Raw genomic sequence first — 72,089 nt, forward strand, 5'->3', positions numbered from 1 at the left:
CATTACATAAAATTAAGTCATAAGTCCAATATCTTGATAATTTCCACCTATAATTCATTATAATCCACATTATTCACTACCATATTTAACAAAACATAAACTTAAATATTTAAAATTAATCAAAATTCTATCAATTTAAAAAAAACTAATAAAAACCAGAATTATCAAACCTAACCCTGACTTGATCACCTTGCTCCTAACTCAATCCTTGTTTTCTTCCCGAAAACTCGATTAACACTCGACCCATCTTCATCCGGTGTTTCAAAATATAATAATTTATAATAATTTTTACAGTACAGAAGGGTCGGGTTTTCCAAAATCTAAACCTAAATCTAATATTCGATACTAAAACTCAATTTTAAAAAATATAATAAAAACCCAAATTATCAAACCAGACCCCGACTTGATCACCTTTTTCGTAACTTGTCCTTGTTTTTTTCTCGAAAACTTGATTAACACTCTAACCCATCTTCATCCGGTGTTTCTAATTATAATTGTTTAAAATACTTTTTACGATAAAATTGAGACGTTTTAATAGAAATGGGTATAGGAGGGTCGGGTTTTCCAAAATCTGAACCTAAATCTAATATTCGACACTAAAACTCAATTTCAAAAAAATTTAATAAAAACCCGAATTATCAAACCAGACCCCGACTTGATCACCCTTCTTGTAACTTGTCCTTGTTTTTTTCCCGAAAACTCGATTAACACTCTGACCCATCTTCATCCGGTGTTTCTAATTATAATAGTTAAAAATAATTTTTACGATAAAATTGAGACGTTTTAATATAAATGGATATAGGAGGGTCGGGTTTTCCAAAATCTGAAGCTAAATTTAATATTCGACACTCAAACTCAATTTCAAAAAAAATTAATAAAAACCCGAATTATCAAACCAGACCCTGACTTGATCACCTTCCTCGTAACTTTGTCCTTGCTTTATTCTCGAAAACTCCATTAACACTCACCCATCTTCATCGGTGTTTCTAATTATAATAGTTTAAAATAATTTTTACGATAAAATTGAGACATCTTAATAGAAATGGGTACAGGAGGGTCAGGTTTTCTAAAATCTGAACCTAAATCTAATATTCGACACTAAAACTCAATTTTAAAAAATATCATAAAAACCCGAATTATCAAACCAGACCCCAACTTGATAACCTTCTTCGTAACTCGTCCTTGTTTTTTTCCTGAAAACTCAATTAACACTCGACCCATCTTCATATGGTGTTTCTAATTATAATAGTTTAAAATAATTTTTACAATAAAATTGAGGCGTTTTAATAGAAATGGGTGTAGGAGGGTCGGGTTTTCCAAAATCTGAACCTAAATTTAATATTCGACACTAAAACTCAATTTTAAAAAATATAATAAAAACCCGAATTATCAAACCAGACCCCAACTTGATCACCTTCCTTGTAACTAGTCCTTGCTGTTTTTCCCGAAAACTCGATTAACACTCGACCCATCTTTATCGGGTGTTTCTAAATATAATAATTTTTTCGATAAAATTAAGACATCTTAATATAAATGGGTACAGGGAGTGTCGAGTTTCCCAAAATCTGAACCCAAATCAAATATTCCACAGTAAAACTCAATTTAAAAAAATCTAATAAAAATCCAAATTATCGAACCAGACCCCGACTTATCACCTTCCTAGTAACTTAGTTCTTGTTTTTTTCCCGAAAACTCGATTAAAAATTGACCCCTCTTCATCCCGTGTTCCTAAACTCCGATCCATCTTAACCCCATTTTATATCTTTATTATCAATCGGTAAAATTTTAGAAAATAAAAGATTGTGACATTGGACCCACTGGTCGGTGTATGTCACGCACTAGGAAGACATTAGTACCTCAGCAGTGGGCTCACATCATCTAACGGCCGTGGTCTTGCTAGCCTGATCTGACCAAGTAGCGACCACCGAAAAAACAAGTGTAAACATAGGGGCTTTTGTTAAATAAAAAAATGCGGCCGGTTCCTTGAAATTTAACGGAACATCCTTGTTATATTTTTATTTATTTACAAGTCAATGCAGGGAGAATAATATGAGGGGACTGATGGGGAAAGGACACCAGGTTAGGCCCAGGTAGGGTTATAGAAGCTGAGGTTCGGATGCCACGTGGCAGATTGCGGATGGTGGGAAAGTAGTTTGGAATTGATATTGGAGGCGGTGCCATATCCATTGACTTGATGACACCTATTAAAAGTTGGGATTTTTTTATAATTTTATGAAGTGTCTATGTATGTATTAAAATATACACTTTAAAAAAATAAAATTTAAAATATGACCCTTAAATGTGACATCCCAAAAGTTCCTTTATATGGACAATTTCATTCTATATTTAAAGATAATTTTAATGATAATAAATAATATAATAAAGATATTTATCAAAATTTATTTTGTTACAAACCTAACACTCTCTTAGTAGTCAAATATTTTTTTATTTATGTGATTTATTAAAATATAAAGAGTAAAATAGAATTACAAAAACTGAGGGTCAAGGCTAGGAAAAGCATGCCCTCAACCCAAACTCGAAATGGATTTTTTTTTCAGATAAAACCGAAACTTGTCGAGATATAAACGTGTCTGCATTAATAATTGACTCATTTGTTTGCATAATGATATAATGATATTACATTTTTTAAAGTTTTTTTTGTCTCTTCTCTCATCGAAAATATGAAGTAATTTTAACTGTATTCTAAATATTTATTAAATCCCATAATTATGTAGGAATTTATGTGATACACTAGGTGTATTAGGTAACAAAACCATTTAATTAAGTTCAATTAAGTTGATAATGTCTCAAAATATGATACCCTAACACTCTTGAATACAATGATTCCAACTATATATTTGAGATCTACGCAGATCACCTGAAGGAGTTCACCTACTTCTTAAAAGTTGATTGTCTGGTGTTTTTATCGTTTTTAAAGTATTAAAATGTGACAAAAAGAGGTCGTATCACCTGTCGTTGGTCCTTGTTATATACACTTGGAAGTTCTAAATTATTTATTAATCATTGTTAACATTGTTTCACATTTGAGAGTTATTTTTTTTATAAATTCATAACAATTACTTAGTTAAAATGTCTCACCTTATTGTGAATAATGTGAAAAACTTCCTTTGATCCTTCACATGTAATGAAATATAATCCATTTAAATAGTGCTTTCTTGCAAATTTTTGTTAATAGCTAACTAGAAGCAAGATAAGGGTTTGGGGTTTCAAAACAAGAGGGACCAAAATGATTATAAAAAATTAAATTGCTTAGATTTTTGGAGATAGAATGTAACTAAGAGACACAAAAAGTAATATTACTTGTTTATCTAAAAGGGAAAAAAGAAACTCTATAACCTCCCTGATATCTACAAGAAAACCGATACCATCAAAATTAATCTTTAAAAATCTTTTAGATGAGCTAAACTCCCACAATTCTTTTCCCTAAAGTGTTTTACAAGCAAAAACTTAGGTAAGTTCCCAAATTTTATTTATTTTTAGATTTATTGCTATTATAAGAGACCAAATTTAATTATTTTTGTATTTATTGCTATTATAAGAGACCAAAGATAAGTGGTTGATAAGAGAATACAGACTCCAAACTTGCTTATGACATGAGTATCAAGGAGATACCTAATTGCCTTTGAAACACCTCACATGATGCTCTTTCCAAATTTTTTGTATTATAAACACAAAGATAGCATGTCTTAACCTAGTTATTAAATTATTTGAAAAACAAAATCAAAATCAAAAGAATATAGTTGTTTGCGAATTGAAGATAAAGTTTTTCATACTACTGTTGAGAATATTGGACAAAAACTACATATGTGACACCAAACCAAGTTGGTTGCATCCAAAGCTATGTAAAGTGTTTATTAGAATTCGCTTTTGTTGATCAAGCATTGACTCCCTTTTTTATTTTGATGATAACAAAACTTAATTGAGTTAACAATTGCAAATCTAGTATCTCAGATATTTTTCCTTCATTGAAACTTAAGATTCTATGATGTATAATCACAATTGAAGAGGATTAAAGGTTGAGAAAAAGAAGAAAAAGAAGAAGAGTTGTAGAGAGAAGGTTTTAGGAGGAGAAGAGAAAGAGTGGTGAATTCAGAATTCGGAGAAAAGAGGAGGAAGAATAGGGTAATGGGCTTTTCCAAACCCTTCCCCTTACGTTGTATTTATAGATATCAAAAGTATTAATATCACAAGAATACCCTTCACCCTAGTAAGAGTGAATAAGAGACATAAATCATAAATTGATTACATAAGTATGTTTTTTATGAGATGACTCTTTATTTACCATCATGCCATCACTATGTGGGCTTGTGGGCCTTCTCCTTAGTCTATGGGCTTGACCCCTTATTCCACACACTTGGGCGTGTGAGTCTTCCTTGGTCGTGTGGGTTTGGGCCCATCTTCCAACACTTCCCCCAAGTTGGGGGGTGAGAGAACATCATAAAAGCCCTACTTGCTACAAATGGTGTATAAAATATTCCCGTATAAAATGATAGTCTATCCTATCTTTCAACATTCCCCCTTAAGCTAGTGGTCTCTTTGTTATTTTCCAAGAAACCCAACTAGCTTAATATAAGAGAGAGTAAAATCACTCCTAGCCATAAGACATCGCTCCATACTCCAGTCAAATGGTTATAGTAAAAAATATTTTTTACTCAATTTCATAAGCGAAAAAGTAACCCTAATGCGGGGACACAGAGTCTACCCATTTTTTCAGGGTAGCTAAAAAAACACCTATTGGGTGAATAATAGACTTGACTCACGCTAGATGTTGGACACACTCCAATCCTCTATAGGTAGCGGGTTTATAGGCATTGCTTAGAAGTGTAGTAATAAGCTCCTCCATCACAGTGTCCCAACATAGGGCACCGACTGTCAAATGGTAGGAGTACAACTGTCAAATAAGGGGGTAAAAGGTAATCAATAAAATATTATATTATGGGACCATCATGTGTCTGTTTCTTCATCAGAGTAACCGATGCTAACAACAATCAGCAATTGAGAAGTCCTTCTTCAATAATAATGTCTCAATCAGAGAGACACAATAGCACCAACGAAAATGGGCCAATGATCAAATAGCATGTACCTAATAGGCATATAGCAACGGATAACCAGTAGGTAGTAAAAGATACTATGCAGCAAGTTCATCCTTTAATAAGGAAGCTATGCACTGAGTAATAAGTTGAGGATAATCCAATATAATAATCAAGTCGGTAGTAGATAGTAGATAGGGTATAACAGACAGTAGCTTTGAGCGAGTGAGTCAAGTTGAGTAATAGACTGCCAATAATAAGTTGAACCAAGTGTTGTTTGATAATCAATAAATCAAACAATCTCCAATGTGTTCATCCTTAATACTTGTTTCTCCTTCTATTCTCCCCCTCAACCTAGGAGATAATGTCAATGATCCAAGCTTGAAGTCAACAAATATTTTGCAAGCTCAAGTGCTAATCCACCTCTTGTATGATCAAGTAAAAGATGGCTAGTATCAACAACTTTACTAGCTCGAATATTGTAAACCAAGTAACTCAAGCCAAGCCAAATATTTGAATATTTTCTTGCCTTAATTTTTTAGGGAAGGATACCAAATCAAATTCTTTGTAATCTTTCAAAATACCAACAAAATCTCACAAAATTCATGGCTGGAAATTATTTCTAAATAAGATAGTTTCCTCCTCAACTTAGGAATAAATGCAAGGAAAGGTGTCTTCTTTGATTACTAAGTTGGCACAAATTGAAGAGGAAACTACCTTATGTACTTGATCATATAAGAGGTGGATTAACACTTGAGCTTGCAAAATATTTGTTGACTTCAAGCTAGGATCATTGACATTATCTCCGAGCACATTGGAGATTGTTTGATATATTGATATAAAACATTGTGATTCAGCTTATTATTGGCAATCTATTACTCGGCTTGATTCACTGACTCACTGTCAAAACTACTATGTTATATGCTATATGCTATTTGCTACTGGCTTGACTCCTACTTGATTATTACCATGGATTATTACCTTGAATTATCCTCAGTTTATTACTTGGTGCATAACTTCTTATTCAAGGATGAATTTGCTGCATATTATCTTATATGTCCTTATTGCTTTTCAGAGCTTTTACTACCTAATGGTTATCCATTGCTATATAACTACTTATTTGGTACGTGTTATTTGGGCATTGCCTCATTACCATTGTTGCTACTATGTCTCTTTGATTGAGACATTATTATTGAAGGAGGACTTCTCGGTTGTTGATTATTGTCAGCATTGGTTATTCTGATGAACAAGAAAGTACATGGTGGTCTCAGAATATTATCTTCCAGTGATTACCCTTATTTGGCATTTTTACTCCTACAATTTGAGAGTCGGTGCCCTATGGAGGGACACCATGATGGAGGAGTTTATTAATAAACTTCTGAGCAATGCCTATAGACCCACTACTTACAGAGGATAGGAGTTTGCCCAACATCTAGCATGAGTCAAGTCTACTATTCATTTTTTTAGCTACCCTGAGAAAGTGAGTAGACTCTATGCCTCACAATGGGGTTAATTTTTCGCCTATGAAGTTGAGCGGAAAATATTTTTGACTATGACCATTTAATTGAAATATGAAGCGATGTCTTATGATTAGGAGTGATTTTACTCTCTCTTATATTATTCTAGTTGGGTCTCTTGGTAAAGAACACAAACTCGAGGGGGAGTGTTAGGAGATATGATAGACTACTATTTTATACAGGAAGATCCTATACACCATTTGCATCAAGTTGGCAGTTTATGATGTTCTCTCACCCACAACTTGAGGGGGAGTACAGGAATATGGGCCCAAACCCACAGGTCTAAGTACGTGGAAGATGGGTTCAAGCCCACAAACCCACTCAATGGTGGCATGATGGTAAATGAAGAGTCATATCATAAAGGTGACACTGATGTAATTAGTTTATAATTTATGTCTTTTATTCACTCTTACTAGGGTGAAGGGTATTCTTGTAATATTATTAGTTTTTATATTTATAAATACAACTTAAGGGGGAGGGTTTGGAGAAGTCCATTACCCTAATCTTCTTCCTATTTTCTCCTAATTCGTCACTCTTCCTATTTTCTTACTAAAACCTTCTTTCCACAACTCTTCTTCTTCTTCTTCTCACCCCTTAGACCTCTTCTAGTGTGATTATATATCATGGAATCCCAAGTTTCAACAATATCTTGCATATATCATTATTACATCTATTTTACTTCATATTTTGCATTTTTTTAAATCAAATACAACATCTATAAATGGTATAGTCCCAAATGTTACTCTTTAGATGTCATTTCTTTAATATGAACAAATGTGTGATACAAGTAATAGAACTCACTAAATTTGATGGTAACATAGTTACTTACATAACTTGAATTGAAATCTAATTATCATTAGAAATAGAAAAGATAGCAAACTAGTAAGCCTGCTTTTCTTTAATCGAATAGAGGGTTTTACTCATCCCCTTAAATGACAAGATCCTATTGTGGTTATCTCTACTTATGAAACCTCTTATAGGGAATGGTGAGATAGTAGTATTGTTTTATTTTTTAAGTTTATTTAGCTTTTTATTTTGATAAAATCTTAAAATTTAAGATGAATCCCATGACTATATACTTAATACAAGGTTCAAATGCTTATATATCAATCAACTCTTTCAAGGTCAAGACACAAAAAGGTTAAATTGATAATTATGGAAAATATAGAAACCAATATGTTATTTTATATGATTTACTTCCTCTAATATCTTCATTGTCATGTTTACTTAAGTAACATTAAAAAATGAACTCTCAAGTTAACAATAGCTTCAACTCATATTTATCTAGATTTATACTTTGTTAATATAAATATCATAATGATAGTAGAGGTAAACATCATGATATTTATTTGACTCGTCCATTACACTAGTGTAATCTGAAGGTCAATTAAGCTTATAAAGACAACTATGGAAAGAACCACAAAAAAAAAACACTAAGATATTTCTATACTTACACAACTCATAATGTTTTCTAGCTAATAAGATATCTATGGCCCACTTGAAAATCTTAACGTTCATATTTACACTTCAGTACTCTATTACTTATTCAATGTCTTTATTTTCGACCCCATCTTCCACCCTGTCATGTTCTTTTGTACGGTCTAAACAGCAAAGCACTATTGATTGAACCTACTAAATGCATACCAATATACACTTCCTTTCTCATTGCCTGTTTTGTTGTAGATACGCCGAAACTATCCAAAGGACTCCATTGTAGCCTGTATAAGAGGAGTTTTGTTGCCAATAACACCACCCAGAGAAAAAGAGAGAAAAAGAGAGAGGAGAGGGTTACAGTTTTTCCTTTCACTGTCTTCTAGCGAGCATTCTTCAAAGTTGTGAAAAAATTTCTCTTCGAAAAGAGAGAAAAAGAAAGAGAGGAGAGAGGGTTAGAGTTTTTCCTTTCACTGTCTTCTAGTGATCATTCTTCAAAGTTGTGGAAAAATTTCTCTCCCCAAGCATCTTTGCATCTACTTTTGTGGAACCCTTTTCGAGAAATCCATAAAAAATTTTTGCTTCCACTTTTACAAACCCTTCTTGAAAAAGTTACTGCGTTTTTGATCTCCAGATCAAAAGAGGGAAAAAAGAAGAAGAAAGCTTCAAGAGAGATTGATACCACTAGTAGAGAGAAAATTGTTGGAAGAGATGGAATAGCAAAAAAAAACATACTTTTTTCTGTTGGTATTGACATGAAACGTGCAAGAATGATTCAACAAAAAAGGGCACACAAAGAAAAAACCAAGGATGTTCAAAATGTTGGTCAAATTGAGGTATGTTATTGTGTATGCACTTCATTCTATCTTATATTCTTTTATCTGCTTCACTCTCTACTTGTATCAAATGTTTTATTGGTTATTATCATTTATTTTATTTTACTTTAATTTTTTTTTTCAGATAAGGGAAGGTGAAGAAAAAAAACGAGATGAAAAATTTAGAAAGATCAATAACAACCAAAGGTGATCATTTTCAATTTTTTCATATTTTTTTGAATGTTTGACAAAGATCATAGAATCAATAGATGTAATTTTAAGATTTCTCTTCTAATTACTTGCATTTCTTTCTTTCTTTTTAAGTTGTAAATGCAGTAATCTTTGTATTCAATCAATCACTTATTTGTCAATTTATGGATACCTAGAAATAAATAAAAAGTATTTTGGCCATTATTATAAATAATTGAAATAGATATGTGTGCTGATTTTTATACTAGTAATCTATGTTAAATGTGTATTTCAGTGCACCTCGCATGAGATATTGATAGTGTACCTAAAGGATTGATCCATAATGAGATTAACATTTAGTTAAAGACAACAACACTGTAATCTATTTCTAGTCATGTATATGATTTTCTCTCTTTACTTGTAAACATAAAAAGAAACATAGTGAGTAATCGTAAGTGCTTACAATGTTAAGCTTAAATATTTAACACTAAAAGCGAAAGATGGTTTTTTTTACAAAACTGGGTTATAAAAGCATGAAAATTGTCTTGTTATTAAATGCATCATGTACCAAAAGTAAGACTTTAGATGGAGATTTTTACTTCATTAGTGTTTATATTGGGAAGTAGATCATATCCTGAAATAACATTAATTTTTGAATTAGACTTAGATTGAAATGACATACTTTTTTTGTTTAATGATTTATGGGCTCATATCTTATGGATTATTTATGGGATTCAGTGTTGATTCAGCAAAACCAATGACATCTTCTCCATATCAAGGTATGTCAAAGTGCCATAAATTAGATAATTGTGATTAAAATATCATACCATGCCCATAAAATCTTATACTTTTTGCAGGACAAAGCAGTAGGTGGGATGAAAAGGAAAGAGTTAAACCTATTAAGAAGAGAAGATCTATTTATGGAGCAAAAGTAGACATCACCATTGAAGAAAATAGGGGAAAGAAAGCAAACTTAAAGCATGGACAGTGCCAAAGACAAACAAGCAGTATAAGTCACAGTTATTCATTTGGGACTGTAAGGTGCAGTCGCTATAATTGGAGGGGATGGAGGTGTTCTCGACAAACCCTAGTTGGATATTTACTCTGTGAGTACCATTTCGGAAAAGTAAAGCTACAGAGAATGGCCAATCTTTCTCACAGAAGTATGATTATTAGTAAAAATAATGGCAACAATTACAAGAAAAAGGATATGAATGAGAAAAAAATGATTGAACGAATCGAGAAAGAAGAAGGTGAAATTACAGATGATGAAGATGACAAACCATGAATGTCTTTATTAAGAGGATACATGACAAGAGTAAAAAGACATGTTTGACAATTGGGTTATATGAGAAAGAAGCAAAACAAGCTCGATGGTATTAGCACCAAGGCTATTAGCTCAGGTATTTTTAAATTAATTTTTATCTCCTGCAGTATGGTTGCTTATGTCCATTTGTAGTTTATTTTATGATTCAAATAACATTTGTCTAAAGAAATGATTTCAACAACAATTTTAGTGAAGCAATATTTTTTTGTCATTCTTTTTACTACAAAGTCTATTTAGTGTTCTGTGATTACTCATAGAATAAGTTTTTATCAGTTAGTGGTTTACATGTTGTTCTTAAAATGTTTAGAAGTGGCTTTTCAAATTTATAGTTAGAATTTTGGTAGTTTTACTGAGGCCAAACATTCTCTTTTGTTTCTTCTTCTTTTTCATTATATATTCACACATAAGTACAAGTATTATTTTCTAGTTCCTCATCTTTGGAGTAACTTCTTTCATTAGCAACTTTACATAGACAAAAACTAATATTTCATATCACTAGATGTGCAAAATCGAACATCTCCAAGAGAAATCTAACACACTTTCTATTGTTCTTTATGCATGTATTTAGTGTCGATTAAATATTTAGTAATTTGTGCTCTAATTGTAATTATGAGTGCTACAACATGTGTTCATGGGTTTCTTAGATGAGGAAATTATTGGTTTCTCTAATGACTATATTTAATGGAACTTTGTGGTTCCATCATTATAGCAGTTGTAGTAAGATAAAAATACTTAAATTTATTAATTTCCCTAACTACGAAATAAATACTTTTGCTTTCTATCTCTTTTGTTCTTATCTACAATATTAAAAATTAGTTTAGTTTAGCTTGCATTTGTATGTGTATAAAAGTGTTCATACTTCTTTGAACTAAGTCAAAATGTTATATTTAAGACTAAGATGTTTTAGTAATCTCTGACACATTTTGATTTTTCTTTATAAAAAAACTTGAAGATGACTCTCATTTGTTTAAAAAATTCTTAAATCAATTTTTTTACCAAAAAGGTACAACATTTTAATCTTAAAATTCACATCAATTGAAAGATTTTAACAAAAAATTATAATTGATTTAAAATTTTGAGTTAGAATTTTTTTTGACATATTTATAATTTGTATGAATGCATATATTATTTAGAAAATTTTAGTGTAAGAGTTGATTTAAATAAAGTGATGGGTGACACATGTTTGTTCAATTCATTTTCATACATTATAGTAAAAATAAGATTTTTTTTAAGTAATGCAACAACATATTTGATAAAATTATGGATGGATATATCCATAATTAATGAATTGCATAATAAAAACTTAATTAGTACTAAATAATGATAAATATTCATTGCTTTGTCATATTGTTATTTAACCATATCGATATTTTAGGGTGACTGATGATTGTTAAGTAGATTGTATTTAACTCAAGCATTAACATCAATTATAGGTCTAAATTTAAAAAAAAAAAAGAAACAACTAAAAGAGTTCAAAATAAATCGGGTAATTTAAAGAGTTTTTTTGTTTTTGTTTTGTTTCATATTCATTCATGAACAGACAAATAAGAGAATAAAGCAAAAAAAAGGGTACTAAAATGGAAAACCCTATATATCGACGTATATTAGGGTTTAGGGTTTAGGTTTTATCGACGTATATAGATGTAATGTGACCTAAATGGCTACATACTCCGATTTTCAAATAAATACATAAATATTCTAAAGCCATTGGCCACAGAATTACGGTCAGTGCCACTAGATTTCCCGGACTAGCAATAGATGATAGTGTGCAGCGGCGAAGCGTAAAGACAACATAAAAATCCAGTGCAATGGCGTTTTAGTAATTACTTAAAAGTGGATCCTTTCTTTGTTCAGTTCCATCGCCGTCGCGGGCTTCAAAACTGAAAAAACCGCAATAGAAGCTCAATCTCGGGTGATGTTTGTTATCTAAAGTTGGAAACAATGAAAGGAGGTAATTTATCGTTTGGTGTCGATTTCAGGGTATTCAAGCTGGTTTTTGTGCTTCATAGTTTGGTTTTGTTATGTTATGATGAGAATGCTTGATTCGGAAGTGTTGAGTCTAAGGTAGCGTTTGTGTCCTAGTGGGAGGCCTGTTTTCTTTTTGTGCTGTATGTTGGTTTTATTTTTGGTTACAGAAGGTGAAGCTCTGACTAGTTTTCTGTTTTTCAAAGTTCGAGATGGGATTTGGGTTGTTTAGTTATTTTATTATTATTTGGTTAGTGTTTTTTGAATGGTCAATGTAGTTTCTGCTACTTCGGTATTGGAAAGAAATTTATAAGGAAGTTTAAATCAGAATATGTAAATAACTGAGGTATGTTTTATGCTTCTTTTGGGCTGGAATTCCCTGATGTTTGTTTAGATAGTTTTGTCACACTTTCTTAGTATTTTTCCTTTTTCAAAATTTCCGCAGAAAATCTGGATTTTGAATTAGTTTTCTAGTGTTGGCACTACCAGGAAGGGCATAAAGCAATTAGAACTTACATGATTTTTGCATTTCCTTTCAGGAAGTCCAGGCTATCCGCTTTTTGCATTTCCAAAATAATCCTAGCGGATTGTATGAAGCTTCCTAGGAGATATGTACTCCAGTTTCCACTTCTCTTTCAGTTTAAGCTCCTTTTTTTGGATGAGTCAAAACTGTAAATCAAATGCAAAAAAAAAAAAAAAAAAACAAAGATTTTGTTTTCTATCTGAAAATTTTAACGAAGTTTGTTTCTTTATATTGTTTTTATCACTTCTGAGTTATGTTCAACAGTGCGCATAAGTTAACTAATCATTCATAGTTTCTGCAGAGTATCCTAAAAATGTGTATGGCCTTTTTTCTTGTCTTATCTGCAGGACGAGTTTGGACTTTCTTCAGAGAGCCTTTGCTCTATAGACGGGCAAAGGCAGACCTAGGGCTGTTGAGAAAGGGGTTTCAGGGCACTGTCCTAGCACCTCTCCATCTGGAGCTCGAGATGTACCCCAGGCTCCAGTCTATTACCCAACAGAAGATGAATTTAGCGATCCCTTTGAGTTCATAGAAAAGATTAGACTAGAAGCAGAGTCTTATGGGATCTGTCGCATTGTTCCTCCAAAGAGCTGGATGCCGCCGTTTGCTTTGGATCTACAGTCCTTCACCTTTCCCACTAAATCACAGGCTATTCACCAGATTCAGAAGACTAGGGGTGCGTCATGTGATCCATATACATTTGAATTGGAATATCATTGCTTCTTGGAGAAGCATATTGGGAGGAGATCCAAAAGGAAAGCAATTTTTGAGGGGAAGGAATTAGATTTGTGTATGCAATTTAATGCTGTGAAGTGCTGTGGTGGATATGATAAGGTTGTCAAGGACAAGAAATGGAGTGATGTTTTTAGGTTTGTCCATTATGGGGGGAAAATATCCGAGTGCTCAAAGCATGTTTGTCTCAACTTTATAGGGAGCATTTGTTTGACTATAAAGAGTATATCAGTAAGTTGGACCATGAGAATAAATAAAAAAATTACCAACAGGTTCGTGATGATAAAAAAATTGAGGGTCAAACTTCAGTAGTCCAACTCCTTCCTATCTTCAAGTCTGCGGTCAAATCCTATATCGGTTGCAGCAGGAAAACTCTGTTCTGGACGGACTGGTGGCTTGGCTCAAGCTGCATCAAGGACAGCCATGAACGTATTCATCAACTATCAAGAACTCATAATACGATGGTTTTAGACCATAGGCAGGCCTCGGGCGATTGGAACTTACATCTCAGGCGAGCGTTGAATGACACCGAAGCTCTGGAAGCAACTGACTTGGTAAAAAAGCTCTCCGAAGTGAAAATAAAAAGCTCATCCGATACACTTATCTGGACGCCAAACAAGCAAGGTATGTTCTCTACTGCTTCTGCGTATCACCACATGATTTCGTGCCAGACACTCTGAACAACACATCCAGCTACCTTCACATGGTCCTTGCATATTCCTCCTCGCGTAAAGTTCTTTATCTGGACTATTTGCCGTAAGAAAATTCTAACTTCAGACGCTTTACAAAGACGAGGGACTAATGTTCCAAATCCTCTATGTCCGTTCTGCAATACGTCTCCTGAAACTGCAGATCACACCCTATTGCATTGTGAATATGCTCATATGATCTGGACCGATCTGATGAACAAAATAGGAATTCTATATTGCCCATCGCAAGATTTACATAACACAATCCTCACTCTGATCTCCCTAAATTGGGGAAAATATTAATATCTTGTTGTGTTGGGCACATAGCGTGGAATTTATGGAAAGAAAGGAACAATAGAAAATTTAATCAGAAGTCTCTCCCTTGGAAAATTTTATGTGACAGAATTGTCGGGCAAGTATCTTCTTGGGTTCTTTTACGAAAGAAATTCTGCAATTTACAAGGGGCAAACTGGCGTGGAAACTGGCGAACTATTGCAGAAATGTCATTTCCGGCAAAAAATCCAGAAATGTTTGAATGGTCTAAACCCCCTTCTGGCCATTTTAAACTAAATTTTGATGGAAGTGCCCTTGGATGTCCGGGACCGGCGGATATGGTGGAGTAATTCATGATGAAAATGCAAACCTTCTTTTTACATATGCGGGCCCAATTGGTATTTCTGACTCTACAAGTACTGAGCTACATGGGCTGTACAACGGGCTGAAACTATTCAAACAAAAAAAGGAAGGTGTCCTCTTAGTTGAGGGTGATTCTAAAGTCATTATCAACTGGTGCACGAAGCCTTCCAAACCTCCTTGGCGTTATTGGGAGTTATTTGACGAAGTTTGTAAGTTAATTTCTGCATTACAGTGTTAGTGGAATCATGTTCCTAGATCGGCTAATCACTTAGCCGACGTTCAAGCGAAAAAGGGCGTTTCCCTCCAACATCTTGTTGTGGAGGAAAGTCTTTTTTAGCTATCAAGGTTTTGTATCCTCTCTTCTTTAGTAATACATTTACACATTTTTCTCAAAAAAAAAAAAACTTCAGTAGTTAATGATGTTAAGAAGAGAAGAAAGAACTTTAAGGGTGAAAAGATAAAGGTAGCTAAAGTGGTGAAGAAAGAAGAATATGACCAGATTTGTGAGCAATGTAAGAGTAGTTTGCACAGAGAAGTTATGCTTTTGTGTGACAGGTGTGAAAAGGGTTGGAACCTGTATTATTTTTCTCCTCCTTTGGAAAAGGTCCCTTCTGGAAACTGGTATTGCTTGGAATGTGTCAATTCCAATAAGGATAGCTTTGGTTTTATTCCAGGGAAGTATTTTACACTGGAAGCTTTTAGGCGATTTGCTACTCAAGCTCAAATAGAGAAAAGGTTTTGGGAAATTGTTGAGGGGTCAGCTGGGGAAGTGGAAGTTATGTATGGTAGTGACTTGGATACATCTATGTATGGCAGTGGTTTTCCTCGTATTGGTGATCCATCACCACCCTCAGTGGAGCCAGATGAATGGAGGAAGTACTCATGTAATCCTTGGAATCTTAATAACTTGCCAAAGTAGAGGGCTCCATGCTTAGGGTAGGGCATTACAATATTGCTGGAATCATGATGCCTTGGCTGTACATTGGAATGCTATTTTCATCCTTCTGTTGGCGTTTTGAGGATCATTGTTTTTATTCAATGAACTATTTACACCGGTATGTTTCTCTTTTTTCATGTTTCTTTAGAGTTCACATATTACATATGCAAATTTTTGGTTAATATTTGATGCAAGGAACTGCTTAGTGTGGCAACTGTCTATTTTCTAATTTACTGATAAAGAAAGAGAAAAATTATTACAGGAAAAACATAAAGACAGACAACAAGCAAAGGAGGTAAAGTATCTGGCAAATGTGTGGCTGCTAAATGTGCTAAAGTTTACTTGGATTCTGATTAGGATGATGCCCTCTGAATACCATCCTAGTACTTGTTAAATAAGAAAGTTTAGTTTACTGAAAATCTAAAATGTCTCTTCCAAGGAATCAAATTTAAAGAAATGTTAAGAAAAAATAAATATGTGACATAGGTAGTGTTATTAAGGAATCCTGTTTTGGATCCTTTAAAATCTTGGAAGTATAGAGTAGGCCCTTTATGTAGACTCAAATTTTCCTTTGAAGTGTCTGGAATTCCTTTCAGCCTAGAGACCCCACGGGAAATAGGCCACGCAGGCCGAGATCGACAATTTCCCCAGCCCTGATAGGGCAGTGCCCAGAAGCATCTGGTTGGTAATAGTCAAATCCACGACCTACAGAACTGTAGACCAAAGCGGCAGTGCACCAAAGACCAAACCCGCCATGAAAAGGGGTAGAGGAGGAGGAGATGACAAACCGATTCCTCCACCAGGCCGCAAAAGGGGCAGAGGGGGTCAATTGGAAGGTTTCCACGTCGCTAAAGATTGTTTGCCATAAGAATCTTGTTGAGCCAAGCACTACACATGGAGAACTTAATTTTAGGAGGGGCACATAGGTGCAGAATGAAAGCCACATCATGCACAGTAAATGGGGAAGACCATTTGCCGGTGAAAAGATAAGCTGAGGAAAGCGAAAAGGAGCCCCCCTTATCAGGCCACCAAATCAGCTTGTCAGGGTCTTGAGGATAAAGTCTGATATGCTGGATAGACCCCAAAAGATGGCTAGCGTCCAAGGCCTCAAAATCCAATAGACTACGATGAAGATGGAGGTTCCAACTACCACTATTATGAGCATCGGCCACAAGGATCTCCGACTGTAAGGATAAGCGGAAAAGTTCTTCAAAGGTACTCATCAAAGGCTCGCCCCCTGTCCACCAATCCCCCCAGAATATGGTAGATTGGCCATTTCCCGCATAATACCTAATAGCTGCGCAAAAGATCGGAAGAAGCAAATAAAGAGACCTCCATATCGGTGACAAAGTCCTCCTTTTACTCCCAGAGGTCTACCAAGAAGAGGACAATCGAGCTTCCAAGCTACCATGTTCTTCCATAGGTTGGGGTTGCGGGAATTAAACCTTTAAATCCATTTTAGGAGCTCACGGTTCATATCTTTAGTGAGACGAATACCCAAACCACCAAGGGACTTGGGTCGACAAACATTCTTCCAATTCACCAAATGATACTTGAAATCAGCACAAGAACCTCTCCAAAGAAATCGGCTTTTGATTTTTTTCCAAATGCTGATAGATGGAGGTAGGCTAGGCAAGAAGGATAAGAAGTAGTTTGGGATACCATCAATACAAGACTTGAGGAGGGTAAGTTTCCCTGCCTTGCTGAGAAGACGTTATTTCCAAGTGGCAAGACGCAACTCCAACTTCTCAACCAAAGGGGTCCAAAGATTTTTGGAAAGTCGTCCAGTGAATAAGGGAAGCCCAAGATATGTGGTAGGAACAAAGGAGATCAAACAACCCAATTCGCTAGCCATCACAAGAAACTCTCTGAATCAATATTGAAATCCAACAGTGTAGTCTTTCCCCAATTAACCCTTTGGCCCGAAGCCAGCTTAAACAAAGCAAGCACCACCTTTATCCTTTTAATCCTTTCAAGATTTCGAACCCCAAAAATAATATTATCGTTCTCATACTACAAAATAGGAACATCAAAAGTCGAGTGCTGGCTGATCAGAGGTAGCCATCCATACTCTTTAGCCGAATATGTTATGGAGGAGAGGAATTCTGCCACAATGTTGAAGAAACCACAAACTAATCCATTGAGAATAAGAGAGTATGAAGCTGAAGATACACAACTCTTAATCCAAAATCTCCAACAATCCCCAAAACCTATACTCCCCAACAAATCATTTAAGAGAGACAAGTTAGCCCTGTCAAAGGCTTTTTTCAAATCCAACGAGGCCAAAATGAGGCTCCTTTGAGCGGCTGAAGTAGTCAATGAGCCATCGTGGTGGAGTCGAGGATTTTCCTTCCTTTTAGAAAAGCGGCCTAGCCATGATAAATCACCGTAGGAAGGAGCGCCTTTAGTTGATAAGCAAGTAACCGGGCAATGATCTTGTAAGAATTGGAGATGAGACTGATTGGCCGGAAATCACCAGGATACTCAACATTGGTCTTTTTAGGGACCAAAGTGATGAAGGAGGCACCCATACTGCGGTAGGTAATACCATGAGAGTAGAATCCTTGAACCATAACACACATGTCCTCCTTAATAATCGGCCAAGCATGAGATTAGAAATCACCATTGAATCCATTTGGCCTTGGCGCTTTATCACACTCCATTCCTAGAACAACCCTTTCAATCTCACTGTAAGAGAAAGGGACTATGCAAGGAGAAGAAAATACTCGTGGCTTTACCAGTAATTTTGAATAAAAAAAAACTGAATAATCTCGGCTCTTCAAAAACAACTCTTCAAGGGAGCATCGAGGGAGGAAGAAGTATCATGCTTTTCCTCAAAACTTCTTAAATCCAAAAAATTATCAAACTTGGATCATAATAAGTATGAGAGAATGACTTTTCTATAGACAAAGCTTGCATGTACGAACAGTAGCTTCCCATGCAAAAAAAATCTCAACATAACCGATTTCAGCCAAAAACTTGCAAACCGACTGAAAAAATTCAGCCTTTACAAGCTTCTTCCAAACTGAGAGATATGAATCTCACTATTCTCATAGGATGAAGAGGATAACCTCTAAACCATCTTCTTAAGATAAAAAACTGAGATCAAGAAGCCATGAATAGATAATAATAATGAGAACAAGAAACTTATCTCAACGAGCTTCATTTTGCTTTAGAAGGAGCGTTGCATGAAGAGATTTGATCATAGAAACTACAGTGCATCATCTTGACGTGGGGATCCTAAATTCATTGCTCTGATACCATGTTGAATTTAGAACCCCATGATTAGAACATAAAACAAAGTAAGAGAGGTAGAGAAGAAGAGGAGAAGAGAGGGAACTCGGGTAAAGAAGGGAGAAAGAGAGAAAAAGGAGAGCCTTTACGCTAAGAGAACTTGGACGAACTTGGAGAAGGGGAGAGAGACTTGATGCTCTACCCCAAGCCAAGAGCCTCTATTTATAGTTTTTGAGGGGAATTTACAATGCCTACAATGCCCTTAGGGGTACAAGCTTTACATGAGAAAAGACATAAGTAGACATGTTCACCTTCACTAATTACACCCTCGTGTCATCTTTATGAGATGGCACCTTATTTACAATTATGCCACCCCTCTTGGACGTGTGGGCCTTCTCTATACTCGTGTGGGCTTGGGTCCATCTTCTAACACACAAAAATATAAAAGACATGGTGGCTGTTTGTGCTCCTTAAACAGGTTTTGTTGTAGTTCTTATGGTCATAGTTGGGGTACATGCTAATGTCCTGGTGATCTTTTTGACTTCAATCATCAAAAGCAATAAAAAAAAATGCAGCTTCAGTACTCCATGCTTGGTTTAATTTAATGTAGGCCCAATTGCTGTGTTTAATTTGTACGTTCGTGTCATTTTTGTGGGTGCATTTGTACTTTCACCACTTACTGTAGATCCTTCAGGGACAAGCTTTTCTACTTTGTCTTGTAAAGGAAATTCTCACTAAGCTAAGTTCATGTTGATGTGACAGGGAAATGCAATTAATGTATCATCTCAAGATTACCATATGAAAAATCTGACCAAAGTGAAGCACTTGAGTCTGCAGTGGGCAAGTCTTACCAAGAAAGTCTGATACAAGCTTATTCTATGTAAATGTATGTTACATACTCAAACAGCTCCGCCCTCTTAATTTTTAGCTTGATTTAGGCACTGGTGAAGGTCTGCAGACTCCACCATGCAGACATGTGGAATTGAAGAGAAGGCTTCCCCCAAAAGCTAGGTCTAGTTTGGAGCAGAAAATGATGGTTGCTACAGATCTGATTAACTTTTAAAGGTTTTCTAGTGAAACTGATCATTTGAGGAGAAAAAGTCAGAAGCCATTGAGAAGAGCAGCTAGAAAACGAAGCAAGTTTGAAAGCTTCTCCCACAATATCCGATCACAATAATTATCAATGTCATGGTTTATTCTTTAATTAACTCGTAATCCATTCTTTTATTTAATTTAAGGCAGTCCTTTGCCAACTATGGTAGCAGCATAATGGCATCATAGTTTAGGTTTGCAAGTAACTTTTTCCACTTATTTATCTTTCACTTTTTTTCTTTTGTAAATGAATCTGCTCATTACCCAACATAAGGAGCACGTGTATATCTTGATAAAGGATCAGAAACACAAACTACTGAAATATCAGACTTGAGCTAATTTAAATGGCTGATTTGAACTGAGTGTACATCACAGATTTAATAGTTACAGAGAAAGCAGGTGGAGATATGAGCCACAAACTAGACAAAAGTATTCATTTTAGTTAATCAATTTAACTAAAGCTAAAGCAATCATCCTTGATTTCTCTGAAGGAAAATGGATCCAGGCTCATCATCCTGTACAGGTAATCTTATCTAAAGATTCCAGATGACTCCATTTAGAAATGACTTGTCTAATTCACAGGATGATACCACTGTTAATAGTGAGTCTGCAAATACTGATGACCTTTTGCATTTCTCAAGAGACATGATTTATTATCAAGGCAAGCAGAATCAACAAACATCAAATCATTTCATTTTGAAGTCTCCAAGAGAGTGCACATTGGATAAAGCAGATTTTGCAATACCCAATCACTGTTTCAATGTAACATCACATCAAAGGAGTCTATGGCACACTTGTCGACCCAAAATCTTCAAAGGAGACATTTACTGTATATAACAGGGAATTTTGAATGGGACTCTCATTTACTGTATATAACAGCAACCTTAAGACAGATTCTCAACTGAAGTCCACACCAGAGGAAATCCCCATGGTTGACAAACCATATCAAGATTGCCAATTTTAGTGCGGGTCCACATGCGTGAAATCCAGGGGACACCGGTGGCACCGGCACATCTCGGGGAGATTTGAGCGTGCTACACAAGTGAGGCTTTCTAGTGCCTCAATAGTCTTGTCGTGATCGTGTGTGTGTGTGTGTGTGCTTGTGTGTGGAGGGGAGGAGGAAGGCTCTCATTGGGGCCAGAGACTTTTTCAACTCTTTCTCCATGTTTTGCTAAATGTCTCCTGCATTGGGGGTATATGGGTACCACTAGTCTTCCACTTTACAGCACTGAAGAATGGTCAATTTTCTTTGTCTCTTTTGCTTCTTAGGGGAAGGCAATCTTCTCCTCGTTCTTCCTTTCTCCAAGGAAGTTGGTAAAGTTTGATTGGTTCTCTAAGCTCCATATGCAATCAAGTTTAGTTAATTTAGAATATCATTTGAGTGAAATATTGAGTAGCTGTGAATTTATTTCTCTTGAGCTGCTGAAAATGAAAAGGAAAAAGTATCAAGAATCGTTTGTGAAAAATTGTTGAGATTATTAGATTGTTTCTTAACACAAGAGATGCTCAATTCGAGTCAGTTGTGATACTGGTTTCATCTTATATTACATTTTTGTGTATATTTCCTTTTTATCACAACCTAGAGATAGATAGAGAGAGAGAGAGAGAGAGAGAGAGAGAGAGAGAGAGAGAGAGAGAGAGAGAGAGAGAGAGCAAGAAGAAGATTAACAACAAAGCAAACTCTGGTAAGATCTGAGAGTCATTCCCACTGATATATTTGAAAAAAGAGCAGCTCAGTGGAATCCCACTTGACTGACTCATTCCCTCTTCTCAGCTGCTCCAATTTCAACCCACTTGGTCTCAACAAATGATCAAGTGATTAGAATGAATGTTGATGTAGTTAAAGCCACTGCTACCAACTTGTTATCATTGCTGCCTTTCTGGGTGTTACTGCAGCTGTTGCTATTACTCATATATTGGCAGCAGGGAACCAGGAGACACAAAGCAGTTAGTGGGGCTGCCAATTGGTATCCTATTTCCCCTTGTCATTAATTGCTATGAACTCCTAGTCTGCAACTTTAATGTTTCTATTGGGTGAAATTAAGTTATGGGGTTAGTTTGGAAGGGGAGAGAGACCATAGCTTACCATAAAAAAGAAAAATGTGAATAATGGGAGCTAATGGTTTTATTAAAAAAATTAATTGTTTTAATTTGTAGATAGTAGATGAAGGAGGAATAATTGATTAAGAGAGAAGTTTCAAAATTTTAGGGTTTTTTTAACCTAGTTTAAGTACAGTTACTCGATAATTTCTATTCGATCTCTAGGATCGGTTGGTGCCTCTCCATTCATGAGAAGTTTTTTTTTTTTCTTTAAAGTTAGTTTCTTTTGTTTCCCTTAAAATTCACCTCAACTCTTCTAAACAAAGTGAGGGGAAAGAGAGTAATTCCATTTACTCAAGCCTTTTGGCCAGGTTAAGAAAATAGGGTAAGCTGTATTTTGGATAAATGCACAATTTTGATCAAACATTTGTGACATGTGGGACCTATAGCACATGATGCTTGTGAGCTAAGAAGAAAGTAATGGTGACAAATTAATACTCTAGGGTTTTGAATAAAATTTTGGTATAATCGATTCTTAATTTATCGTGTCTAATAACAACAACAACAACAACAACAACAATAACATCGTGTTAATAAAGAGAAGGTCTAATAGATCAGAAGGACTTCACATTGAAATGTCATAGACATTGATTTGTTTCCTTCCTTTCTCTTTTAAGTCCCACCATGCTACCACCATAAACTATAAAGTGAATACTTATAAGACATCCCACGTGGCCTCAGCTTTCTCATGTCTACCAAAGGAAACAAAAGTAGATTCTCATGATATTACTAGCAATGATAAAGTAACAAAAAACAAAAAATAACAAAAATAGACTGACTTTAGTTTCCTCGTAGATTCGATAGAATAATAAAAAATGTAGACCTCATTTGTTATTTTGAACCGAGTTTAATGGGTGATAATAGCAAGAAACTAGAACAGATTACCTCAAAACTGAATCAGGAAAATAGCCACTTAAAAGAATACGATTTGAATCCTCTCATAACTTTAGGCCTAGAATATTTCATAAATAGTGACATATGAATTGGATTCACATTCATATAACCTTAGTGTCATTAAACTTATGCTTTTAGTCATATGTATAAATTGTAATAATCATCCCTAATTTTCAAAAAAACCACTTTAATCGTAAGCTCTAAATTTTGTTACTAATTTAAAGGAAGAACAATTATACAAATTTATCATTGCACCATTAAAGAAGTTCCATTCGATTTGTTTAATAGTATAGTATTAAAAATATTTCCAATATCTCTTTGATTCAAAAGACCGACACCCCCCCAATTCTTTTCTTTTTCTTTTTCTATTTAGTCCGAGATAGGTGAAACAAACATAACAACAACTACAACAACAACGACAATAACATTAATAGTAGTATAAGAAGAAGAACTAGAGAATGGTAGAGTTCAAGGTTGAATGAGTTTTATATCATCAAATCAAATAACTAAATGAGCTTCGATAATATTGGGTAATTGGGTAAGAATAACCATTAATGGCTTTTTGTTGCTCCATTTAGGACAATAAATGTGTCACTGAGTAAATCTATACCCGAATTCTTAGAGTTATAAAACTCGAACAGTACATGCCTACTGAACGAGGCTCAAAACAGGTGAAACGTTATACATATGTAACGTTACAATATCGAGTAGGAATTTCCTGCACAATATAATGATCGTGTGGGTTATTAAGCATTAAAAATAGATATATAAAAACTTAGAATTACACAGTAAAATAATTTATCGTAACCGAAAATCGATTTAATGAAAAATTTATGTGGTCATGCAACATATTTTTTTTTCTTATACAGCAATTTATTCACATTGTTGTGTGCTTATGTGGTTTCAACTTATTTGTACCCCATTGAACTATCAACACAAAAAATATCTGTTCATAAATGGAAATTTTTGTTTCGAGGGTATTTTCGTCATCACAGAATATGTGAAATTCATGGAAGATTCCACCCCCAACAGATCCCTATCCACGCCAACCTCCGGCCTCACGCCAATCTCGTGGACACTAACGTCGCCGTCAAATTTAACGGTGAACGTCTAACGGAAACCGCCTTGCTTCGTCCCCTATAAAGAGCTTACTTACCCTCAAGCCTGCAGAAAAGCTCGTCGTCCTCGCAAAAGGTGGCCGAGGATTCCGATCACCGGATGAAGAAAAGTGGTTTCCGGCGTACGAGAAGCGGCGGCGTTTACTGTGGCGGCGCACTGAGAATTCCAAAGGGATCGCATTGATCCGGAGATTCCATGCTGAGTTGAAAAAAGCTGCTGCGAATTTCTTTTCGCTTGTTTTCTTCTGGTTATGGATCATGCGATCTCTTCGGAATTTTCCGTTCGTGGCTTTTTTTTTTTTCCTTCCAAGCTCCCCGGGTTAGCTTTAGTCCGGCGCGGTGCTCGAGGTACGTGGAAAGGTAAGCGGTTTCTTTCTTGTACATGAAAGCGCTTTTTATTTTTTATTTTTTTGCTGAGGAAGGTTGTCTCCCGCCACGCGAATGGTAGTTTCTGCGTTCGTCTCTCTACTCAATTGGTCCAATATCTATTGCTTGTTTGTTTGGGAGTTTCGTGAGAAGGGACGTCGTTGTTGGTGAAGAAATGTTTATTCGGCTCGATCTGATTTTTTTTTTTTTTTTTATGAGTTTGAGGGTTAGTATTTCTGTCTTTTCTGTGTTGCACGTCTGGCTTCGGTCTGTGCTGGGTGAGCTTATACGAAGAAAGGAATATCTACCTTTTGTGCGTTAATGCTCATATTAATGGTAACTCTTCTGCATATATTTGTTTTCAGTGTGTTTTGCATAGTTGATGGAGGAGAGATACTTCTTTATTACCTTTAATTATTTCGATTCACTTTCATTTTAACACTAGTACTGATTTGGATGACACTGGATGTCTTTTTAAGATTTATTAGATTGATGTGCACGAGAGAATTTTGAGTTCTGATGGATCGTTATCGTCAGCTTGAAGCAGCCTTTCGATTTTTTTTTCTCGATTTCAATGCCAAAAGGAGGATAATCAGAGCAATGTTAGTTCTAGTTTATTATCTTTAATAGCTCAGACTTCAGAGAGATTTTATTGCTGTTTCAATTTTTTTTTTTTCTTCATCGAACTTTTCATTGTTCGTTTCACATTTTTCTTCCACCAGCATGACAGATTAAAAGGCCTTTCTCTTTTTACCCTAAATTTTTTCAAAAGTAAACACTGATTTGAATCAAATTCGGAAAGAATTGTTAGTAAAGAAAACGCAAAGCTGGCACTGAGATGATTCTGATGGTGAGAGTAGTTACTTCTGGTTAACCCAAAAAAAGAAGCAAGCTCTTCGAATCGCATTTTCGTTTTCATGCCCAGAAGCGATAAGAATGGATCGATCAAAAGTTAGACCAACGGCAGAGCAGAAGGTAGAAGAAAAAGAAGGAGAAGAGAAGGAAGCAGAAAAAGCTCGCAGGCAGTGGAAGTATGAATTTCATACAGTACGATATTACATAAAACTTCCGTCAGTAAATAAGAAGAAAAATGGAATTTCTTGCTGCATCTAGATATCTTCTCTGAGAAGAAAAAACACATTAACCATTTCTTCTAGCGGTTGGTACGTATGTCACTACCCGTTGCAATGGATTTTCACAAAAGAAAAAGGTCGATCGAAAGCTTCAAAGTTCTAACTTTAGCCCAACAAGCTTTAAATCCCCACATGGACAACTGGGGCCTTGTTTAGCTATTTGCAGGTACACTTTTGTCCAACACTGGTAAAAATTCTAGCTTTCTTCTCGATTTGAACAAATGTGGTCCGCCAACTACTGCTGCTTGGTTTAGCTCTGGAAGTGTGACTCCTGACATTGTTTGCCTTTTCTGGTGATCTTAACAATGACCGGCGAGACCTACCTATTGGGTGCTAGTTACCCCATTAATTATTGTTGAAACTCTCCCTTCCTCATCTTTACCTACTTGTTTTAAAATATGAGTTTCAGAGCTAGAATTTTTGTTCAAAAAGAAAATATAAAGTACTCCAGCTTTTGAAGGGTTCTTTCATTTTAATATGATTTCGACTTGAGAGAGACTTTGAGCGTGGATCTTTTGAAAATCTGAAAACTAGAAGAATTGAATCAATTGTCTGCATTTCAGAAGGGCTTGAAGCTGATAAAAAAGCTTTAAGGATTTCATTTACATTGAAACTCCACTCTCTACTGCAAGGTAGTACTATATTTTCAATTTTCATGCTTAGAATCTGAGAACTCTTCAGTCTTTTTGCAAAGCTTTGGACAGTTTACAACGGTTCATTGAACTCCTTGAATAATATTTATGAACTCATCCTTGATATTTACTGTCTAAACTGCAAGTACATGTCGGGTGGGTCTGAACATGCATCAACAATGGTAGATTGTTGAGCATGAAGGCATTTCTTCCCGAATCAACCCAAGTTGGCAATAACGCATTTGGATTCTACCTGATACCCACTGTCAAGCTACTACTGATCTTTTGATTCTACTTGAGAGTCGAGACCCATTATTGTCTCATGAATGGGAAGAAGCAATGATGAGTCTCATAGAGCTTCATAGCCACAACCACTGAAGGTTTTCCATGAACTTTTGTGCTTTCTTTGTCACTTGGGAGCCTCCCAACTGTGAACAGAACCATGAGAAGTGCGATAGCTATGGCAGACAACCAGATTTTTTCATGTCCACTTCATGCCCCACTTACAGCAAATAGGATCATGCTTAGTGTATTCTGTTGTCTCTTACAGAGAAAATAAAATTTTATCAACTCTTTATGATATGTAAGTACCCATAAAGAGTTTGATTCAATTTCCTGACTAGACTAACCAGTAAATGTGAGTGGAAATAGTGAAATCAGGTTGAAGCAACTTGTAACACGAATGAAAAAATCTTCCGGAATGGAGAAGAGATAATTAAGTTGTCAAACACTTAACACAGAGTCATATTGTATGAACTTAGTATCCTTTAATGAGAAGGCTATCAGTGCATCAAAGAGTACTTGTGCCTTCCACTTTTTGTAGCAGACGAAATTGGATCAGAATAGAACAAGAGTATTCTTCACATGTACGACGACAAGATTCAAAACTGAGGTCGTTGTTGTTTACTTTTTCTTTTTCTTTTTTAATTTTCTGTTTCTTTCTAATCCTTGCAGGATATGCTGGCAAAAATGAGTTGGGCTGAACAACAAGGTAAATATCTCATATCAAAGAAAATGGTTTCAGAGATTTGTGAGTCTATATGCAAACTGGCTGTTAATCCTACTCCACCACAAGTCATCTCTAAGCCCACTTTCCTCTCTCTTCACTCCAATTACATCAACAATTCATAAATGAAAGAGATGGGAAATGCTTTTGATCATGATGCCCATCAACAGGGTTTTGTACTAAAGAAGATTATGCTAGTTTATTAGTTAGATTTACCAACAATATTTGATAAAATCATGATTTGTCACATGAGTCATGTCTTATAATTAGGTGATATATTGATGATACATCGTGAATAAAACCTACTCGGTTAAGAGTAAGCTTTGAGTAGTAGTAGTAGTAGATGTATCTCAGTTTTCTTGTGCCATCTGCAAGCATTTTGGTAAGCAATTGGACTGTATATATTGACAATAGAGTTCGTAGTGTACTCGGTTGTAGTTTGATTGCAATTGGACTGTATATATTGACAATAGAGTTCGTAGTGCACTCGGTGGTAGTTTGATTGCAGCTCGACCGGGTTGTGCCCTATCGCCTCACTCTTCCTCAAGTAGTGGGAGAACGGAGTCATGTTGAGCAGCTACACCTAATTCTTCTAATTTTCATTACAAAATGCTTATAGTATTCTTCTATCTGTGCATTCACTTCTCTCATTTTCCTATCAGTTTGATGATGAAAAGCTTACCAGTAAGATTGTCCCAAGTAACTTGAACAACTTGAACGATGCCTTGGATACTGAATGTAACCTGCCTTAAAGCAACTCGTCGAGCTGGTTGTAAAGTTCCTCCAGCTCTTTTGGAGTTTTCTATACGGTGTTAATGCCAGAGGCTTCACACTGAGCTCCAACTTAATTTGTGCTCCACCTACCCTTGGTGGTAAAGCATAATGTCATACTCCATGAGAACTCACATTTCTCCTCATGGAGAGGTATTCTCGTAGATTCACAAGAGTAATTTGGTGATTTAAACCATAACATCCAAAATCATTTATCCTTTAAGTTAAAAAGGGTATTTTTTATATTTTTGTATAGGTGTATTTTGATTATTTTGGTCAAAATTCAAGAAATTATGTGTACCACTATCCACAGTGTCCTCACCCTAGGAAAGTCATATGTCTAGGAAATTGATTGTATACAACCATTTGTTATGTAATTTTGTCTTATGAAGGTGTTTCAATCATTTTGGATGAAAAGAAGAAAGTTGTCTACAAGTACAAGGCCTCAACTATGATGACCTAACCTCGAGGAATCCATCGAGAAGCTCTATATGGACCCAACACCAACTCAACGCCTATCTGAACCAATCCAAACCAACTCCAACTCAAATCAAAGCAAATTAATCCAAATCAATCCAAACCAAACCAAATGAACCCAAAAGAAAAACAACCTTTGGGCTTATGAAACTGAAGATCTTTGAACGTTGTAACTTCTTTAATTGATTTTCCATGTTCTCCCTTCCTAATGAAATTGAGATAAAACTATAAAAATGAACCATAGCAAAGAAAGTGGAAAGATCCTTTCGGAAGAGGTTTTGGAAGTCTTGGAGGTGATTTTTTGTAAGGAAGAAAAAGATTGTTGTCGTGCTATTTTATAGATAAGACTTAGAGCCCTGCAAGACTCCTACACTCAACTAACTCCATGAGGAGAAGAATTGAAGACATCTTTCATTTGATCTAGAGGATTAAGTTTTAAATTGTTATAAGAAATCTTTCTTTGTAGCAATTAAAGAATGTATCCGCAATTTACAAATCCAAATTGATGATTTTGTAATTATTTTGTAATTATTGTCTATAATTTGTTTTAAAAATAGTTGAGTCACATAATAAACCGCAATTTTCCACAAATTGAAAACCCCCCTCTTAAACCACATGTGATTTCACCCCCCCCCCCCCCCCGAGACCCTAAATCACTTGCAAAGCAGACACCAACTTTGCCTTCCCCTTGCCTCCTTCAGTCATTAACTTTGGCAAAGTGATCTCTCATTCGTAATGCTTACTCCTCCCAAGCAAGGAATCGATACCGCCTTCACAAAATCTAAAGATAAATTCCATACCAAGGATACATCGGAAATGATCCAAGGAAATAATAGTAATGTTTGTCATACCTTGCCATTTTCATACTTCCAATCTCGCATACTTGGTCACTCTATGGTTTCACCTCCAACTTTATTGCCTTGATCCAATTTTTTTTTTTTTTTTTGTGGCCATTTAAGGCTTGACTTCCTATCCGTGGTTAGAAAATTATGTGTGGCACCCGTGTCTACCCACTAGCTCATTAAGTAGCATTTACAAGTACATCGACTTCCTCAATGACCTAGCTGGCTCGCTTACTTGTGGTCACTTGGAGCCTAGAAGGGTCATTGAGCTTACTCTAGACTTTATTTCATCCTTGTTAATCGAACATTAACCCCATTCTTGATTTTGATGATAACAAAACTTAATTGAGCTAACGATTACAAATGTAGTATTCTAGGTATTTTACCCTCAAGAGTGTAAGATTTAGGATCCCATGAAGACTATAGTAAAGGAGCTAGGTTAATAGAGAAGAAGGTAACGAGTGAGAGAAATAGAGAGAACGAGAGGGAGAAGAAGAAGAAGGAGAAAGAGAGGAGTGGGAGTTCGTCTAAGAGAGTGATAGAGGAGGGAACGAGGAATAAGTTAAGTGACATCCCAATCCTCCCTCTCAATTTATTTATAATAATGAGAGGGTCAATAATTACATCATTACCCTTTACCCTAAGGAGGGGGAAAAAGGAACAAAAAATTAATGTAATTTACATCATGCCACTACTATGAACTTATCTTCCAACAAAGAGACCAATTTCAAGGTAAAAAACATTGGATCGATACAAGCTTCTCAAATACTTCAAGCGTCATGGAATATCAAAAAACTTTTGAAGAAGCATCCTTAGAAGATGAAGAAAAACTAAAGACTAAAGTTTAGGAATCTATGAGAAATGTAAAAAACTCAGTCTATGTAAGAGAGAAGTTCATTTCTTCCAAAACTTAGGTACAATGCAAATTTGGATTTTTAGGACATATTTTACATTCAAACATGTTTTAACAAACAAATGCATACATACATTTCATACATGTTAGAATTACTTAGTTTCCCATGCTTTAAAAATCTACATGATGAACTAGCACCAAAATGATCTATTAACATCTACCAATGATTGATCAACCAAAAGTTTACAAGCCAAAAATATAAAGCATGATCGATCAACCAAGGTCGATTGATTGATCATCCAAAATATAACCAATTTGTGTTATAAAGCATGATTGATCAACCCATTTAAACTGATCGATCAATATTGTCCAAGCAAAACAAATTGATGTTGATTGATTGATCAACATTAGTGACTGATCAATCATACAGAACTTTGCCAGTCATGGATATAAAGCATGGTTGATCATAGCAAGGTCATTGATCGATCATACTTGTTATGAATTGCCAATGAAAACTCTGATTGATCGATCATACCATGTACATTTATCAAGCAACTTAAAATGTCAAACCCAATAGGAAGATATTGATCGATCATACCATCGATCAATCACATTCTAATAGAAAAATAGCCGCTACACATGATTGATCGATCAATCACTTTACATTGATCTTACATTGATCAATGTAAACTCAACTTTTACTAACGGGCAAAAAAAGACTAATTTGGCTTGGGGAACTTACAAATACCGTTACCAAACCTCCTATTGAGAAGTGAATGAACTTTTATTAGCATATCGATCGACATTTATTCTCAATTCTTTGAAAATCGTTCCTAAGTACATTTTTAGAAAGAGAGGATCAAAACCCTGCAAAATTCTACACTTCTTTATCATACCATTTCCTCGTATACATTATAGTCAAGCTCCTACATTCTACATTGTGCTACAAATACTAGAAGTTTGGATCTCTCAAAAACAAGGATTTTCTCCAATTGACGATTGTGTAAATTTTACATTTCTTTTGTATTTTTCATTTGTGATAGGTTCATCTAGAACCTTGTTAAATCTAGATAGAAAGGACTTTGCCAGAACTAAAATCTAACTAATCTCTTGGAGAGATTGTATTATAAATCGTATATTTGAGCATACAAGTGGCTTAAAAGAGAACTATAATCCCTTTTGTGTAATTCCAACTAATAGAGATATAATTAGTCAAATTTCCTAAGCACGGGTTATTGGGCGGTGAATATCAATAGGAAAACCGTAATTCAAACTAATAGAGATATAATTAGTTTGTTGTTTCCCCCTCTCTCTCAAATCTAGGGTTATAACCGCCCTTGTTCAAGGCCTTCTTATGACTACATTTTGAGAACCCGCGGCCTGGGAAGCAGGATTGCAACCCCGGTTCACCCCAGGTGCCGCTGTGCTTGCGTCGCGCGTGTGCGTCGGCACGAAGTGTCTCGACAGCCGACTGGGTTACGGTTCGGCTCCGGTAACGATTATACAGCAAACACTGGCTACCTTCGTCTTTCGTCGCTGCCTTTAATCACTTTCTCTGACTCACGCTCGCGGGTTTCTCCTTTCTTCCTGATCCCTGCTTGCCGACCACTGCTCTACCAGCCGTCTCTTGCTGCTTACCATTTCCTCAGTGGCTGCTCTTCTCTTTCTTTCTGATCCATTTTCGTCCCCCAAAAGGTAAGTGTCTATATGTTTTAATTCTTATGTTACTTCTTGCCAAATTATGTGGTTTGTGTTGTTGTTTTTAATTTTTAGTTTATTTGTTATTTGCTCTTCCATGTAGAGTTAATCTGTTAGAGAACTTTTTAGAAGAGACTGGTGCAGGGATTTGGGGAAGAGGGAGTCAAAGCGGTGAGGTCGGGCATGCCAGGGACGGGGTTTGGGAACGCGCTGCGGGTTAGGCTGGATTTTAACACACCACACAAAGCCGTGACGCACCCAGTTCTATTTAGCTCACGCACATTTGGATGAAAAAAATAAAAAATAAAAGTAGGTCGCGCACACTTTAGCAGCACTTGGTCCTTTTCTATCATAACTGAAACCTCTAGACCTGTATGAAAGACTCCTGCCATTTTTGCCTAGATCTTCCCCATATCTGTACATACAGAACCATTTGCTGCTGATGGATGCCCCAGATTCGACCGGCTAAAGTCTTTTGGGAAGCTCCGGTTTTAGCTCATTTAGCTTGGGAGTATTGATGTGTTTTGTTCCAATTGTTGTGCACTTCGATGGATGCTCAGAAGCTTGTCTTCTTTATAAGATCATGTATTGCATCAAAGTCGTTGAAGAAAGGAAAGCTTGTACATCAGAAAATAATCTCACTCGGGCTTCAAAACAACATCTTTTTGTGCAAAAATATCATAAACTTCTACATCGCATTCCATTTATTTAAGTCTGCACGCCTAGTTTTTCAGACAATAGAGAACCCTTTGGATATGTCTCTCTGGAATGGCCTTTTGGCGGCTTACTCCAAGAACGACTTGTATGATGAATCACTTCGACTCTTTGAGAGATTACAGACATTTCCTTATCTAAAACCTGATAGTTACACATACCCAAGTGTTATAAAGGCCTGTGGTGGGCTAGGTAAAAATCGAGATGGTAGAAAAATACATGCCCAAGTGGTCAAATTGGGTATTGGACTTGATGTGGTTGTTACAAGTTCTCTTGTGGGTATGTATGCCAAGTGTAATTTATTTGAACCAGCCATTCAATTGTTCAAGGAAATGCCTGAGAGAGATGTAGCTTGTTGGAATACAGTGATCTCTTGCTACTACCAAGATGGGCAACCCAAGAGAGCCCTTGAAATGTTTGGAAAGATGAAGAACGATGGGTTTGAACCTGACTCGGTGACCTTCACGACTGTTTTTTCTGCTTGTGCACGACTTTTAGATTTAAAGAAGGGGAGGGAGATTCACAAGGACTTGATGAGAAGTGGATTTCAGTTGGATGACTTTGTTAGTTCTGCTATTGTTGATATGTACGGAAGATGTGGGTGTTTAGAGATGGCCAGAGAGGTTTTTGAGCATATTCCACGGAAAAGTGTTGTATGTTGGAACTCTATGATTGGTGGATATGCTTCAAATGCTGATAGTCATTCATGTTTGGAACTTTTTGTGAGGATGAATAAGGATGGAGTGAAACCCACCACGACAACTTTAAGTAGCTTGTTAATAGCATGTTCAAGGTCAGCTAACTTACTTTTAGGGGAGCTAATCCATGGTTATATTATAAGAAACCACATAGGAACTGATATTTATATTGACTGCTCACTGATTGATTTATATTTCAAGTGTGGAAGTGTTAGTTCAGCTTGTTCGGTCTTTCAAAAGATGCCTAAAACAAATACTGTATCATGGAATGTGATGATTTCGGGTTATTCAACAGTGGGTAGTTATTTCGACGCTCTCAACCTCTTCAGCGAAATGAGAAACACTGGTGTCATACCAGATGCTGTCACTTTGACTAGCATTTTACCCGTCTGTTCACAATTAGGAGCTCTTGAAAAGGGTAAGGAGATCCAAGATTACATAATAGAGAACAAGTTCGAGACTAATGAAATTGTGATGAGTGCCCTGTTAGATATGTATGCTAAATGTGGCTCCGTGGATGATGCAAGAGAAGTTTTCAATCGGTTACCTATAAGAGATTTTGTCTCATGGACATCAATGATTACAGCATATGGCTCCCATGGAGAAGCAAAAAAAGCTTTGGAGCTTTTTCAGGAAATGCAGAACTCTGGAGCAAAGCCAGATGGGGTTACTTTCTTGGCTGTAATGACTGCTTGCAGCCATGCAGGTTTAGTTGATGAAGGTTGTTCTTACTTTAATCAAATGATTAATATTTATGGCCTTGAACCGAAATTGGAGCATTACTCTTGCTTAGTAGATCTTCTTGCACGGGCAGGAAGACTGAATGAAGCTTATAGCACCATTCAGAGTAATTCTGCAATATGTGCTGATGTTGGTTTACTAAGTTCTCTTCTTTCTGCATGTAGTTTGCATGGGAATCTGGAGTTGGGAGAGAAAGTTGGTGAGCTTCTTATTGAGAAGGATCCTGATGATTCTTCAACATATATCATTCTATCAAACATGTATGCTTCTGCAAAAAATTGGGATGAGGTGGGTGAACTAAGAGCAAAGATGAAGAAGAGAAGATTGATGAAGAATCCGGGTTGTAGTTGGGTTGAGGTTGATATGAGGATCCACCCATTTTTTGTCCAAGATAAATCACATCCAGAAGCAGAGCAGATATATGAATGTCTCTGGAGTATTGTTAAGCAAATGGAAATGGATGACAAGGACAACCCAAATATGTACCATGAACTTCTACAATTGCACCAATCAGGGTAGAACTTCTCGAACATTTATCTATTTGTAAGCAATAATTGGAGAGGCAACACCAAAAATTCTGGATTGCCAAGAAAACACTTAGTGACCTTCAGAGGGGAAATCTCGAGGAAGACACCTGATTAGCAACATTTGTTCAAATTTGGTATGAAGAGACGTCTGATAGCTAAATATAAAGTCATTTCCCACCCGAAGTCACTGCATAAATTTGATCCAAGAGATTCCACAAAAAAATTGAGCTGACATATTTGCTTTTAGACAGTGCTTTTAGCTTCTTTGTTTCTTCGCCTCTCTCTTCAGAAAATATATCGACATTGAATAAAAACATAGGAAGGACTTTCAATTTTAATCTTAAATTATTCATCATTAGTATCTACTTGATGCTAATAAATGGTACATTTTTTCCACAAAGCTACACTATGCTGCATAATGTCAGTTTAAATGCATGCTAAACACCTTGAAGGTTTAGGGAGATCAAATCAACACAATGCTCATATTGATATGGTGGATTGAGCCGTTGGCTCAATGGTCACATGGGAGGTTTCTAGTGTAAGGTCTTGGGTTTAAGTCTTTCCAGGGGGTATTGGGTGTTGTGTTCGTGTGTAATCTACATTCTAAAGAAAAGTGGCCATGTTGATATGTTTGGTGAATGGCACTTGTTTTTTCACCAAGCTTCTTTTAATGGATGGACGGTGCTAATTGTTACGACTGACCAACAGATTATGTGTGAACAGAATCCATCCATAAATTTGTGAAAGCAGCTTCCTTCCCTAATAGTTATCTTACTGGCTACAATCTTTGAGATATACTTAGTATGTTTATAGTAGTCCTTACACTTTAAGCTGTTAAGTCACCCAAATAATTACTCCAGAAGGCATAATCTCTTGCTATGGCTACATAACAAGTACCCCTTTGCCCGATGGGTCTTGCTGATTCCACGGAGGACGAACTATTTGCCCTACTTTAGGGGTTTTCCATCTTCAATGATCACCTTACCGGGCCTCTCATCGTTGAGGAAGACTCTCAAGTGGTTATCACTTGGTGTTTTTCCATCTCCTCCCCCGTGGAGACACAGGAATGTCCCCAACCAATTTTTTTATATCACTTCCCATCTTTATTGTTTTTGGACTCATGTGCTGAGGTCAACTTATTCCTTAGCTGATTCTCTTGCTTAAGATGAAGCCTCCCTCCAATCCGTTGTTGTAAGAGGAGTGCTCCTTTAATTTGGTTTGTATTCTTTCTCATTTGGATAAAATTACCATTTCACTCAAAAAAAAAAAAAACAACAACAAGTACTACCCCTTCTGCTTTTCCCCCATATCATCGAGTTCGCTACCTGTATAAGGAACATATCCTTCTGGCTCCACCTGCTCGTCCAAAACCTTCAGGTTCTCATGTACTCATGTACTAAGCATAAAATGGGTTGAATTCATCATATGCTATAAATGCATGAAGGTTATTTCTAATCTTGATTCAGCTAGATGCTGGTTGTTTTCTCATCCCTACACTCTTCATAGCTATTATTCAACTAGCTGCATCCTTCCATCCATCACAACCAGCATTTTTTTTTTTTAATCAGGGAGACGATTTTATTAAGAAACAACTAGAGTACATCAAACCTCCCAAGAGAATCAATTTGCGGCAATTATATAATAAGTGACTGCAATGAAACTTTATCCCTCCACTGTGCATAAAGTACATCCATAACATCTATAACAATAAAATATTGCCTGCTATGTAATTTGCTGACCGGTGAATATGAACCCAACTCACAAATAAAGTCTCTACATTATCTGAAATCTGCAGAAATCATTGCCCAAATCTTTAAAGTGCTTGTGCAGTCCACTTGCCCTAGCTATTAGAACTGATGAATCCCTTCCAAAATTACTTGAGAGAAACGTTCATTGAACAAGAGTAGTCTGTGATCCGTTCAACAAGGCAGCAACTTGAGCTTCTGTAGAATCCTTCTCTCAAATAAGACCTGAATAAGTCGAAAGAGTAGCACCCTCATGATTCCTAATAATGGCACCAATACCAGCAGGCCCCCTGCTTTTTTTTAGTGTACAAATCTGTAGATCGTCTCAAAGCTCTTTAACTCAGTTTTCAATGCAATAAGCACATAATTGTTCCAAAATTTCCATAATGAGAAATTGGCATTGAAAGAATCAGTGTGCAGACAACCAGAAAAGGGGATTCTATTTTGCTAAATAACAATGCTGGACTATCCGGAAGCTGGTAGTGAGTCCGTCTCTGATTGAAGATCTTTCGGACAAAGTGATTGTTTGCCAATTTGACAAGCAGTCTTCCTTTAAAAAAAGGCCAAAAAGGTGGATTGAACCTTTGACTCAATGGACACATTTGGGGAGGTTTCTTGTGTGAGGTCTTGGGTTCAAGTTTCAGGGGATTCTTGGTGTTTTCTAATAATCGACTTTAAAAATGAAAAAATGCCAAAAAGTTGAACAGAAACTAAGCAATCATGCACAGGTTTCTGGAAAAAAAAAGTGCAAGCATCTGAAGAAAAGTTGTTGGAATCACTGGAAAAAAAAAATGGTCCAACAACTTGAAAACAGTCCAGATTTTGTTTATTGAAGAGAGATCTATTATAATGGAGGTTCGATTGGTCAGAGAATGGTTTCTTGCTGTTGCAGCAAATGGAAGAAGACAAGCTCAGGTGGTGCAGATTCACCTGAAAGGAGGGGCTACATCTGATGTTCCAGAAGACTGATGAGGAATCAACGTGACAATTCTTAAGGATATCAACTTACTGGACTCATTGAACAATATCTATGGACCTAATTTTTCTTTAGTTACTAAAGATCCGATGGCTCAAATTAGCACAAAGTGATAGTAGATCTTATTTTTAAGAACAAAGTGGGGCTGGATTCATGTGATCTTGGTGCTATCACCATCTGAACTAATGTGACTGACCGGATAATTTGGTTCCCCGACGACAGTGACCATTTTTTCAGTCTCCTCAGCCTACTGGCACCTCATGGGTTGGAACGGAACCCCTACTCATTCAGTTGCTATAGCTTGGCGCCTCATGCCCCCCAACCCCCTGTGTTAGGTTCTTCCTTTGGAGTGCTTGCCATAACAAGATCATATCTGTTGACAATCTACTTCGACATGGCAACTCATCGCCTGATCTTCGCTGCCCCTTTTGCGGAATTGAGGAGGAATCTATCTGCCACTTGCTCCTTCGCCTAGCAATTTGGTCATCGCTTCTTAGTAGCTTGGGCCTCCAGTTTTGTATTCCTCAGGACAAGAGTTCTCTGTGACTCTTCCCCTCTGGAACGCGTCTACCTCTGTGCAAGCTCCTATTATCTGCCTGTGTGGCCCACATCCCTTGGTGCCTTTGGAAGGAGAGGAATGCCAGGAGAATTGAACATTCATATTACACGGCAATGGAGGTCTCTTGTATTGCCATGGGTCTCATTTCCGCCTGGATGCACTCCATGAAGGAATTTGAACACCTCTCCTGTGCCTTCCTCCACACCAACTGGAAGGTGATTGCTCATATGTCTACTCCCACTCCATCCCCTCGGATGGTTGCTTGGGTTCCCTTGGGCTGGCCATTTCAAGCTCAACTTTGATGGGTGCGCTCTCGGATGTCCTGGTTTGGTGGAGTGATTTTTTATGCTAGAGGTACCGCTATTATTTCCTACTCGGACCCTCTTGGCATTGCTGATTCAACTATGGCAGAGCTATCTGGAGTCCTTCACAGATTTTGTATCTTCCATGATCATTTCAGCGGGCTGCTTTTTGTGCAAGGAGATTCTCAGGTCGTCATCGATTGGTGCTACTCCTCCACCTTCCCACCTTGGCGTCATTGGCAGATTTATCTTGACATTATAGATCTTGTACCTTCTACTCCTTGTACCTGGTCCCGTGTTCTCATATCAGCCAATTCGGCTACAGATTCTTGTACTAAATTGGGTCCCTCCCTTCAATCCCTCATTGTAAAGGGAGGCCTTCCTTAATGTTTCTTTTTATTTCTTGAATTAAAATCATCACCAATTCAAAAAAAAAAAGTCGGTTGGATTTGATGTTCTTCATAAGTCTGATCAACTTGGTTGGAGAAGCCTATTCTATGTTTTCTGACATGAGAAATTCATTGAGAGGTGCAGATCTGATTTGACATTCCTAATGGTGATCAATGAGGTCCGGATCAAATGCTTAACTATTGGAGAAAAAGGATTTAATTAGGCCATTTTTAAGTTAATTAAAGTGGTCCAGGGGTCCATTCCAAGGTTTTCCAACATTATGGACTCGATGCATTACTAGGACTGGGCTAGGTCAGTTGAATTAGGGCAGAAGAGGAAGCATGCATGTAAGGTGTTTGGTGGTATGTCTCAGGAAATTGGGCAACTACAGTGGACAAATTTGAGATGTTTAGCTTCTTTGAGCAGTTCGATTCAATAGTTGGAGCAAGAGAGGCAAATGAAAAGGGGTCCAAAGTGGAGGAAAAACTAGCCTGCATGGCTAACAAGTGTTTGCCCAAGAGACCAGCTAAGGTATGTTTGAAGCAATTGTAGCTGATGTGAAATGGGAGGGGATGGAATTAGTGACCCTCTCTCCATTGCAACATAGACCTGCAAAGAGAGAAAAGAGATATCCAAGAACTGCAAGTGACTGTCAATGTTCTTGTGAAATGCTTATTGCAATAGATCTGCATCTTTGATTAGGATGCACAACTGAGCAGAGCTTGAAAGCTTCTAAAAAGCCACAACTGGAAGGGCAGGTTAAGGTTGTGGTTATTGCAATGACCAAGGAGATCAATCAATTATGGGACAATGCAACTATGGTGCCAGGAAGTGTGGAAATAACGCCAAGGAGCATCTCAACTCCAAGGTTCAAGTGTATAACTTTGGCAGCTTGGATTCATTGAGATTCACTGTGGGTGGTTGAAGGCTCTTTCTAAGAAAAGGGTGCAGGAGTAGGTGTAGAGGAAAGCACCTGAAGCTCCTTTTTATTGCTGAATACTTATGTTAGGACGGTCCTTCAAGACCAACTGCTTAAGTCATAGCTTTGAGGGTAAGTTCATCCTTTGGGTACAAAATGATATGGTTAGTATTTTTTTTAAAAAAAGTTGATAAGGTTAGTTAGTTAATAAATAACACTCGTATCTAGAGTGTAAGATATAGTCTATTGCTTTATTTACATAGCATAATGCAAATGTGGGGGTTCACAACTTATATTTCTACATTGTGGATGGTATTTGGGTTGGGGGAAGTCATCTATATAAACGTATTTATATATAAAAAGCATGTCCTCGATAGAAGTTCAACCCAAACAAACCTTATTGCCATGAGGTTTGCCACCCTCGAAGCTCTCTGGATACCAACACCACTTGCACACCCCCTTTATACCAATTTTTTTTCTATTATTTCACTTTTATAAACATCTACAACATTAATAGAATTCATTGTTTATGATGTTCATATTTATTTCATTTCCTTGTTTTTACTCAGTCATATGTTTCATTTGCAGGCAAAAGCAAATCAATTGAATTTGTTTCAGAGCTGTTGAGAAAACATGCAGGTAAGCTTAAATTTAATTTATGGGTTGTATCCTCCGAGAGTTTGCATCTATTAGTTTTTTTTTTTTTTTTTTGTTCAGGTCTGAAATTTGAGTCCATCTGCTAACCTTGAAGTCTTTGAGTTATTTTCTTCAGTATCAATACACTCTGGTTGCTGTTTTTTCTTAGCCTCCATATGTAAGGAAATACTTTGACTACCCTTTCGCATGTTTTTTTTAAAAACAAAAAATGAACGCCATGTAATTATGGGTGGCTTGTTGAAGTTTTCTTCTTTATTTGTATTTCTTGTTCATCCATTGTTAGCTGAAACTATGAGAGAAATTTGGTGGAAAGGAAGAGATGTCATAGAGTTTGTTAAGTTGGGTCCAAGGCCCATCCCAAAATGACTAGCCACCTTAGGAAGCCTCTTTCTCAACTAATAAACTCAAGATATTTGTACTCACTAATCCATGTGAGACTATTCCTTAACACTCCCCCTCACGTGTAGGCCCTCTTTTTGTGGCTCTACAAGTGAATAATTTAGGAGTAGGCAGTTTAGGTGTAGGCCCTCTTTTGTAGCTCTACAAGTGGATAGTTTAGGTGTAGGCCCTTTTTTGTGGCTCTACAAGTAAATAGTTTAGGTGCAGGCCCACATACGAGTACCTTCTCTGATACCATGTTAAGTTGGGTCCAAGGTCCATCCCCAAATGACTAGCTACCTTAGGAAGCCTCTTTCTCAACTAATGAACTCAAGATATTTGTACTCACTAATCCATGTGAGACTATTCCTTAACAGAGTTAAAGAGTTATCAATAGGGCAGCAATTAAAAAGATAATTCTATGCTAGGATTCTTTTAAAATAGATCCTAGTGATCTCTGCAATCCTGTAATGTTCAAAGACTTGAATCTTCTAGTGTGCAGGTAGTGGGATGCCATGTCCTGTAGTTTTTCTTGAAGTTAACTTAGGTTTTGGCAGCTCTTCCCAGGGGTGCTCTTGGGACATGGAGCAGTAATGGTTAATTGAGTGAAGATAATGTACCCAGTGACTTACATCCTGGCTAGGCCCTCAGTTAAGGCATTGGCATATTTGTAGTTTTACTGAGGATCTGTTGAGTTAAAAATATCTCCTGATTTTACAGGATTAAGAGAGATCTTCTGAGGTGGAATGATTGGTTGCTTACTTGCTCTTCCTTGGTAGCAAATAATTCTTTTCCAAGGATAACTCACTGTAGATATAGGGAGCGAAGTCCTCTGCATTTCAATTGGTACATTCTCCTGGTCTGTATATTGTTGAAGAGAACTGTGCAAATGCCATTTTGAATTCTTTCACTAGTGAAATTCTTGAGCAAATTTGAAGACACAAATCTTTGAATTTTGGTGGGAGTAATGTAAATCAAAAAACAATTAAGTGCTTACGATTTAGCTGAAGCATATTTCCCACCTTTAAAAAAATTATAAAATAACATATAACATCCAAAATGTGTAATTATTTTAAAGATCTGAAATGGGGAAGTATATCACCACCTTTCCTAAGAAAAGGTATCTAGTTCATGGAAATAGATGCTACTAGTTTTTCTTCCTGTCAAGCATGTTGGATGTGATCTTTCAATCAAATGTAACAGGCCAGTGACATTGGTTTTACTTACATTCTGTTTACATGCAGGCCAGTGACAGATTTAACATAAATTCTCAGCTTGAGCATCTGCAGGCTAAATATGTTGGAACAGGACATGCTGACTTGAACAGATTGCAAGTTCCAGAACCCTCAAACATTTTTCTTTGCTTTTCTCTAATTATTTATCAGTTGAGAGTGCTCTTCCATGGACCATATTTGTTCTGATCTCCCAATCTTTTTTCTATGTAGTGAATGGGCGGTGAACATTCAACGTGACAGCTATGCTTCTTATGTTGGTCACTACCCCCTCTTGGGTTATTTTGCTATTGCTGAGAATGAATCAATTGGAAGAGCACGATACAATTTTATGCAGGTAATCTTCGTATGATTATTAATATTATCTTTTGGCTATTATTTGTCAGTCACTGTGTCCCTGGAGAGAGTTGAAAGTGTGCTGGTATCCATGTATGGAACAATACTGAAAAAAGTATTGTACCAATATATGTATTAAAGTGCTGATATTATCTGGGACAGAAAAACAAATGAACAGTATTACTTATAGGTTCTGGACCTCACAAGGGAACGGGAGTAGAAAGCGAAAGTAATACCTGGTTTACTAGTTACTGTTGTTTCAGGTACTTATCAACAGGGCCAGAATTAAATGAGACTTAAATGGCTCAAAGGGAAGCTGGTATTGCAATTCCTAGGCTTTAGCTATACATCATTAAATTTGGATCCTATTCTAAAGTGACTGGATAAATTAGACATGCTGAAGTATCTACTACTTAATGTTTCTTCTAAGTCTTGAGGAGGTGCTTTTAAATGAGGTAGCTCCAAATCCTGGATGAGTTTAGTATTCTTCCGCTTCTGTTCCTTTCAAATTTGACATGATGGAATCAACTCAGGATATATCCACTTTGTTTGCTTAATTTGCGAGGAGAGGATAACCTTAAGCATTCTGTAATTATGCAAATGGTAGCCACCTGATGACATTCAATAACATGTTCACCAAGGGTTTAATAGTTTCTATTAATACTTCATTAAGGTGATCTTCAGGTTGTCGTTTTTGTAAGCATGTTTCTCATGGTTCATGCTTGTACATTTGAGTTAGTAATTATGTTTATATTTTTTTCTATCTCAATTATAAGGTATCACAATGGAGCCACCTCTGGACTTGTTTCACTTTGTTCTTTTGTTTTTCCTCATTTATTAATTAAAATCCGTGCTGGTAATGGGAAAAGGGTTAATAATGCTCCCCTAAAATTATGACATCACACTCATTCCATAGGGGATTATTGCATGCAATCCGTGACTTGAAATTTCATTGCTTTCTTCCCCAAACCAACCGCAGAACTTTATTGGCACATTTATGTATTATTTGTTCTCTTTCTCTGATCCCATGATCACTCTTTCTCAAAAACAAAATCAAATACATTAGGAATTTTTTATTTTTCTGAGATGTCTATTCTGAAAATTTTAACATGCACAGAGAGCCTGTGAAGCGTCTTCTGACTACTTTCCTTTCATTTATTTTCTTCAGAAAATGTTGCTGCCCTGTGGTCTCCCTCCTGAAAGGGAAGAAGATTGAGCTTACAGACATCGAAGTGTGAAAATTGAAGCTTCTGGGTAGTATGTGGCTACAGCCGTTGTCATTTTCTTCTTGCCTTAGTTACCATCCTGGAAAAAGTAGTAGAGAAGCTTTCTTTTTACATCTTTTGTAGATGAACTGCTAGTCTATCAGCTCGTGACTCTGCTTGAATGAGCACTGACACACTGGTTCTGTAGTAAAAAATACTAGTGCTATTGCAGGGAACATGGAGGATTTCCCCTCTCTTTCCATATTTTAGCTGTAACGTGATCTGATATTTCAAAGCTTGAAGAACAAAGTTTGAGAATGGTTCAACTGATTGTTTAGATCACTTGTCGATCTCCATTGCTTGCTCAGCTTTGGCTTTTGCTAGTGCTGACATCTTTGTTTTCAATTTTTTCTTCCCCACTTGAAAACCACTTTCTTTCTTTTTCTTGTCACTGCATCAACATAAAAGATGCCAACAGAAGAAATCATCAGTAGAAAATGAGATGAATCTAGGCCAAACTAAATTCTAAGGCTAAAAGACAGCTTGGTTTTGTATTCACTCTCTTTTAACTAAGCTTGAAAGATTGGAATACATCTCCTTATATTTCAACTGAGATGGTCCTTATATTTGGTAATCACTATTAGGTTAGGGTGTAACTGTTATGATCTTGATCAAGACAATTTAGTGTGTCGAGTTTGTGAAGCAAGTAACCTTTGTATTGGTTTGGATAAACTTTATATAAGCAAGCCTATAATCCATTTTACAATCATTACAAGCTCGTCGAACTTGTTAGTGAAGTATGAGTTGTGTTGAAAAAAACTAGAGAATCGATTAACAACCTGAGTTTAGGTTACGAACCACTATAAATCCTCACTTTCCTTTGATTGAGTACCAATATTCCCTTGAGGGACCTAATTATAAGTTTGGAAAATTCATTACAATAATTGATACTAACACTTCTAGGCACATTCTCTCCCAATTAGGTTTATTGTTTATTCACTCACCTCGACAACACTTTGAGGCCGGTCATTTTACATACTTGCTACAGACATTTGGTCAGGTATTTTGATTCAAAAGGGGCAAATGACCCATAAACGACATGATCTATCGATGGATTTTGTGTCTATTTTGGATAACCTTATTTCTTAGAAGAGCCGCAAATAGCGTACTTTTTTATTGATGAGTAATGAAGCAGGATACAAAGCTATGGCTACTACTACTATTGTATTGGCTTGGATATGATAGTTGTTACATTCTACTGATGCATGTTTTGGCCGATTTGGCTTCAAAAGTTGAACTGCAAACTCATGACCTCCATCTAAAAGACCCCAATGAAATCTCTAAACTGCAGCCAAAACCTCCTCATACATTTTAAATTAAGCTCTAAACCTTACTTTTGTCTTTTAATTCAATAGCTAAACTTTAACTTACGAAAAAACATTAGTGTTACCTACAAATTTGGCACTGTTTACTTTTTCTCTACACCCCTCGTCTCATCAGTGAGAGAGGAGAGGAGGCCGCTGCCAAATCCTGATTAATCCAATCTCCCAAACTTAGGACACTTGTTAAGTAACGCTCACAAGCTTTTGAACCGAACCATAATTTACTGGTACTCGCTCATTAATTTAATCGAGAACAGCCCTGATTTCCATTTCGAATATGATTCAAGATCAAGATAAACGGAACCGAGCCAAACTTGAACTATTTATAAAACCGGCTCGGTTAGATGCCAGCAGGAGGGCTTCTTCACTGTGCAAAAAGGTGAGGGAGACGGACTGCTCCTGCTCTTTCCATTCTTGGTCATTGAACTGTATCCTGTCTGGTTCTTTCATCTGTTTGTAGAAGGCCTATACCAAATAGCAACATCTAATTGCCTGCACTTCAAAGTAGGATATGTTAAAAAGCAAAAAAAATCCCCTTCCTCAACTTGAGTAAACCCAAGTCTTTTTGCAACCAATAGGTGCTCGACAGGGATTTTCCAAGTTTCATTCCCATCAGCTAAATTCACAAACGGGGACAGCAATAAACCAATAATGAATCTTCAACTCAAATTAGCAGCATAATACTTTTCTAAGTTGAGGATACAAGTAACTAAACAAAACTACAAAACTTGCTTAGTTACAACATTTGGAAATTAGCGGCGTATTAGCAGCAATAAACCTTTCAAGGCAATAATAAAAAAATTTATGATTGCATACAACTTAACAAAGATTACAAGCAACCATCATTCAATTGAGACCTGTTACTTCGAGGTCCTTTTGGCATCAGCTAATACCTCACCCGATTGGGATTCAAATGCTGCAAAAGAATCTGGGTTCAAGACCTTTACGAATGACTCCTTCAGATTAAGCGTCTGTAGTATTCGAAAGGTCCTGGTGCAAAATTTTCTCACATCTGTCTTCCTAGATTTCTGGAGTGGTTTGATTAAGAGATCTCCAATCAATTCGGCAAGTAGCGGTAGATGGTTCTGAACAAATTTTACTTTGCTAGTTCCATCATCACCATCACTCTTGTTTGAAGCACATGACTTTAAAATAGCTTCCACCAAATCTAAGGCTTCAATTTGTCTGTATTCTGATTTTGCTGCATCACATTTCTTCAGAAGATGACCAAACATTTTCTGCCCAAGCCATGAATGCCTCAGAAAAACTTCCTTCAGAAAGGCAGCTTTCAGTCTGCACTTCTTACTATCAAAATAGTCTAGCAACACCTGTTGGAAAGATTCCACTGTTTTTTGCAAATCACTCTCCGATAGATTTTTTGCATGCATGATTTTTAGTATCCAAAATGTGGAATTTTTTGCTAGCGAGTAGACCATTTTGTGTCGAGATCGGGAGGCAATGTTTAAGCTCTTCTCCAACAAAGTCTCAAGGGTAGACATCTGGATCTGGTCTCCCTTCGGATATTCTTTTGCCTTGAATAGCTTCCTCTGCAGAATACCTCCTATCCGCTGTCCAAGTTGATCGGTACTCTCCCCACTATGTGAATTAATGAAAGCTTGAACTAAGTATGAGAAGATTGTCATGACTTGAGGCTTGCCTGCAAAAGAAAACAATCACAGGAATGTCATTCACTGTTCCAAGCTTAAACTTTTAGAGAACACTAACTAAACCACCAAAATTTCAACAAATAATATTGAAATAATTGAGGATGAGAACCAATGTCAAAGTAACGAAATTTTAAAGAACTTTGGTCAAGGGTATTCTTGTTGCAATTTTTTTTTTCAAAAAAAAAAAAAAGGATGAAAGAATGAAAGAAAGGAACATGAAATAAATCAAGAAATTAGAGGGGAATACAAGTGAGAAACTGTTGCTCAATGCTAAGAAGCCCTACAAGGTGATAACTACAAACACCAAGATAGTTTTACATCATAGCTAATGCTGCCTGCAAAACTACATGACAATAAACAAACAATAACAGGCAATGTTGGTTTTATGACCTGCACAAAATCTACCACAGATTAGAAATACTAATTAAGACTTTAGAAATAATCTCATCTATATCACAGAATAAACTCATTAAAAAATGGTTACCAATTAGTGTAAATAAAAAAAGACAGTAACAAGATGGCATGCCTGAATTTTTTTGTAGATATATCTCTAGCAATGAGAGGACACGAAGCTTAAATAACACAAGCTGTGAATGAGCAGTTTCGCCAGCTGCTGAATTCTTTCGCTCCTTGAAGATCCGGACCAGATAAGTATCCATACGGAACATGGCATCATCATCCATTCCATCATCCGATTCATCATCAGAACCAGGATCTTCCCCATTAGGTGTCTCAACCTGCTGCAGTACTGCAACAGAGCCCTCTTCTACATGATCATCACTATCACCGGTATCAACAACTTCAGGTTCTTCTTCATCTTCTTCAATTTCCTCAGCTTCTTCAACATCAAGCAAATCTTCTTCATCATCATCTTCTTCTGCACTATCATTCACAGGCTGATGCCGGCCATGTTTCAGATCCTTCTTAATGACTTGCAACATCCTAAGCAGCCCAGCATCTGTAATTTCATGGCAAAAGCACCGGAAAACCTGTACATCCAAGTAAATAATGAACAAACTTTCATTCCGTCAGAGTGTTTTGGAACTCTCATTGCATGCACCAAGTCCAAACTCAGTAGTTGGTCGTCAACCTATTAGATAGGTGGTGGCTCTGAAATTACAAGGTAACTTGGCCAAAAATGAAAAAACAAGCTGCGGCAATAACTGAGGTCCCATAAATATAGTTGATTGAATGGGAAAAGAAAGGAGAGAAGGAGAAAACATAATAGCAAACCTGAAAAAGCTCAATATAGAACAATGATTTAATTGAACTAGTCAGGTAACTAAACCAAGTTAAAGCAGAAATATACAAAAAATTAATTGACATAGTTATACATATTATAAACATAAGACTATTTTATTAAAATATTAAAATATTCTAAGAGAGCATTCATCACTCGTATTAAAATAATATGAGAAAATATAGGCCGATAAATATGTAACCATATAACAAATCATCTTCACTATAAAGCTAACAATTTCTTGCTAATACATACCAAGAGTTATATGTAACCATATAATTGATATAGTCATACATGAACTCAGTAACATAAAACTAGTAACCGAGATATATTACATCATCTAAAACTATAATATATATAATGGATTACATAAAGATTTGGAATATAATAAAACATCATATTGTTATAAAGTTATAAAGTCATTTAAAGTCTGGATAACCAACAGTTATAATTTTGTGATATCAAAGTTGGAGACACATTAAGGTTATACACAGGTGGAATGCCAAAAATGTTTTTTTTTATAAACACGCATTTATATTAACAAGAGAAAAAATACAGAGGAAGAGGGAGCAGATCCCTAACAGCAAGAAATTGCAGGGACGCTCCCTGCTTAGCTAGCACATCTACTGCCAAATTTGCAGATTTCGGAACCAAAAATGTTGGTATACATGTAGAAGGGTAAATAACTAAATAAAGTTCTACTGTATGTTGAATCGGAGATCTTCCTACAACGGTTTGCTAAGAACTGAGACTTTGTTAGACCAAGAATTTGAATCTGATGGCTCACATTTACTCTCAAAAACATCATTACCAGGCTGGGTCCCAGTCAAACTGACCACATGACTGCTTTATCCGACAGAAAACATCCAGTATGGGCTACAGTTGCCAGTCAAACCGGTTCAAACAGCCGGACTGGACCCAAATTCAAAATATTGATATAGAATATAGAGTAGATACCAAATGAACAAATATAATTTACTAAAAATTAATCACAAAAATAATTAATTAGTTAAAATTTTAAGGTTTACTTCATTTCAAAAAAAAAAAAAATTTAAGCTTACTCAAAAACAATACAGATAAAAATATATAAATTTTTTGGACGGTGGGAAATTTCATGACAAAGAAAATACAATTATAAAATTAAGAGAGGGAGCAAACATTTAGAACGAGCAGTAAAAGAGTGACCCCCCCCCCCTCTCCCCCTCTATACCATTTTAAGCACTGAAAATTTTCTGAAGCTAGGAGGACAAATTATGACCACTTGCCTCACAATACTTTTGAAAGAAAAAAAAGAAAAAGGCCCCCACCTGCTCAACAGCAGAACACATTGAAGAAGATGACTGTGGCAATAAGGAAAGAAGTGTGTCCACAAGGACATCCATCAATTCTGGAGCTCCATTCTTGTCAAATTCATCTTCTTCACCAGAGTCATCCAGAAGATCTGGATGAGAAAAGAAGGCTTTCTTGCAACAAATGACTAGTTCCAAAGCAGCCTCCGAAAATTCTCCAGGCCTAAGAAGAACCTGGAGTAGTAACTGGATAAGCAAGTATCGCATTGCATGAATTTTACTTGAAGTGGGGCCAGGCCCTTGATTCCTTTCCTGGAAAAAACAAATTAGTCTAAAATAAATACACAAAATTTAAATGTCAATGGCAATCAAACACAAAGTAGAACCCTGCAATAGTATTAAATTTTAGCTCTTTATTTGCATCAGATCTGCCTCTTCAAGGTTCATATAACAGAATCTTGACGAGAAGTCAAAGGCACCATACCATATGTACCACATGAAGAAAGAGTTACATGATTCTTTGTTAATCTACAACTCAATGGGTTTACTATCTAGAAGAATACCTCATATGTAAGTCGTGATTCCATTGCCTGCAGCTTTTTGAACGCCTTGTCATCTTCACTATTCAGAGGCCTAAAGAGTGAAACTGAAGGAATATTGCATAATGGGCCCAATAAATGCATAAAACGTAAACCCAGATCATTAGGCTCAAATCCTCTCATTGTAACATGAGTGCCCTCAATTTTCTGAGCATCTGCTAATAACATCTGAAGTTGCTCAATACACATCCTACATAAAGCACTTGAAGTGGTAACCTTTGGCCACTGAAACTTCTTTTGCAATTCAAAAGATGTTACCTCAGTACCAAGAGATGCAGAAAACAGACCCTGAACTGTAAGAAACTCTACAATTTCAATCTGTAAATAGTGTTTTGCTTCATGATCCAGCTTTGAATTCTTCAAGATGCGGGGCAGTGAATCTATGACCCAATTCTTCAGAAAATCTGAGCCACCAGATGGTGCAGGAAAACCCTTATCCTGAGGGGAACCTGTATCCGAATTTTCATCTGTTGTCTGACTCTGATCAGAAGGTTCATCAGTTACATGGCATACATCTAAAAACACCTTTTGCAGCCTCTGAACAAAGACCTCACAACCCGAACAAGAATTGAATCCTGCAACCAAATCTTTCACAGTATGGGTCCGAGTAATGCAATCAAATCTACCATAACCATGTGTTTGCAATGCCACAACAACTTCAACTCGTCGATTATCATCATCTCCAATCCATTCTGATAACTCTTTCAGGAAATGTTGTGCAGCTTTATACAGCCAGGATTTAGGAGTTGATAGAACATCCATTAAGCACAGCACGAGCCTGTTAGATAGAAAAATGGGAACATACGAGAATGACATTCTAGGTAGAAGAAGTAGGAGAATTTCAAAAGCCAGATGTTTGCGGTCGTGAGATGAGAGAAGGAGAGTCTCTTCAACCACAATCTCACAGAATGCACGAAGATTCTTAGAGATTTCTTCTTCAGAAGAGTTGCACTTTTTACTTCTTTTATGCTTTTTAGAAGTTGATCCAGAAGATTGGTCCTCCTCTTGTGGGCTCATATCTGGTAAGAGCATGTTTACAAGCACTGGCCATAAAATGTGAACTCGTGGCTGGCAGAAAGTTGTTTCCTGATATTCTCATAAAAACATGTATTAGAAATTGAACTGGCAATGTTGTGTGCTCTAAATCTCAAAATGGCAAGAGACAATAATCAGTCTTAAAGAAAAACAGATCACCACTTTCAGCATAACATGCCAATATCATACATTTGATGTTCTGGCTAATAAATTGCTTTAGATTAATCAGTTTTCTCACCTTCAGACTTGTTTAATGGTGGTTTTCGAGTACACAACCAATTCACTTTTAGATTTACCAGACATTAGTTATATATAATAACCAAAACAAATTGACAAGGGCAATGATCTCAATTTGTTCTAAACTTTGTAGAAAAGTCATGTTTAGACATTTTAATTAAGGTGGGAGTTCAAAATCTGGAAATTTTGTCTTCAACACTGCTATTAAGTATTTGAAGGCTGTGAAATAAGAAATGAGCTATTTTATAATACTTCGTTTTATACTTCACTGCTATTTTACACTTCATTTTTTTGAATGGTTTTTTTATCCTATACTTTTATCTCACAGCTCTTTTCCATTCACCATTGGCTAAAATAAAAATTCAAGATGCCAGTGAGGTAAGAACCTAAGACTTCACAATCAGAGATACCATATTTCATTATTTCAATTCTGCCATTAAAAAGGGACTCAGGACAAACAAACAATTACCTTAAAACATGGAAGAAGAGAAGACAAGTGCTCAGCTGTAAAGAAACTGTTGGGGTTGAATGGATATGGCAATAAGCTGCTCAATTTTTCATTGTCCGTGGAAATCTTCTCTCGTATCTTAAGTGCTAATAGTAAAGCATCTGGATTTCCAATCTCAATGGCACTCTGGAACCACTGATTCAAGGCAGGAGCCTCAAGAACTTGATTGGACACAGCTTCAGCAGGTAACTGCACAACTAGAGAAGAACATATTAGTCCTTCAAGCTTGTTCTTTTCTTCTTTTTTTCAATCAAAATAAAATGAACTATTAGAAAGTAGAAAATGCCGGACATTATGAGAATTCTATTGCAATCTAGGAGATGTTGAAACAATTGTCTCACAACAACAGCAGTGGCAGAAGAGAATAGTAGTCTGAGCATGCACTAGCACTGTTGATTTCAATTAAACTTGTAAAATTGAAACTTATAACAAAAAAGATGATATTCCTACAGTTCTTTTATTTTTTTTTCTTTTTTTTTTTCTGAAAGTGGGAACGTGGGAATGTGGGAATGTAGGTGCAGGTAAGGGTGTAGATGTTTGTTTTGCAAGATGGAAATACCACTTAGTAGGCAGAAATGGCATCATTGAGCTTGCATCAACATGTTTTTGCTGCCCCTTTTGTATGATTGCATTTTACTGCTTTAAAAAATTCCCTTCCAGCTCAATACTTCAAATAGAACACGAGTTGAAGGAGGTGCTTCATAAATATAGTGTGTAGTGTCTTAAATTCATGATTTCAGTGTTTTTTGTCCCAAAGGTAGATAAGTGAGCCATAGTGCTATGGTTGGAAAGAAGATCTCCACTACAGAGAAAATGAATTCAGCTAAAAAATCAAGTTGCAATCTGGAAAACAAAGATGTAATCAATGGGCATGTGGAGGAAAATTAATTTTCCCAATAGAAGATGCTAAACATACCTTTTCAATCAAGTCCAATATGATTGCAGCAGCAGGCTCACGCATGTAGTGCTTGTTCACTGCAAGTGAAAGGATAGCATCAATGAAGTTCTTAACATGAGAAGTAGCTTCATCAGAAATGCACTCCTCAACTATTCGCCCAGACCGAGCAAGAGCTCCATACGCAAATAAACGGCCCAGGAAACAGTCCCTTGCTTCCTGTCAGAAAATAAAAAAGCAGCATTTATTATGAAGAACAACTTCAGTGACATCATCAACCCTTGACTTCATAGAAAAGTGGACACTCACCTGACCCTTCATCGACGAAGAAATCTCTATTTTATCAACTACTAATTTCATCACTGTGTCCACTTTGATGCCAGGAACTTTGCTCAGTACAACCGCCAAACCCAACGCAAACCCTTGTCTTGAATACTGCAAACCAGTAGAATAGCACCAAATAATGTAAAAGAGATAAGTTAATATTTTAGAAGGCAAAAAAAAAAGAAGCTAAGAATGACATCACATAAAATATGAAGGCACCGATAGTTAATCAATTTAATATCATGTTATAGCGCCTCTGTTCAAGTTAGGTACATGCACCTAATTTTATTGGTTGAGAAAACCATAACACCTGATAAAGGATAGGAGACCTACCAGGGCTAGATATTTGTAATAGAGTACGAAAGGAAAAAATTAATTGATATACACAAACAGGTAACTTTACCCAATTAGTTCATCACATAAATAAATAAAACTTGTATTGGTAAGAAGAGGCAACTCCTAACTGATTAACTGAGTATATCAAAGGATATATACTAAGTTTATGTTTACGATTTATTTAAAGTTTTTTTTAAAATGATTATTGAAATAAATCTGTAGTCAGTTAAACACTTAGTCAACAGGCACAGATACAAAAAAAAAGTGGAAAATTAATAGTCTCCAGCAATTACATAAAAATGGAAAAAGAAATAACTTGAACCCGAATATAAACAGAATAACCCTTTCCTTACATTACATGTTTTACAGCTTTACCCACACTAAGTAGATAATGTTTCTAAAAAAGAATGGATTTTTTAATGATTAAAAGGAAACATAGTTGTTACCACTCTTAGTTTTCTAAATAAAAATAAATAAATAAACAAAAAAATAATACCGCTCTAGAAGAAGAAGCCCCACGAATAAGGCGACCCATAGCATAAGTTAAATCCTGATGCCAACCCTTCATTCCATCATCCTTCTCTGCTTCCAATATTAGCTCCCCTTGACCTATGCCCTTCTGACCAGTCTTTCTGTACATCTTCTGAATTTCCAGGAGCTCGCAAACCAGAGCTTCTACTGCACCTTTTCTAACTGATGCATCAGCAGAAGAAAGATTTGAAAAATGATCCAAGTGCAACTGGGGAAAACTACTTGAAGAAGACGGTAAAGAGATTTCATTTGCAGTGGAGGCTTCATTTAAGCTAAAAGGCTTCTGAGAGTCCTTGTCTTGGGAATTCAGTCTATGCTTCTCTTTATCTAAAATTTTCCTCCTCTTCTTTCTTTCCATTGGATTGAGGTTCTCAGTAGTTGTCGAATGCAACTTTGCATCTTCCTCTGCCTTTGACTGGGATTTTATCTTTTTTGGTTTCTTTTGATTCATGTCAGGTTCTGACTTGAGCTCATGAACTGGTGAGTCCATATCTTCCGCTGATTCAACAAAATCTGACCTTCTTTTCTTACTGCCCATTGGAGGAGGGAATCACCTTGGCCTACAAACAATAACAAACATGATTGAAAACCTAAAGTCCATTGCAAGCAATGAAATTCACATAATTGGTGAATAGAAGTTAGCAGGACACCTGAGTTCATATCCAACGTAGAGTCATATACATTGCCAATTTGTGTTAAAAAAAGACTAAAAAAAGTTGCCAGTCGACTTACGACAAAACCCAACTTGACGGTCCCCAATTTGATGAAACTCAAGCCTCTCTTGTTTACATTAGCCTCTCTTTTTTCAATGCACATAAAAAACAGAACAAACAAATGGGAATAAAAATATTTCAAAATTTTTAAGAAAACAGTGCAAAAAACCGTTATCATGATCTAATAAATATTGCTTAGTTGTTTTAATTAATAGCTTTCTCAAGTGCATTAGAGAGAACTGCCACTTTTTCACATTACATTATAATGCTTCTTTTTAAGGTGTTATGCATTTGATACAGAAGTACCTTCAATCTTCAAACTGTAGGGATTGAATGACTGATACAAATATTGGCCACAGATTCAACATGCTGTATGTGATTTAGATAAAGTCATGCTCGACAATATTTAATTAATTAATGACTAATTAAATGAATTGGGGTCGAAATCAGTAGCAGTCTACCAAGAATCAACATCTTGTCAAGGCATCATTATCAAAGACAGTAAAACTCCCTCTGTTGGACCAACCAAGAGGAAAGAAAGACACTGACTAGAATCTAAAAGTGTTGCTTTTCTTCTTGACAGCTCCTGCAATGGCTCCAGCAGAATGAAAAGAGAACTTGAAGGAAATGTAAACCGTTTTATTCTCAAACACAAGCATGCCTCAACAAAAAAGTTGAACACTTTATATTCTCGAATCCAACTCTCCGGAATACTATACAGAATACATAATGTTAATTAATATTTCAAGACTAGACAGAATTATAATTAATCCAACTGAGCATATAGTGTATCGCTTGGTTGGACTACTATAAACATTCATTAGCATTGAGTTTCAAAAAACAGAAACACAAGCAGCCACTCTCAAGTTAGACTAGTAACGTTTTGTTAACACAGAAAACACATCTAGTAATATTTTAGTAGAAGTAAGAAAAATAAAGATGTTATGCGCGAACTTTCCCAAAAAAAATTATGCTCTCTCCCTTATTCCTCACTATTTACTAGAAGCCTCTTCTTTGGACAGCACCTGCTAGCTTAGTTACCTCCATGATGATATGCATTGATGCATAAAGCTTATCAATGAAGAAGATTGCCTAGAAGCAATTTGCATTGTTTTACTGAGTCACCGACATCTACCAGATTATGGAAGCAAAAGCCTATCAACCCACAGAATGTACAAAGATGTCCAAAAAAACAGCGTTTACAAAAAACTGAAAAGCTTATACATGGAAGAGAACTAAGGAATTATCATCAAACTTTTCAGACGAGACAGACCCAAGTAAAGAACTCACAATCAGTCCAAACAGAAAGAGGAAAAAGAAAAAGGTAAAACAACCCTTAGCTGGAGCTGGAGATTGCTTCGGTTGTGACTGAAGAAATCCGTAGAGGTTAGGTTTTCCTGGCGGCGACGGAGAGGAATGGAGAAGACAGAAAAAAGACGGGGGCTTTCATAAGGAAGGCCGAAAATTTTCTTCCGAAAATAGCCTTACCTCACCCTGGGATTGTAGTTCAATCGGTCAGAGCACCGCCGTGTCAAGGCGGAAGCTGCGGTTCGAGCCCCGTCAGTCCCGACCTCGGATCCGATGAGGGGGGCCCGGGACAGGATTGAATTTCCTGCGGGGATATTAAGGGTATGTTTGGAACTTAAGAAAAATCAAATAAAATATAATTTTAATTATTATTATTCCCAACAAAGGAGAATTTGATTATTATCTTATTTTTACTAATCTTTTTTAGGAAATAATAATAATAAGATTATTATCTTAAGGATAAGTGTCAATTTTATCCAATTTTACCTCTTTTAATTTTATCTCCTCGAATGTTTTGTATCCTCCCTTAAGGCTAAGTGTCAATTTTATCTAATTTTATGTATATCATTTATTAAACAAACGGATATGAAACAAAAAAATCTTACCCATTTACCCTTTTATTCAACAAAAAAGGATCGGGTAATACCTATTTCATACCCATTGACCCGATTGTCGATATTTGTGTAAGAATATATTGCTAAAAATTTCTTACGTACGATATGTGGGATAGATCTTATTATGCATATTGTGATATGAATTTTTACTTTTTTAGACTCAATAAGCATATTGTAATGCTTTTTTTATTTTTTAGAAAATAATTTTTATTATTTTAATTTTTTTACGTTTACGTACCCATTTACCTATTTGTCCAGCGTATTAAAAAAAGGAATCAAAAGACCTTTAATAATAATTGGACGAAATAGATACGAAATACTAGAATGGAAATCAAAAGTAAGCACATCAAGACCCAATTCTCCATTTAACCTTCAAATTTAAATTGAATGACTTAAACTGGTTCTACTAATTCTACTCCATGCATCCGTTTTTGGGTTCATTTGAGATTTTTTAGTTTTTATCAATTTTGATGATAAAATTAGAGACAATGTTATTAATATACTTAATAGAAGGATTTAAAAACAATTGAATAAACTAGCAGAAAATGGGTATTTTGTAGTTTTAAATTTCTTGTTCTTCATTGTTTAAATTGGTCAAAACTAGTAAAAAAAATTGTCTGATTAAAGAATTGCGCTAAGTCCTTTGATGAAACCAATGAGTTGGAGTTCATCTGATTGCTTGGACAAGCGGAAGTTTTGAATATGTTCATAGCTTGGTTTTCAAGGGGTTAGGGTTTAATTTCGGGTTTGGGGCTTAGGGTTTAGGGTAAGATTTATGGAGGGGTTTAGGGTTAATTGAAAATAAGTTTTTTGTGTTTAGGGATTTTAAGGGTTTAATTTCATACCATGTTCATACATGTGAAGTTTAGGGTTTTGATTATATATGGCTGAAAGAATAAGAGGAAATGGTGTTATTGACGAAACTTGTAGGAGGTCATATGACGTATGGAACTTTGAAGAAGACAACAGGATGTTCGATCTCTTTATCAAACGGGTCAATAATGGGCAACAAGTTGCCCAATAGTGTTTGGAAACACGAGGTTTTTTCGGACTATGTCAATTAGTTCAATGAAAAACACAATCAATAAAAAAAGGTGTGAGCAAATCAAAAATCGGACAAGAACGTGGAAGAAAACATACCAAATAGTAACAAGTTGTCTCAACATTAGTGGGTTCGGTTGGGATGCAACCACACAACGAGTTACTGCAAGTCAATTTGTATGACAATACTACATTAAGGTCAATAAATCTAATATAGGAAAACATGTTTTTCGCATTGCTAAATACTATTCCAAGACTTCTAAAAGATTTTTGTTTTCTTGTAGGAGCACAAAGACGCTAACAAATATAGACGGGAAGGGTGCCACTGTATGACAAATTGTGGGAAATTCCATAACCATGGGGACAACTAGTCAAACTTGTGTAGAGCAGGGTGATGACCTCCTTCGTGGGCCTGAAGAGACATTGATCGACGAGATTGACGATGTTGATGTAGTTAAGGAGATTCATTCGTCGTTCCTTAGTTGCAATGAGTCAACACCTGAGCAGCAACAAAGAGGTAACTCGTCACTTTCTTTTCGTCGTCGAAAGATATCCCAAATATCCACTGATGACACTGGCAAATTCATTGATATGATGACCACTATTGCTGAATCATTTATGGAGGTCTTCCAGCCCAAAGATGTCAGTACCAAACTGCCATGGTACGAAATCCTCCTAGAAATCCCGAACCTGCTGAGAGAGTTGAAATATCACGCTCCTCAGTGGTTGGACAAGGTAGATAAGAAGGACATTTTCGTTAGGATGACAGTGGAAGAGCGACATGATTAGCTTGATTTTAGTTATCGTAAATTGTAATGAGTTTTAAATACACTATTGATTTTGGGACAACTGGTTTGTATTAATGGTGTTTTTTTAATTATGAAATTGTAAGACTTAGGTGATTATTGTTGTGTTATGATTGTGTGGATGAATATGGTTATGTGAATAAATATAGATGTGGTGAATGTAGATGTAGATGAATATGGTTGTGTAGGGATATGAATGAAGATAGGTGTGTGGATGTGGATGAATATGTCTCATGGGAGTTAGGGAATTGATTGAAGATATGATGTGATTAAAGATAGGTTGTAATTGAAGATAGGGGTGCGTTTGTGGTTGTATAGAGGTGTGATTGAAGATAGGGGTATGTTTATGTTTATGTATTTAGGTTGATACAGGTCATGGTTTTGTGGTTGTGTAGAGTTCGGATTGAAGATATGTAATGATTGAATATACTGTATTTGTGTTTATGTCTTTTAGGTTGATACAGGTCGTGATTTTGTGGTTGTGATTGTGTTTGCTGGTATCCATGGATAATATTACAAAGAAACAAAAGATTGTTATTATGTTTGCCTTCACCACAATTATGTTCTCCATGGCAAGATATTATCTATTCCATGACAATAAACATGTACCATGTTCTTGTGGGATTGCTGGTTCATTATATTTGTAAAAGGCATTAGAAAAATCACCTATTAAATTTTGGAAAGTTTACATGATTAATCAAATTATCTTTCACAAATTGGTTGACATATTAAAGAGTGGAGGATTCTTATCAGCCACAAGGACCATCTATCTCAGTGGAATAACAACTTGCATATTTTGTCCTAACTGTTGGTCAACAACAATCGTACAGTGTCACATCAGAGATGTTCGATAGATAGAATTGGACCATAAGTAAATACTTTAATAAAGTATTGAATGTTGTTCTCAACCATCACTTTGATTACATCAAACGGCCTTCGGAACTTACTCACTCGAAGATTTTAAACAAGCACATGTTTTATCCATACTTTAAGGTTATATCACGTGACCTCTGATGAATAATTTTAGGTTATTATTAAATTGGTGTTTGTATTAATCGAAATGGTATCATTGGGATTGTATTGGGGCTATTGTTGGAACTCATATCAAATTGAACTTCCCACTTGAGCAACAAAAAAATTTATGGAACAAAAAGGGTTTTCTATTACAAAATGTTACGGTAACATATATATTTGACATGCAATTCACTTATGGTCTTGTTGGATGGGAGAGATCAACAACTGATTCACATGTACTTAAGTCAACATTGACTCGACGAAATGAGTAATAGCAATGAATAGATTCTTTTTTCTCTGTATCCTGCAATGAGTAATAGCACTATGGATAGATTAATTAACTCTATTGTTTTCTCCCTTGTTCTTTTCTTCCTATTTGTTAATCCTAAAGTGAGCGACTGTCTCAAAAAAAAAAAAAAGAAGCTCTCCTCAAGTTCAAACAAAGCCTTTATGATCCTACAAATAAGTTGTCTTCGTGGGTGGGAAGGAATTGTTGCGCATGAGCTGGTGTTGGCTGCAAGAATGCTACTATTCGTGTTGAGAAGCTTGATCTTCGAAATGCAAACTTTGATGATCTTGGGTGGCCACTATTAAACTCCAACTTGGGTGGTAAGGTCGATTCCTCGTTGGTTCATTTGCAACATCTATCATATTTGGATTTGAGTGGCAACAATTTCAGTGTGTTTCATATCCTCAAATTTTTGGGTTCTTTTGAACATCTCAGATATCTTAATCTCTCTTTTCTAAATTTTACCGAAAAGATTCCTTATCAACTTGGGAACCTTTCTAATTTACACACTTTTGATTTGAAAAGCTTCTTTTCCACGACGTTGATGGTTGATGACCTTGCATGGCTTTCCCCCCTCTCTTTTTTGTAATACCTTAATCTCTCAAGTGTGGACCTGACAAGGGCAATGAATTGGCAACAAGAAATCAACAAACTTTCTTCTTTGGTAGAGTTACCCTTACAAGGATGTAATTTAGGAAAAATTCATTCATCATTTCCATTTGCTAATCTCACATCTATAAATGTCCTTGATCTTTCACTGAATTATTTCAATACTACGTTACCCCATTAGTTGACTAATTTCAACAATCTTACACACCTTGATCTCAAAAGTAATGAGTACAGTGGCTCAATACCACCCACTTTATGAAATCTTACTTCTCTTGAAGTTCTTGATCTAAGCTACAAATTCCATTGATGGTATGATTCTAATAAGCTTCAATAATCTTTGCAACTTGAGGATCTTGTCGTTATCAAGTGACTCAATTAGTGGTTTAGAGAGATTGATTGGATGTGTTGTCAATAACTTGGAATAATTGGATTTAAATTTCAATCAGTTAGTAGGGAATTTGCCTGATTGGTTGGCTAATTTAAGTTGTGATACACATCATGATCTCCAAGGCAATTACTTCAGTGACTCAATACCACCCACTTTAGGAAATCTTACTTTTCTTGAGGTTCTTAACCTATGCTACAATTCCATTGATGGTATGATTCCAAGAAACTTCAATAATATTTCCAATTTGAGGATCTTGTTATTATCAAGTAACTCAATTAGTAGTTTAGAGAGATTGGTCGGTTGTCTTGTCAATAACTTGAAAGAATTGGATTTGAATTTCAATCAGTTAATAGGAAATTTGCTTGATTGGTTAATTAATTTTAGTCGTGTTACACTTCTTGATCACCAAGGCAATTACTTTAATGGCTCAATACCACCCACTTTAGGAAATCTTACCTCTCTTGAGGTACTTGACCTAAACTACAATTCCATTTATGGTATGATTCTAAGAAATTTCAATAATCTTTACAACTTAAGGATTTTGTTGTTATCAAGTAACTCAATTAGTAGTTTAAAGAGATTGATAGAATGTCTTGTCAATAAATTGAAATAATTGGATTTGAATTTCAATTAGTTAGAAGGAAATTTGTTTGATTGGTTGGCTAATTTAAGTCATGTTACACATCTTGATCTCCAAGGCAATTACTTCAGTGATTCAATACCACCCACTTTTGAAAATCCTAATTCTCTTGAGGTTCTTGACCTAAGCTACAATTCCATTGATGGTATGTTTCCAATAAGCTTCAATAATCTTTGCAACTTTTGGATCTTGTTGTTATCAAGCGACTAAATTAGTGGTTTAGAAAGATTGATTGGATGTGTTATCAATAACTTGGAAGAACTGGATTTGAATTTCAATAAGTTAATAGGAAATTTGCCTGATTGGTTTGCTAATTTCAGTTGTGTTACACATTATGATCTCTAAGGCAATTACTTTAGTGGCTCAATACCACCTCCTTTAGGAAATCTTACTTCTATTGAAGTTCTTAACCTAAGCTACAGTTCCATTGATGGTATGATTCCAAGAAGCTTCAATAATCTTTGCAACTTGAGGATCTTGTTGTTGTCAAGTAACTCAATTAATGGTTTAGAAAGATAGATCGGTTGTCTTGTCAATTGCTTAGAATAATTGGATTTGAATTTCAATCAGTTAATAGAAAATTTGCTTTGATTGGTTGAGTAATTTCAGTCATGTTACACTTCTTGATCACCAAAGCAATTACTTCAGTGGCTCAATACCACCCACTTTAGGAAATCTTACTTCTCTTGAGGTTCTTAACCTAAGCTACAATTCCGTTGATGGTATGATTCCAAGTAGTTTCAATAATCTTTGCAACTTGAGGATCTTGTTGTTATCAATTAACTCAATTAGTGGTTTATAGAGATTGACAGGATGTCTTGCCAATAACTTGGAAGATTTGGATTTGAATTTCAATTAGTTAGTAGGAAATTTGTCTGATTAGTTGGCTAATTTAAGTCGTGTTACACATCTTGATCTCCAAGGTAATTACTTCCAATAAACTTCAATAATCTATGCAACTTTTGGATATTGTTGTTATCAAGTGACTTAATTAGTGGTTTAGAGAGATTGATTGGATGTGTTATCAATAATTTAGAAGAATTGGATTTGAATTTCAATCAGTTAATAGGAAATTTGCCTGATTGGTTGACTAATTTTAGTTGTGTTACACGTTATGATCTCTAAGGGGATTACTTCAGTGGCTCAATACAACCCACTTTAGGAAATCTTACTTCTCTTGAAACTTTTAACCTAAGCTACAATTCCATTCATGGTATGATTCTAAGAAGCTTCAATAATTTTTGCAACTTGAGGATTTTGTTGTTGTCAAGTAACTCAATTAGTGATTTAGAGAGATTGACCGGTTGTCTTGTCAATAGCTTGGAAGAATTGGATTTGAATTTTAATCAATTAATAGGAAATTTGTTTGATTGGTTGAGTAATTTCAGTAGTGTTACACTTCTTAATCACCAAATTAATTACTTCAGTGTCTCAATACCACCCACTTCAGGAAATCTTACTTCTCTTGAGGTTCTTGACCTAAGCTACAATTCTGTTAATGGTATGATTCCAAGAAATTTCAATAATATTTGCAACTTGAGGATCTTGTTGTTATCAAGTAACTCAATTAGATGTTTAAAGAGATTGACTGGATGTCTTTCTTCTTTCACTGAATTATTTCAATACTACGTACCCCATTAGTTGACTAATTTCAACAACCTTACATACCTTGATCTCAAAAGTAATGAGTTCAGTGGCTCAATACGACCCACTTTATAAAATCTTACTTCTCTTGAAGTTCTTGACCTAAACTACAATTCCATTGATGGTATGATTCTAATAAGCTTCAATAATCTTTGCAACTTGAGGATCTTGTCGTTATCAAGTGACTAGTGGTTTAGAGAGATTGATTGGATGTGTGGTCAATAACTTGGAATAATTGGATTTGAATTTCAATCAGTTAGTAGGAAATTTGCCTGATTGGTTGGCTAATTTAAGTTGTATTACACATCATGATCTCCAAGGCAATTACTTCAGTGGCTCAATACTACCCACTTTAGAAAATTTTACTTCTCTTGAGGTTCTTAACCTATGCTACAATTCCATTGATAGTATGATTCCAAGAAACTTCAATAATCTTTCCAATTTGAGGATCTTGTTATTATCAAGTAACTCAATTAGTGGTTTAGAGAGATTGGTCGGTTGTCTTGTCAATAACTTGGAAGAATTGGATTTGAATTTCAATCAATTAATAGGAAATTTGTTAGATTGGTTAATTAATTTCAGTCGTGTTACACTTCTTGATCACCAAGGCAATTACTTTAGTGGCTCAATACCACCCACTTTAGGAAATCTTACCTCTCTTGAGGTTCTTGACCTAAACTACAATTCCATTTATGGTATGATTCTAAAAAATTTCAATAATCTTTACAACTTAAGGATTTTGTTGTTATCAAGTAACTCAATTAGTAGTTTAGAGAGATTGATAGAATGTCTTGCCAATAACTTGGAAGAACTGGATTTGAATTTCAATTAGTTAGTAGGAAATTCGTTTGATTGGTTGGCTAATTTAAGTCATGTTACACATCTTGATTTCCAAGGCAATTACTTCAGTTACTCAATACCACTCACTTTTGAAAATCCTAATTCTATTGAGGTTCTTGACCTAAGCTACAATTCCCTTGATGGTATGATTCCAATAAGCTTCAATAATCTTTGCAACTTTTGGATTTTGTTGTTATCAAGTGACTCAATTAGTGGTTTAGAAAGATTGATTGGATGTGTTGTCAATAACTTAGAAGAACTGGATTTGAATTTCAATAAGTTAATAGGAAATTTGCCTGATTGGTTTGCTAATTTCAGTTGTGTTACACATTATGATCTCTAAGACAATTACTTAAGTGGTTCAATACCACCTACTTTAGGAAATTTTACTTCTCTTGAAGTTCTTAACCTAAGCTACAATTCTATTGATGGTATGATTCCAAGAAACTTCAATAATCTTTGCAACTTGAGGATCTTGTTGTTGTCAAGTAACTCAATTAATGGTTTAGAGAGATTGTTGTCTTGTCAATTGCTTGGAATAATTGGATTTGAATTTCAATAAGTTAATAGGAAATTTGCTTTGATTGGTTGAGTAATTTCAGTCATGTTACACTTCTTGATCACCAAAGCAATTACTTTAGTGGCTCAATACTACCCACTTTAGGAAATCTTACTTCTCTTGAGGTTCTTGACGTAAGCTACAATTTCGTTGATGGTATGATTCCAAGTAGTTTCAATAATCTTTGCAACTTGAGGATCTTGTTGTTATCAAGTAACTCAATTAGTGGTTTAGAGAGATTGACAGGATGTCTTGCCAATAACTTGGAAGATTTGGATTTGAATTTCAATTAGTTAGTACGAAATTTGTCTGATTAGTTGGCTAATTTAAGTCGTGTTACACATCTTGATCTCCAAGGCAATTACTTCCAATAAACTTCAATAATCTTTGCAACTTTTGGATCTTGTTGTTATCAAGTGACTTAATTAGTGGTTTAGAGAGATTGATTGGATGTGTTATCAATAACTTAGAAGAATTGGATTTGAATTTCAATCAGTTAATAGGAAATTTGCCTGATTGGTTGACTAATTTTAGTTGTGTTACACATTATGATCTTTAAGGCAATTACTTCAGTGGCTCAATACAACCCACTTTAGGAAATCTTACTTCTCTTGAAACTTTTAACCTAAGCTACAATTCCATTTATGGTATGATTCCAAGAAGCTTCAATAATCTTTGCAACTTTAGGATTTTGTTATTGTGAAGTAACTCAATTAATGGTTTAGAGAGATTGACCGGTTGTCTTGTCAATAGCTTGGAAGAATTGGATTTGAATTTTAATCAATTGATAGGAAATTTGTTTGATTGGTTGAGTAATTTCAGTCGTGTTACACTTCTTGATCACCAAATTAATTACTTCAGTGGCTCAATACCACCCACTTTATGAAATCTTACTTCTCTTGAGGTTCTTGACCTAAGCTACAATTCCGTTAATGGTATGATTCCAAGAAATTTCAATAATATTTGCAACTTGAGGATCTTGTTGTTATCAAGTAATTCAATTAGTGGTTTAAAGAGATTGACTGGATGTCTTTCTTCTTTCATTAAATTATTTCAATACTACGTACCCCATTAGTTGACTAATTTCAACAATCTTACATACCTTGATCTCAAAAGTAATGAGTTCAGTGGTTCAATACCACCCACTTTATGAAATCTTACTTCTCTTGAAGTTCTTGACCTAAACTACAATTCCATTGATGGTATGATTCTAATAAGCTTCAATAATCTTTGCAACTTGAGGATCTTGTCGTTATCAAGTGACTCAATTAGTGGTTTAGAGAGATTGATTGGATGTGTGGTCAATAACTTGGAATAATTGGATTTGAATTTCAATCAGTTAGTAGAAAATTTGCGGTTGGTTAATTTAAGTTGTGTTACACACCATGATCTCCAAGGCAATTACTTCAGTGGCTCAATACCACCCACTTTAGAAAATCTTACTTCTCTTGAGGTTCTTAACCTATGCTACAATTCCATTGATGTTATGATTCCAAGAAACTTCAATAATTTTTCCAATTTGAGGATCTTGTTATTATCAAGTAACTCAATTAGTGGTTTAGAGAGACTGGTCGGTTGTCTTATCAATAACTTGGAAGAATTGGATTTGAATTTCAATCAGTTAATAGGAAATTTGCTTGATTGGTTAAATAATTTCAACCGTGTTACACTTCTTGATCACCAAGGCAATTACTTTAGTGGCTCAATACCACCCACTTTAGGAAATCTTACCTCTCTTGAGGTTTTTGACCTAAACTACAATTCTATTTATGGTATGATTCTAAGAAATTTCAATAATCTTTACAACTTGAGGATTTTGTTGTTATCAAGTAACTCAATTAGTAGTTTAGGGAGATTGATAGAATGTCTTGCCAATAACTTGGAAAAATTGGATTTGAATTTCAATTAGTTAATAGGAACTTCGTTTGATTGGTTGGCTAATTTAAGTTATGTTACACATCTTGATCTCCAAGGCAATTACTTCAGTGACTCAATACCACCCACTTTTGAAAATTCTAATTCTCTTGAGGTTCTTGACCTAAGCTACAATTCCATTGATTGTATGATTCCAATAAGCTTTAATAGTCTTTGCAACGTTTGGATCTTGTTGTTATCAAGTGACTCAATTAGTGGTTTAGAAAGATTGATTGGATGTGTTGTCAATAACTTGGAAGAATTGGATTTGAATTTCAATAAGTTAGTAGGAAATTTGCCTGATTGGTTGGCTAATTTCAGTTGTGTTACACGTTATGACCTCTAAGAGTAGCTCAATACCACCTACTTTAGAAAATCTTACTTCTCTTGAAGTTCTTAACCTAAGCTACAATTCCATTGATGGTATGATTCCAAGAAACTTCAGTAATCTTTGCAACTTGAGGATCTTGTTGTTGTCAAGTAACTCAATTAATGGTTTAGAGAGATTGATCGGTTGTCTTGTCAATTGCTTGGAATAATTGGATTTGAATTTCAATAAGTTAATAGGAAATTTGCTTGATTGGTTGAGTAATTTCAGTCATGTTACACTTCTTGATCACAAAAATAATTACTTCAGTGGCTCAATACCACCCACTTTAGGAAATCTTACTTCTCTTGAGGTTCTTGACCTAAGCTACAATTCCGTTGATGGTATGATTCCAAGAAGTTTCAATAATCTTTGCAACTTGAGGATCTTGTTGTTATCAAGTAACTCAATTAGTGGTTTAGAGAGATTGACAGGATGTTTGGCCAATAACTTGGAAGAATTGGGTTTGAATTTCAATTAATTAGTAGGAAATTTGTCTGATTAGTTGGCTAATTTAAGTCGTGTTACACATCTTGATCTCCAAGGCAATTACTTCAGTGACTCAATACCACCCACTTTTGAAAATCCTACTTCTCTTGAGGTTCTTGACCTAAGCTACAATTTCATTGATGGTATGATTACAATAAACTTCAATAATTTTGCAACTTTTGGATTTTGTTGTTATCAAGTGACTCATTTAGTGGTTTAGAGAGATTGATTGGATGTGTTATCAATAACTTAAAAGAATTGGATTTGAATTTTAATCAGTTAATAGGAAATTTGCCTGATTGGTTGGCTAATTTTAGTTGTGTTACACATTATGATCTCTAAGGCAATTACTTCAATGGCTCAATACAACCCACTTTAGGAAATCTTACTTCTCTCAAAATTTTTAACCTAAGCTACAATTCTATTGATGGTATGATTCCAAGAAGCTTCAATAATCTTTGCAGCTTAAGGATTTTGTTGTTGTCAAGTAACTCAATTAATGGTTTAGAGAGATTGACCGGTTGTCTTGTCAATAGCTTGAAAGAATTGGATTTGAATTTTAATCAATTGATATAAAATTTGCTTGATTGGTTGAGTAATTTCAGTCGTATTACACTTCTTGATCACCAAAGCAATTACTTCAGTGGCTCAATACCACCCACTTTAGGAAATCTTACTTCTCTTGAGGTTCTTGACCTAAGTTACAATTCCGTTGATGGTATAATTCCAAGAAATTTCAATAATATTTGCAACTTGAGGATCTTGTTGTTATCAAGTAACTCAATTAGTGGTTTAAAGAGATTGACTGGATGTCTTGTCATTAGCTTGGAAAAATTGGATTTGAATTTTAATTAGTTAGTTGGAAATTTGTCTGATTAGTTGGCTAATTTAAGTCGTGTTATACATCTTGATCTCCAAGGCAATTACTTCAGTGACTCAATACCACCTACTTTTGAAAATCCTACTTCTCTTGAGGTTCTTGACCTAAGCTACAATTCCATTGATGGTATGATTCCAATAAGCTTCAATAATCTTTGCAACTTGAGAATCTTGTTGTTATCAAGTAACTCAATTAGTGGTTTAAAGAGATTGACTGGATGTGTTGTCAATAGCTTGGAAGAATTGGATTTGAATTTTAATAAGTTAGTAAGAAATTTGCCTGATTGGTTAGCTAATTTCAGTCGTGTTACACATCTTGATCACCAAGGAAATTACTTCAGTGGCTCAATACCACCAACTTTATGAAATCTATTTTTTTTTAGGTTCTTGTCCTAAACTACAATTCCATTGATGATATAATTCCAAGAAGCTTCAATAATCTTTGCAACTTGAGGATTTTGTTGTTAACAAGTAACTCAATTAGTGTTTAGAAAGATTGACCGGATGTCTTGTCAATAGCTTGGAAGAATTTGATTTGATTTTCAACCAATTAGTAGAAAATTTACCTGATTGGTTGGCAAATTTCAGTCGTGTTACACATTTTTATCTCCAAGGCAATTACTTCAATGACTCAATACCACCCATTCTAGGAAATCTTACTTTTCTTGAAGTTTTTGACTTAAGTTACAATTCTATTGATGATATGATTCCAATAAGCATCAATAATCATGGCAACTTGAGGATCTTGTTGTTATCAAGTAACTCAATTAGTGGTTTAGAGAGATTGACCGGATGTCTTGTCAATAGTTTGAAAAAATTGAATTTGAATTTCAATAAGTTAGTAGAAAATTTGACTGATTGGTTGGCTAATTTCAGTCGTGTTACACATCTTGATTTATAAGGCAATTACCTCAGTGACTCAATACCACCCACTTTAGAAAATTTTACTTCTATTAAGGTTTTTGACCTAAGTTATAATTCCATTGATGATATGATTCCAATAAGCTTCAATAATTTTTGCAACTTGAGGATCTTGGTGTTATCAAGTAACTCAATTAATGGTTTAGAGAGATTGATCGAATGTCTTGTCAATAGCTTGGATGAATTGGATTTGAATTTCAATAAGTTAGTAGGAAATTTACTTGATTGGTTGGCTAATTTCAGTCGTGTTACACATCATGATCTGTAAGGCAATTACTTCAGTGACTCAATACCACCCACTTTAGGAAATCTTACTTATATTGAGGTTTTTGTCTTAAGCTATAATTCCATTAATGATATGATTCCAAGAAGCTTCAATAATCTTTGCAACTTGAGGATCTTGGTGTTATCAAATAACTCAATTAGTGGTTTAAAGAGATTGACCGGATGTCTTGTCAATAGCTTGGATGAACTGAATTTGAATTTCAATAGTTTAGTAAGAAATTTGTCTGATTGGTTGACTAATTTCAGTCGTGTTACACATCTTGATCTCTAAGGTAATTACTTGAGTGACTCCATACCACCCACTTTAGGAAATCTTACTTCTATCGAGGTTTTTGACCTAAGCTACAATTTTATTGATGATATGATTCCAATAAACTTCAATAATATTTACAACTTGAGGATTTTGTTGTTATCAAGTAACTCAATTAGTGGTTTAGAGAGATTGACCAAATGTCTTGTCAATAGCTTGGAAGAATTGGATTTATATTACAATCAATTGACAGGAAGTTTACAAGATTGGTTGGAAGAGACTAGAGCTTTGAGAACCCTAAAGTTCCTTGATCTATCTCATAACTCATTTTCAGGTTTCATTCCTTCGTCAATCGGGAGATTATCATCACTTAAGAAGTTGCGCTTGTCTAACAACAAATTGGGTGGTTATGTTCCCCAAAGTATTGGAAAATTGTCAAACCTAATCTCTTTGGAGGTATCCTATGATTCCTTTACAATTGTCATCATTGACGTTCTTTTAACTAAGATTGAGAGATTAGAATATATCGACTTGGCCCACAAGCACTTGGTTTGGAAAGTTACTTCTCAATGGCTCCCACCCAACATCAAGAGACTTGATATATCTTCATGTCCAGTGGGGCCAAAATTTCCTTGTGGCTTCAACACCAGAGAAGTATTTTTTAACTCTATATGTCTAATGCAAGTATTTCGAATGTTGTTCCTGATTGGTTTATGAATATTACAGTCAGCATGGATGCATTAGATCTCTCTCACAACCAGCTTAAGGGAAAGTTATCAAATTTTATGGATGGGGTTTAACGTTTGAGCACATTGCAATATGTGCATCTTTCAAACAAATTTTTTTCTTGACCAATTCCTACAAATATTGGAAAGAAGATGCCAAATTTGACCTACTTGGAAATTCAAAATAATATTCTCGATGGTACCATGCCAGCCTCATTATGCGAATTAAAAAAATTGTCATATAAATCTATCAAAAAATGATCTACATGGCAATATTCTTGACTGTTGGGGAAGCTTTGGTATAGGGTTTAGGGTATATAAATTTTTCTAACAATAATCTTTCTAGTGATATCCCAAACTCCCTAAGTAACAAACATTTCCTTGCATCATTGCACTTGAGAAATAATCTCTTTCAGGGGAATTCGTTCCAACCATGAAAAAATATGAAGCATTTGATCGTTCTTGATCTTGCATATAACAAATTCTCAGGAGTAATACCCACATGGGTTGGGGGAGAATTTACCAAGTTTGGGGATTCTATCTCTATGTTGGAATATGATCCATGGAAATATCCCTTCAGAGATATGACAACTTGGTTCTCTTCAATTCTTAGATTTGTCTCACAACAAGTTCACAGGGGCTATTCCAAAATCTTTGGGAACCTTATGGCAATGGCTAAGATACATAATGCTACAGATCAATGTTTTCGTTATTATGGGCCCTATTTCTTTCATGTTTACAATGATAAATTGTTGATGATTCTAGAAGGAGTGGAACTTGAAAATAGTGGGACACTTGGACTTATGAATCTTATAGATCTCTCATCAAATAATCTATCAAGAAACATTCCCAAATAACTGACACGTCTCATTGGACTAGTTAGCTTGAACTTATTGAGGGACAATTTGGAAGGAAATATTCCTAGTGGAGTTGGAGTTTTGAAACAGTTGGAATCCTTGGATTAGTCAAAAAATAAGCTTTCTAGCATAATATCATCAAACTTATCGATGTTATATTTCTTGAGCAAATTAAATTTGTCGTTCAACAACTTTTTTGGAGAGATACCATCTGGTTTTCAACTAGAGACCCTCAATGATTCATCAATATATGTTGGTAATAACAACTTATGCATGCCACCACTATTAAAAAGATGTGCAACAAGTGAACCACCTAAAAGTGAGAGGGGTAAAGGTGGAGCAAATAAGAGAGAGAAAGATGATGACTTTGAATTGACATGGTTTTTTGTTAGCATGAGGCTAGGCTTTACAACAAACTTTTGGGGATTTTTTGGTGTTTTAATATTTAATGCATATTACCAAATTTTTTACGCCATCAAGGACAAGGTTATTGAAACAACTACTATATGGTTTGCCAAATTCAAGAAAAAGATCCAGAATATCAGGGAAATCTAGGCAAACCTATTAAGATGGATTGGTAAACATTTTTGACTTTGCACATTTTTTCCGCTTCTGTTTTACAAATAGAAATAGCGTATTTTCTTTGTAGTTAAGTAATTAAATACCTATAATTAGATTATTAATTCATATAATTAAATATAAATACATTTATTTCAATTACAAAATATATATCAATTAGTCAAATATAATTAAAAAATATTTTAAAATGATATTTTCATAAATTAAAATACTGATAATTTAATAAAAATGTCATTTAAAACACACACATAAAAAATTCTTACTATAATCATTTTAAAAATATAAATATAAATATAAATTTTAAAATTAAATTACCATTTTAATAATTTTAAACAGAAAAATGTAATTATAATCAAAACTTATTATATCTCATAAATAAGCAATTCAAAATTACATTTCAAGAATAATTTATAAAACTTCGAAATGATATGTAGTTATAATTATATTTTAAATATAATTTTAAAATTCCTATAATAACATATAAATTGAAATATGAATATCTTAATGACAAAGTGCTTGTTAAAATACAATTGCAATATAATTTTAAATGTAATATTTCATAAATAAAAATATTAAAATAGATTATAAAAACGTTTAAAAACTAAAAAACTAAATTAAATTTTATAATTTTTATTAAATTGAAACTTATAATTAAAATACTTTTTTTGTCAATAAAATGCAAAAGTCGATGATCCTGCATGGCGTTTAATGAACTAGGAGGACAGTTGGGCGGTGTCTATCAATTTTGACTTCTATGGGACTCAGTGGTTCTCTGCTAGAAGGTATCGACAAATTATCTAATCTTAAAAAAGTTATCTAATATTAGAATGTATGTTGTTTGTTTTTAACTTCAATTAAGCTACAAGTTGGTTTTTTTTTCCTCATCCTTTTTCCCTTCATATTTATTC

The 72,089-nt window shown here is 35.5% G+C and overlaps 4 protein-coding genes across 5 annotated transcripts; 3 read left to right on the top strand and 1 right to left on the bottom strand.

Moving 5' to 3' along the window:
• Positions 1-15,155: 15,155 nt before the first annotated feature.
• On the top strand, positions 15,156-20,316 carry LOC137939249 (lysine-specific demethylase JMJ17-like). Its single transcript, XM_068784483.1, has 2 exons — positions 15,156-15,930; positions 19,809-20,316. The coding sequence occupies exon 1, from the start codon at positions 15,414-15,416 to the stop codon at positions 15,792-15,794; it is 381 nt and encodes a 126-aa protein (XP_068640584.1). The 5' UTR covers positions 15,156-15,413; the 3' UTR covers positions 15,795-15,930; positions 19,809-20,316.
• An 11,541-nt stretch (positions 20,317-31,857) lies between these two features.
• LOC137939024 (uncharacterized protein At4g14342-like) lies at positions 31,858-43,737 on the top strand. 2 transcript variants are annotated; one of them, XM_068784186.1, is made up of 5 exons: positions 31,858-32,025; positions 40,188-40,238; positions 41,879-41,964; positions 42,080-42,203; positions 43,371-43,737. In XM_068784186.1, exons 2-5 carry the CDS (start codon positions 40,233-40,235, stop codon positions 43,416-43,418), a joined length of 264 nt encoding a protein of 87 aa, XP_068640287.1. In that variant the 5' UTR covers positions 31,858-32,025; positions 40,188-40,232; the 3' UTR covers positions 43,419-43,737. The 2 variants fall into 2 exon arrangements, with proteins under 2 accessions (XP_068640287.1, XP_068640288.1); XM_068784187.1 differs by lacking the exons at positions 31,858-32,025; positions 40,188-40,238 and having other exon boundaries at positions 41,873-41,964.
• Positions 32,144-34,762, top strand: LOC137939544 (pentatricopeptide repeat-containing protein At5g27110). Its single transcript, XM_068784823.1, has one exon. It carries the CDS (start codon positions 32,577-32,579, stop codon positions 34,698-34,700), a length of 2,124 nt encoding a protein of 707 aa, XP_068640924.1. The 5' UTR covers positions 32,144-32,576; the 3' UTR covers positions 34,701-34,762.
• A 1,693-nt stretch (positions 43,738-45,430) lies between the features above and the next one.
• On the bottom strand, positions 45,431-55,571 carry LOC137938922 (rDNA transcriptional regulator pol5). The gene is made up of 9 exons (XM_068784036.1): positions 55,498-55,571; positions 53,416-54,010; positions 52,569-52,694; positions 52,281-52,478; positions 51,326-51,553; positions 49,549-50,670; positions 49,004-49,297; positions 46,983-47,445; positions 45,431-46,446 (listed from the first exon to the last, which is right to left on the bottom strand). Exons 2-9 carry the CDS (start codon positions 53,986-53,988, stop codon positions 45,650-45,652), a joined length of 3,801 nt encoding a protein of 1,266 aa, XP_068640137.1. The 5' UTR covers positions 53,989-54,010; positions 55,498-55,571; the 3' UTR covers positions 45,431-45,649.
• Positions 55,572-72,089: the final 16,518 nt, after the last annotated feature.

This window comes from Aristolochia californica, unplaced genomic scaffold, assembly GCF_029961685.1.
Source record: "Aristolochia californica isolate CCGP_79_NKW_82.1479 unplaced genomic scaffold, dmAriCali1.0.hap1 SCAF_8, whole genome shotgun sequence".
NCBI classification, from domain to species: Eukaryota; Viridiplantae; Streptophyta; class Magnoliopsida; order Piperales; family Aristolochiaceae; genus Aristolochia; species Aristolochia californica.

Coding starts and splice junctions, on each gene's coding strand:
- LOC137939249 (XM_068784483.1), top strand. CDS start 15,414: ATGCTTTTGTGTGACAGGTGTGAAAAGGGTTGGAACCTGTATTATTTT.
- LOC137939544 (XM_068784823.1), top strand. CDS start 32,577: ATGGATGCTCAGAAGCTTGTCTTCTTTATAAGATCATGTATTGCATCA.
- LOC137939024 (XM_068784186.1), top strand. Junction 41,965..42,079: donor CATGCTGACTTGAACAGATT/GCAAGTTCCAGA, acceptor TTTTCTATGTAG/TGAATGGGCGGTGAACATTC. Junction 42,204..43,370: donor CACGATACAATTTTATGCAG/GTAATCTTCGTA, acceptor TATTTTCTTCAG/AAAATGTTGCTGCCCTGTGG.
- LOC137938922 (XM_068784036.1), bottom strand. CDS start 53,988: ATGGGCAGTAAGAAAAGAAGGTCAGATTTTGTTGAATCAGCGGAAGAT. Junction 51,554..52,280: donor TATTGGACTTGATTGAAAAG/GTATGTTTAGCA, acceptor CTAGTTGTGCAG/TTACCTGCTGAAGCTGTGTC. Junction 46,447..46,982: donor ATATCTACAAAAAAATTCAG/GCATGCCATCTT, acceptor TTTCTTTTGCAG/GCAAGCCTCAAGTCATGACA.